This window comes from Cenococcum geophilum (assembly GCF_001692895.1).
Source record: "Cenococcum geophilum 1.58 unplaced genomic scaffold K441scaffold_58, whole genome shotgun sequence".
Classification (NCBI taxonomy): Eukaryota; Fungi; Ascomycota; class Dothideomycetes; order Gloniales; family Gloniaceae; genus Cenococcum; species Cenococcum geophilum.
Genome location: NW_027137616.1, coordinates 392,054 through 459,737, shown reverse-complemented (window position 1 = coordinate 459,737; position 67,684 = coordinate 392,054). Strand labels below are relative to the sequence as shown.

At 44.1% G+C, this 67,684-nt stretch overlaps 15 protein-coding genes across 15 annotated transcripts in view; 10 read left to right on the top strand and 5 right to left on the bottom strand.

The window, feature by feature from the left end:
• The window catches only part of K441DRAFT_284299 (Pkinase-domain-containing protein), a 4,545-nt gene extending 1,449 nt beyond the window's left edge, over window positions 1-3,096 (top strand). The window contains exons 2-5 of the mRNA XM_067640949.1: window positions 1-117; window positions 176-2,199; window positions 2,310-2,591; window positions 2,735-3,096. The exon at window positions 1-117 is cut by the window's left edge and continues 630 nt beyond it. Coding sequence (XP_067498783.1) covers window positions 1-117; window positions 176-2,199; window positions 2,310-2,591; window positions 2,735-2,952 — 2,641 coding nt within the window. The 3' untranslated portion in view covers window positions 2,953-3,096. The remainder of the gene's footprint in view (window positions 118-175; window positions 2,200-2,309; window positions 2,592-2,734) is intronic.
• A 24,053-nt stretch (window positions 3,097-27,149) lies between these two features.
• Window positions 27,150-28,000, top strand: K441DRAFT_699991 (uncharacterized protein; the record flags this gene model as incomplete). Its single annotated transcript, XM_067653212.1, has 2 exons — window positions 27,150-27,182; window positions 27,329-28,000. The coding sequence occupies 2 exons, from the start codon at window positions 27,150-27,152 to the stop codon at window positions 27,824-27,826; spliced, it is 531 nt and encodes a 176-aa protein (XP_067498782.1). The 3' UTR covers window positions 27,827-28,000.
• A 1,350-nt stretch (window positions 28,001-29,350) lies between these two features.
• Window positions 29,351-29,770, top strand: K441DRAFT_425093 (uncharacterized protein; the record flags this gene model as incomplete). Its single annotated transcript, XM_067641578.1, has 1 exon — window positions 29,351-29,770. A coding segment is annotated over one exon (420 nt), but the record flags the coding sequence as incomplete, so codon positions are not given.
• A 12-nt stretch (window positions 29,771-29,782) lies between these two features.
• On the top strand, window positions 29,783-30,648 carry K441DRAFT_645303 (uncharacterized protein). The gene has a single exon (XM_067646789.1). It carries the CDS (start codon window positions 29,855-29,857, stop codon window positions 30,641-30,643), a length of 789 nt encoding a protein of 262 aa, XP_067498780.1. The 5' UTR covers window positions 29,783-29,854; the 3' UTR covers window positions 30,644-30,648.
• Window positions 30,649-31,480: 832 nt separating this feature from the next.
• K441DRAFT_284274 (uncharacterized protein) lies at window positions 31,481-34,193 on the bottom strand. Its single transcript, XM_067640948.1, has 4 exons — window positions 32,660-34,193; window positions 32,463-32,596; window positions 32,061-32,389; window positions 31,481-31,995 (listed from the first exon to the last, which is right to left on the bottom strand). The coding sequence occupies exons 1-4, from the start codon at window positions 33,814-33,816 to the stop codon at window positions 31,870-31,872; spliced, it is 1,746 nt and encodes a 581-aa protein (XP_067498779.1). The 5' UTR covers window positions 33,817-34,193; the 3' UTR covers window positions 31,481-31,869.
• Window positions 34,194-41,877: 7,684 nt separating this feature from the next.
• Window positions 41,878-43,279, bottom strand: K441DRAFT_667909 (uncharacterized protein). Its single transcript, XM_067649917.1, has 3 exons — window positions 42,943-43,279; window positions 42,784-42,893; window positions 41,878-42,568 (listed from the first exon to the last, which is right to left on the bottom strand). The coding sequence occupies exons 1-3, from the start codon at window positions 43,098-43,100 to the stop codon at window positions 42,117-42,119; spliced, it is 720 nt and encodes a 239-aa protein (XP_067498778.1). The 5' UTR covers window positions 43,101-43,279; the 3' UTR covers window positions 41,878-42,116.
• Window positions 43,280-43,666: 387 nt separating this feature from the next.
• On the top strand, window positions 43,667-45,183 carry K441DRAFT_667908 (purine and uridine phosphorylase). The gene is made up of 2 exons (XM_067649916.1): window positions 43,667-44,777; window positions 44,858-45,183. Exons 1-2 carry the CDS (start codon window positions 43,796-43,798, stop codon window positions 44,911-44,913), a joined length of 1,038 nt encoding a protein of 345 aa, XP_067498777.1. The 5' UTR covers window positions 43,667-43,795; the 3' UTR covers window positions 44,914-45,183.
• Window positions 45,184-45,206: 23 nt separating this feature from the next.
• Window positions 45,207-46,439, top strand: K441DRAFT_509647 (uncharacterized protein; the record flags this gene model as incomplete). The annotated part of the gene is made up of 1 exon (XM_067642085.1): window positions 45,207-46,439. A coding segment is annotated over one exon (1,233 nt), but the record flags the coding sequence as incomplete, so codon positions are not given.
• A 591-nt stretch (window positions 46,440-47,030) lies between these two features.
• Window positions 47,031-47,348, top strand: K441DRAFT_460702 (ankyrin; the record flags this gene model as incomplete). The annotated part of the gene is made up of 1 exon (XM_067641772.1): window positions 47,031-47,348. A coding segment is annotated over one exon (318 nt), but the record flags the coding sequence as incomplete, so codon positions are not given.
• Window positions 47,349-47,624: 276 nt separating this feature from the next.
• Window positions 47,625-47,990, top strand: K441DRAFT_466636 (ankyrin; the record flags this gene model as incomplete). Its single annotated transcript, XM_067641819.1, has 1 exon — window positions 47,625-47,990. A coding segment is annotated over one exon (366 nt), but the record flags the coding sequence as incomplete, so codon positions are not given.
• K441DRAFT_667905 (uncharacterized protein) lies at window positions 47,842-49,308 on the bottom strand. The gene is made up of 2 exons (XM_067649915.1): window positions 49,225-49,308; window positions 47,842-49,157 (listed from the first exon to the last, which is right to left on the bottom strand). The coding sequence occupies exon 2, from the start codon at window positions 48,955-48,957 to the stop codon at window positions 48,310-48,312; it is 648 nt and encodes a 215-aa protein (XP_067498773.1). The 5' UTR covers window positions 48,958-49,157; window positions 49,225-49,308; the 3' UTR covers window positions 47,842-48,309.
• Window positions 49,309-50,381: 1,073 nt separating this feature from the next.
• On the top strand, window positions 50,382-51,494 carry K441DRAFT_284123 (uncharacterized protein). Its single transcript, XM_067640947.1, has 3 exons — window positions 50,382-50,612; window positions 50,677-50,745; window positions 50,805-51,494. Exons 1-3 carry the CDS (start codon window positions 50,520-50,522, stop codon window positions 51,156-51,158), a joined length of 516 nt encoding a protein of 171 aa, XP_067498772.1. The 5' UTR covers window positions 50,382-50,519; the 3' UTR covers window positions 51,159-51,494.
• Window positions 51,495-51,591: 97 nt separating this feature from the next.
• Window positions 51,592-52,424, bottom strand: K441DRAFT_584659 (uncharacterized protein; the record flags this gene model as incomplete). Its single annotated transcript, XM_067644555.1, has 3 exons — window positions 51,592-51,879; window positions 52,096-52,239; window positions 52,374-52,424. 3 exons carry the CDS (start codon window positions 52,422-52,424, stop codon window positions 51,592-51,594), a joined length of 483 nt encoding a protein of 160 aa, XP_067498771.1.
• A 5,243-nt stretch (window positions 52,425-57,667) lies between these two features.
• K441DRAFT_584702 (ubiquitin-conjugating enzyme) lies at window positions 57,668-58,308 on the bottom strand (the record flags this gene model as incomplete). Its single annotated transcript, XM_067644556.1, has 4 exons — window positions 57,668-57,843; window positions 57,897-58,028; window positions 58,093-58,181; window positions 58,256-58,308. 4 exons carry the CDS (start codon window positions 58,306-58,308, stop codon window positions 57,668-57,670), a joined length of 450 nt encoding a protein of 149 aa, XP_067498770.1.
• Window positions 58,309-58,677: 369 nt separating this feature from the next.
• K441DRAFT_699983 (uncharacterized protein) lies at window positions 58,678-64,144 on the top strand. Its single transcript, XM_067653211.1, has 4 exons — window positions 58,678-59,048; window positions 59,111-61,810; window positions 61,869-61,986; window positions 62,074-64,144. The coding sequence occupies exons 1-4, from the start codon at window positions 58,903-58,905 to the stop codon at window positions 64,000-64,002; spliced, it is 4,893 nt and encodes a 1,630-aa protein (XP_067498769.1). The 5' UTR covers window positions 58,678-58,902; the 3' UTR covers window positions 64,003-64,144.
• The last annotated feature ends 3,540 nt before the right edge of the window (window positions 64,145-67,684 follow it).

Here is a 67,684-nt window from a genome sequence, read left to right as displayed (position 1 = left end):
CGATGACTGGGAGCCTTTGATGAGACAAACTGTGGATAGAGAAGTATTGAGGAATATGCGTACTTTATGGCATAGTGAGAAAGAGGAGGTTTTAATACAGAGGCTCTTGAATAATGAGTAAGTAGCCTTGCTCATAGACCCATTGCATTCGAATTTGCTAAATCTCGTTTATCAGAGGAAATCAAGAGAAGTACTTCTATACAGCGCTTTTGAAGCACCGAGATGAACACTTGGAGAATTATGCACCTAATCCGGGAGGAGTTGGATATTCCGCAAGCGATCACCATCACAGCAAACCGGTACCTAACCCCGGCGATATGCTGCGGTTACCGCCGAACAGCCACAAACGATCACAGTCTCAGTACTCCATCCTTAATGATGAGCACTTATACTCTAAGCATAGTTTCTACGAGCCTCTATCTTCTGACGTGAGCTATGATCCTTTTAGGGCATCCAGGGAGCCAATAGTTGCCGAAAACGGCCACTACATGAACGTAACGGTTCATCGAGGAACACCCAGTGGAAGTCGCAAGCTGAGGGCTGCTACATCACAGGTGCACCGTCAAGGCAGCTCGTTAAGAATCCAGACTCTCAAGAACTCAAAGCGACGCAGCTCCGGTCTTTCGAGTACGGTATCAAAGAAGGGATCTCCAGCTCCGGGATCTTCTGCGGCCAAGCGAAGGTCAATATCTCGCGGGTCTATGTCAAGCTCTCTATGGCCAAGCAGCCCGCCAATCATCATGCGCCCGAGCAGCATGCACAAGCGTAGTGTGAGCTTTTCACATCTACGGAGGAGCTCCACTGCAAGTGGATTTACGGCAGAAACTAGTCCTCAGTATACACCTGAGCAACGAAGATTTCTCAACCGCCCACAGGAATCAACAGGAAATATCTCCGTGCCATCCTCGAGGATAATTGCACCACCAGCTCGCGCGATACGCTCACTTAAAGAGCCTGCGGTTTCAAATATCCCGTGTGTAAGGATCCGTAAACCAGCGAGTCCCAGCAAGTATATCGAGAAAGAGGCTCGGAAAGTGAGCACAGAGCTTGAGAAGGTGATGGAAGAAGCATTCAACCGCTCCTCCGTCAGTTCGAGTGTCCGGACGTCAATCGCGGATAGGAATCGGGATCCATTCGAGAATGACACTCCGCCAACGTCGTTCTCCAACAGAGGATCTGGAGGCATGCCCACCACACCCACGGACAGGTTAGCTATCCAGAATCGGCCCTTACCTCCTCTCCCCAACGAGACGCCAAACACTTTCCTTCATCGTGAGCTTGCCGAAACGCGGGAAAGACTTGCCGCTCGATTGGCATCGGAGGATGGTGACACAACCGCCAACTTCAATGAAGTGCTTGAGCACCTTGATCGCCTTATGCAACCTCCCACATCCCCTCAACCCACAGCCAAACGCACATCCTCCGCCCCTTCGGCAAAGTCTCCAGAGTATCCGGGCTATCTGCATATGATTCCTGAGGAAGGCCGAGCCTCAGAGGCTGATGAACTTCGTGGTAAGACCAGTAAACGTTACAGAAACGTTACAGAGCCCATCAGTAGGAGGCCAGCCAATCAAGCGTGTGGAGCTACTGACCAGACCAACACCATTCGCGTTGTGGACCCGACATCTCCGACTCCAATTGCCCCGCTCAATATCCGCAAGCGTAGTGGTGCGAGCATGAATTCTCAATCTACCACTGCCGGGAGCAATGTGCAATGGCCTGGTCCAAACCCGCCTCCGAGATCCTACAAGGGCGTTCGACAGGAGCTACTTGCTGCACACTCTAATAACGGTACGCCTGATCCTCCAGCCCCATCGCTTAGTAATGCCGAAGAGGGGAAAGAAAAAGATGCTGCTATTAGCAAGAAGAGGTCCTGGTTCCGTCGCCACGTGAATGAGAAAGATACTGCCGAGCGCGAACAGAGGCATGATACGCGACTTAAGATTTCCGAGGCATGGCAGGGGCTTAACGATCGTATCAAAAACGTCCCTGTACCGGCTCCGACGACCACGAGGCCGGCCTCGCAGGCCGCCCGGGCCAAGCATATGAAGAAGCAGTCAGATACGAGCAGCGAGTTTCCAATTCGCAGAGAGAAAAATGGCGGGAAGTTGGGGGGGAGCATTGAGCGGAAGGGGTTCTTAGGGTTGTTTGGAAAGAAGGCGAAGGACGAGAAAGGAAACGGAAAGTTGGAGCTAGGTTGTAAGTTTACCTTTTAGCACCCTCCTTTTCGGCCTCGTCAACCCATGACACCTTATTTTTCTCTTCGATCTCCATAGTAGCTGGCAATCTGCTAACCATTTCCCCCAAAGCTCCCGCAGATCTCAGCAGCACGTCGCTCCTCTCCGCCTTCGATCTGCCGCCATCCTCAGATGACGGTACGCCCGCGCGCCCCGCCGAGCTGCAAACAAATTGGCTCTCCCGCTTCCTGCACATCAAGCCCGCGAGCAAGACCGTCTGCTTCCAGGTCGGCCGCGGCCGCGCACGGCAGGAGGTGGTGCGGCTCCTGCGCGACTGGCACCGCTTCGGCATGCGCGACGTCGTGTATGACCGCAAGTCGAACGTCGTGAACGCAAGGGTGGACAAAGCGAACCGTAAGTCCTCTTAATTTCTTCCGTGCACCGTCAACACCACCTTTCTCTACCCCATCCTATCCCATCCCCTCCTTTACCACCCGACATCCTCCACCGCGCGAGGTTTGCGGCAGTCATGGCTAACAGGGTGGTGTTTTTTGTAGACCTGAAAATCAAGCCCGTCGCCCTCGTCACAGAGCTCTTCGTGGTGCTCGAGCACGGCCGCCGCGCGCAGCTGTGCCTAGCGCGCTTCACGCAGACGCGCGGCGTGGCGTCGAGTTTCCGGAAAGTGGTCGAGATCATCGAAGACGTGTTCGAAGCCAAGGGCATGCTGGTCGAAGACGAGGAGAAGAGGAGGGCCATGTGCGAGGTGCTTGCTTGATCCTGGTGAGCGGCGAAGGGGGAAGGAAGGGGGTTGTCGGTCAAGATATGTTGTGCGGGTTGCGGGGTCTTGAACATGTCTCAGTGGAGCGCGGGTGGTTGGTCGGAGCCTTGGACGATCTGCGTCTTGGGCGCTGAGTTTGGTCGTTGGGGGATTGGAAGTTGGCAGACGGAGGCGCGTCGTCACTTGGCGGCGCTCTTCGAGAAAACGCTACTACGGCTTGTTACGCATATGTGCGGAGCGGAATACACGGTGTGCATCATTGCGAGAAGGTATAGGTTGCTTTTTTACTTTGGGATTTGGAGTCGTTGGTTGTCCTTGTTACTGTTGTTGTTGTTCACGCTGTGCCATTGGGCTGAGCTTTGCATACACCGGTTGCTTGCTTGATGGGCTGATTGGCCAGGGGATTGGATGGATGGATGGGTGGATCGCTTTAACGACGGGACTACTCTGGATAGAAGCGTTGAGATGGATTGGTTGGGGGCATCTTGCATCTGTACGCCCCGCCCGCGGAGTGGGATAATTCTGCAGTTTAGCTAGCAATTGGGTTTCGAACAGACTCGAGTACTTGAGTAATCTAGATCCCGCTACGAAGCCCAACGCTCTCCGTTCGTATTACCTTACCCCTGGGGCTCTAAAATCTCAACTACCTCCGTTCTTCCCTTTCCACTCTTCCTGCCATGCCGCAACCGCCTCACCGATATACCGCTCGCTCAACACCGCCTCTACATCTCTTAAACTCGGACTTACCTTCTCTGCAGTGGACGTCACGAATTCAACGCCCTTCCCTTCCACGTCTTCCCCTTTGCCTTTCCAGAACCCGAGCAACTTAATGGCGGGGTTTGCGGCGGGGTCCCGGGCCTGTTTTCAAGGCCCTACAACCACTGAGACTAGGGGACAATGTTAAAGCTCAAGTCGACAGTGCGGAGGAGCGGAAGAAGGGCGCCCAGGGGAAGGGCCGGGGGTGGACGAGGTTGTAAGTCAACTGAGGTGAAGCTGGGGTTTTTGAGTGGCTGGCCAGGTCACCGTTCGTCATGCCGTCTGTAGTGCCGTTTGTCGTGCCGTTTGTCTAGCCATCAGCCGAGCCCGCATGTCCGTCCGTAGCCTGTTCCCGCTAGTCCGGCTATTTCGCACACAGCCGCCGCGAGCACATCCAGCGGAATCCGGCTGCAACTCTGCGTATCCGGCGGATCGAGCGGCAGAGAGCCTATAATAGCTCCCGCGCGTATCATCGGTGGGATCGCCTCGGCCGGATTCCACAGCCTCGTGCTAACCGTCTTTGATGGCGTGATTTGGCTGATGCGTAGGATGGTCGCGTTGGCTTTGGAGCTGGCGACGGCGGTTTCGATGATGTGCTCGCAGACGAGCCTGGCGCGGGCATAACTGGTTGGTGAGGCGTGCGCAGAGGAAGAGATGGGTGCTTTGGGGACCGGACCGTGAGGGGAGGCAATTCCTGTGCCGGCAGAGGAGCAGAAGATGAGGCGGGTGGGGGTGGGGATTTGGAGGAAGAGGGAGAGGAGATTTTGGAGGGCGGCGAATTGTGGAGTGAAGGAAGATAGGGGAAGTGTGAAGTTTACGGGCCAGGCGCAGTGGATTATGTGGGTGAGATTGGTGTAGAGGAGAGGATGGATTCAGAGAGGCCGGGAGATGCCTGGGTAAGGTCGCCTGGAAGAGCGGCGGCTTTCTCGAGGGAGTGGGGAGGCAGAGTGAGCTTGCGGGTTTGGAGGGAACGTGTGAGACGATTGAAGGCGTCTTGGGGGAGCCTGCGCGGATAAGGCAGTAGATCTTACTGATGTTGGGATAGGAGAGGACAGACTTGCTAACAATCAATCTGAGGCTTAAAATTTGGAATTAATCAATCTGCTAAGGCCCTAATTGATTAATTGATTAATTGATTGCATATTAATTGCATATTTATACAGGTGGTGGATATGAGGTTCGTGATAAACTTGTAGTATTACAGTGTTGACTTAATTCGTAGGGCTAAGTGCAAATATCCTTTAGCATGGTAGGGTCCTTGGAGTTAGTGGTCCGTGCGGCAACACCAGAATCAAGGCTAACGAAGTGATGGGGTTATGAAGGTGTCCCTAGTTATAACCGATACGAACTACCGCCTTCCTATCCAGGCTAGCTTATTTCCTAAATAAATATACTGCCGCTTTAAACATCAACACATTAACATTTCCCCTTGCTTCCCTACATACAACTCCCCATAATACACTCAAACTTAAAGCCATGCCTCGCTAGCCGCGTGCTCTAGATACAGAAGATCGTCTACAAGCAGCTCTAAAAGCCTAGCAAATAACAGGACTCTATAAAAGCGCCGAAGCTTATGCAAAAGCCTATCCCTTGCACCGATAATAACGTCCTATAAAATATGGCCCGTGCGCACCAATCATATATGGGCGGTAAGTCGTTCTGCCGCATCACCAGGACGCCCGCACCCACCCCAAATTTGTATGCGCACGCATGAATGCACCCATTACCACTATATCTCGCCTATATACTCTTAAAATAACGACTAAATTAATTACTATAAGCCGCATAAGTGCATTTATGCGTGCGCATACAAATTTAGGTAGGGAGAGGTGGGTGCAGGCATCTCGCCAACTTTTTTGTCTACAGCGTGCGCAAGAAAGTTTTGATGTTCTTGACTGCGTGCACGGGCCACATTTTATAGGACGCCATCGGTGCAAGGGATAAGGTTAATCCAGCTACTTTCCACCGGCGGCTTTAAGGAAGATTATAATTTCACTAAATTACCCACATCAACCAATATCGTATTACCCCAGCTAGCGAGGCAGCAATTACTTAACATTATATTTATCTTGCTAATACCAGGTTTCCCTACCAATACTATACAATTCAGACAATTGCGACACATATTCTTCGGCGCAAAAACTCCAACTTTCCTTACTACACTAAAATTGCGCCACTTGGTATAAAATAAATATACAGCTTCTTAAAACGGTAGGAAGAGCTTCGTACTTACTATATACAATTAATTAGCTTAGAACGCGCTATTGCTAGTAATAGTCCTACTCTAGTTAAGAGGTTTTTTACTAACTACTCTAATACAAAGACTTAGTATAATATTAATAACGCTAATATATAGAATATAGATAAGACTGGCTACGCTATAGGCTTCACATATAGTGCTAAGGTAGTAGTGTTAAGAGGCAATATTATTAATTTTAAGACAATTAACGGCTCTTAGGAGTAGGTTTTGTAGATTAATTTAATTAGTATATAAGGTCGGACGATTTCACCATTTATTATTTTTAAAGGACGCTAATATATAGAATCGTTATAGTAGGAAGCAGAGAAAGCTATAGGCGAGTGTATAATTATAATAAGTAAAAATGGATAGTGTTCGTACTAACTTAATAGCACGAGTGAGTCGTATCCACGGGCACGAAATACATGTAGTATCGTATGCTTGTTTGGATGGTGACTAATAATTCTATTAAGGTAGACTACGTGGTCTATATACTGACGCGCCTCCCCCCTAATTAGTTAGCACGTAGGTGGTTGGTGCATGAACGCGTAAATACGCGTTTGTATACCAGGTGCTATAATTATATACTGGCGGTACTTGGAAAATGAAACCACTTATGTACAGCCTCCGTAATTGCCTTAATAGAACCATAAAACATATAAGAAAATACATAGGAAATCCCTCCTAAGGTGCCTTCTGGGTTGCCTTCTAAATGGTGCTCCAAGCTGGCCGTAAGTCCTACTTACGGTCCGTAAAATGAACTGTACGGCCTTTTAACGGGCCGTGAATGCACCATACGGCCTTCCGACGGGCCGTAGCTAAACTATAAATGCTCCGTTAGTCTCGCTCTACCCATTCTATAACCTTTAGGTTGAGCTTGTTTATATTAATTAGGGTTTTAAGAGCTTAATACGGCTTTGCCTTAGTTATGGCGTCTACTAGGTTATCTCCGCTACTAATCCATTTAACCTCCGTAATCTTACGTCGTTTATAGGCCTAATATAAGCACATTAGGTTGACCATAAGCCTCTTCTCTTATGTCATACCTAGTTTAACTAGGCAGTTGTAAAGGGACTTTAAATCGGTGTATAAAACCAGGGGTAACTACTCTAGTTATAGAATCTTCTAAACCGTTAATTTAATTACGGCTGCTATATTAAAGCTATAAGCTAATGCATATAGTTTAGAGGCTAGTATACTGCGGGTTACTCGTTTGCACTTAATTAAAGACTAATATAGTATATTTGCGTCCTAATTGTGGTCCGTAAATACAATTATAAAGCTGATTTGTAATAATAGGTCTTTATTATTAGCAAAGGAGGCGTCTATAAATACTAGTAAGCTAAGGGAACTTAGGTCTAGTGGTATAAAAGTAAGTCCCCTTGCTGCATTATTAATTTGCCACTAAATGCGCTTATTAAGCTGCTTAATATTTTCTTCTTATAGATCTACTACCTAGGCTATAAAGGACAAGTCGTAGGTAGATTTGGGTTAGCAGACTGTGGCAATATAGGCGCCTCTTGCACGCTATATAGTGTATTAGTCCTTTATATTTACGGTCTTACGGGTCTCTTTATAGGAACTAGTAAGGTCTATAGGCTTTACTATAATAAGCTTTAGGTTTTAAGCTTGGCGTTCCTAGGTTAGCTAGATTAAGTTGCCCTTTTATATAATTAAGCCTCCGTTAAACTTAATTGGAGTCTACTTAGTTAACTACTCTTGCGGCTTTGCTAGGAACTTAGCTTCTTATAGTTTAGTCTCTTTAGCGTCCGCAAATATCCGGTCTACTAAGAAGAGGGTATTATTTGTTTAGAGTCTAATAATACTAAGGCCGTTTAATAGGCTGTATAGGAGGTAGGGGTCGTAGGTTAACTATTCCATTTTAAGTTTACTAACGTAGTGCTAGTAGTATATCTTAAACCAATGGTTTCCGGCTTCTGGTACTCCGTAAAGAGGTTTTACAACCCGTAAAATTATTCCTAGTTATAGGTTAAGCTTATAGGGTAGTTATATAAAGATATCCCTACTTAGGTAGGTATTAGACTGCACGTAGGCTTATAAGATATCCCGTAAGTAAAGGGCTATGGATTTAGTTTGCTGTAGTCTAGGCGTAAGTATAAGTATAATTCATTAACTAACCCGTTAAATTATAGGCGATTATATAAGGACTAGGTCCTTTCCCTAGTTATTATAAGCTTATATAATAAGCCTTAATTTCTTAAAGGCTTTATTAGTACTAGGGTGCTTAATCTCGTTAATAAAGCGTAAGTTAAATATACAGACGCCTTATAGAACGTCTCTCTCCGTTATAATCGCAAAAACACCCTTTTTAAGTAGTCCGTTGATCTCTTTACGCCATAAATCCGTAAAAGGGGTTTCCTATACTAGAACTAATATATCCACAGGCAGAGATTGCTTTACGGATGTGCCTATGGAGGTTAGGTAGTTCTCTATTACGGGATTCTTACGGGGGCGTCCTCGGCCACGCTTTACGGCAGGNTTAGTAGGTTTAGTGGGTTTCTAGGGGACCTCTAAGGTAGGTAAGGGTGCCTCTAGTTTGTCTAATTCGGCAGTCGTTTCTAGTTTATCTAGTTTGGCGGTTGCTTCTAGTTTATCTAGCTTAACGTCATAGGTGTTTTCGGGCCGAAAGTAGGGTTTTACGGACGTGCTTCTAAAGCTAGTTAGCCTACTAGGAAGCTATACGCAGCACGTCTCGTTTTCTACGGCTAGTAGACGGTAAGGTCTATTCTAACTGCCGCTTTTACGCTATATAAGGACTTCAGAGTTAAGTAGAAGGTTGTGTACTAAGGTTGTATTAGGTCCGTTGCGGTAGTATAGGGCGTTATTAACAGTTTATTTAGCCCGTAATTTAACTATTTCGGCTATTACCTTCTATATTATAGCTGCTTATTCCGTAATAGATGGGGCAGAAGGGCCTAGGCTGCTTATCCTTAGGTAGGCTCCGTAAACCAAGAGAGTAGGTACTAGTCCGTTAGGGCCAGCGATGTCGTTAACGGCTTTTACGGCCATCTATAAAGCTAGTTCCTTTTAGATATCCTTATACTCGTCTATAATAATCTAATAAGCTCTCTATAGAGCTGGGTAAGCTCGCTTAATAAGCCTAACGGACTAATATACCTTGACTAGAATAGCTTTTGTTAATATAGCCATGGCCGTAGCATACTACTAGAATTCCTTACTAATAAAGTTCCTACCGGCGTTGTAGGTAATATACTTAGGAGGTCCAACGTACGTGTTAATCCAGTAGGTCCATAAAATATCCCAAGTATGCTTTATGGATATATTTTGCAACTAACGGGCGGCTTAATAGCGGGTTGCCTTGTTAATTATATATAATACTAGGCTGCCGTTAATGTATATAATGTCTATATACACTAAGTGGTTAAAGTTAAGGTCCTTATAAAGGGTGAACTTGAATCGGCCTAGGGAACGTCCGTATTTCTGGCAAAAGGAGCAGTATTTAGTTAGGTAATTAACTACCTTCCTATTAACGTTGTTGTGTCTAAAGCGTTTAAGGACTCTATATAGCTTTTCGGCTAATAGGTAGCCAAAACGGCGGTGCAGACGGTAGATCTCCGTACTGGTAAGGTAGCATAGGTTATAGTTAAAAGATTTCTAAATATAGGTCCGTAAAGTCTCTCCCTATATAAGGAACGGGTGTCTAAATCGTCGTGTAATTGGTAGGGTAATATACTTGCTTTCTAGGGCAGTTACGGGGCCGATTAAGGTATCCGTAATATTGTTATAGTAAACCTATAACCTGTCTATGTCCGCAAGGTAAAGTAAGAAAGGGGTGTCTGCTTTTACTATGTGGAAGTTAACTAGGCTAATTAGGGTCTTAACTATAACTAATCTAATTAATGCAGTTAAGCTAATGCCGAATTAGACGTTTACGGCCCTAGTTTACGTAATATTAATGTCCGTATTATTATTTACAGTAGTCCTATATGCGAGGTATTATCCGTAGCCTATAGTAGACTTCTTAGAGGCGCCTATGTCGATTATAACACCGTAGAATTCCTTAGGGGTATAGCGTTCTGTAGTAATATATGTAAATAGGTCCTGCTCGTAATCTATAACGTCCGTAACGGGGGTGCTTATAAAATAGTTTTTAGGCGCAACTAAGTGTATAAAGGAACGGTCGGCTAATACGGTTATAATATTAAAGGCTTAGCTATCCGTAAAAGGTCTAAAAGTAGTTAGGAACGTCTCTGGGGTCTCCTATTCCTAGTTATCTAGGTTAAAGTCAATTATAAGGGCTTCTATTAACTTATTAGGGGGCTCCTCTTCTTCCTTTCCTTTGTATTCTAAGATAAACTGGCTAATCCGTTTATTAAATCTCTTCTTAGACCTATTATATTCTTCCTAGGTATACCTTATAGACCAACATCCTTCCTTACCACACACGAAGCATTTCTGGCTTATTCGTCTATAGGGGTATACTTTTATACAGGAGTTGCTGCGGGGGTTACGGGTAGGACTTAGTCGGTACGGGTGCTACTAGCGGTAGCGGTGGTCCGTAAAGTAGACGTCTAAGTCTGTTTGCGGATATTAAATATCCGTAATAAAGGCTTAAGTGCTACCTAGTAGGTTTAAGACTTTATAGGTTACAATAGAGGAGCGTAAATCATTAATAAGGCTAGTTAAGGTATCTATAGGCTTATAGTAGGCGTACTTATAGGGCTCTACTTCCTAGTAGGCTGTAATAAGTTTATTATACAGAAAGTCATCTATTTAAAGCTTAGCGTTAAGGCCATGCTATAGGTGCCAGAGGTCTTTAATAAGAATTTGCAGGCACTCTATAGTCGATTTTTCAGTATTCTTGTCAATTACGGTCTATAGCTTGGTCGCATTCTATTAGGTAAAGATATCACGCCTATATTCCGGTCCTTTAAAGTAGTTACGGGTAGCTTTGCATAGCTTATTAAAGGGGACACCAAGGGGGTTACTCTTAAGGTTAGTGTAGTAGTAGTTAAGTGCTAGGCCGCGCAGCATAGTAAAGTAGGCTTGGCTAAACTCTTATTTAGGAATATTGGCCTTCTAGCAGAGGTCCGTAAAGATAGTCAGTTTAAAGTTAAAATTATTATTTTTACCGCTGTACTTAGATTCGTCGGTATAGAGCTTAGCTAGGTTAGCTAGCTCCTTACTATAGGTCTTTACTTAGGTAGGTTGTGGATCTATAACTTACGGATCTATAGCTTGCGGATATATGGCTTATGGGTCTATAACTTAAATAGCGGGGGTAGTTTAGTCCGTATTTTGGTTTACAGGGGTGTTATAATCCGTAACTTAAGAGTAGGGTATATTTTAGCCAATAAGGTCAAGTCTAAAGCCGCTTAGGTTTATAGGACGAATTTAGTTAAGTGGGTTAGGTATAAGGCTAGCGATTATATTAAGTTTAGAAGAAGTAAAGAGTTCCTTAGTTTCTTAGAACTAGTCTAGGATTTCCTCTTTAGTCTATTCTATTTGGTCCTTTTTATATATTGTGTTGTACAAGGACTATACAACAGTAACTCGTTTATTCCTTTTAACCCATACACCTTAATCACGTAAAAGGGTTTATAGTTTACGGATAGTAACAGGGTTATAGACCTTAAGAATAGCTTCCGTAAAGTCCGCAAAGTCTTCCTAGTATTACTCCTATAGGTCGTCATTTATAAGCTTAAAGTATTTATATTTAAGGATTTTAAAACTAATATAGTTGTTAACGTCGTTTATAGACGTAACGTTAACTCCTTATCTCCACTTCTTTTAACCTTTACTAACTTACTTGCTAATGTCTACCATACTATAGTGTAGTATAGTGCGTAGCGGGTGGTAGCAGCTTATAACGGGTGGGGGAGGTCTTATAACAGTCTATAAAATCAATTAATGGGTCCATAATAGTTCGTAGGAGGGTAGGGGTTTTCCACAAAAGGTCCGAAGAGGTTTAAGGTTTAAGGGGTTTAAGGATAGGGGTTCCGTATAGGTCTATATTCGCGTCTATAACTTTTAGTAAACCGTACTAAGACTTAAATAAGTATACAAAGTTAGTAATAGTCCATAATCCCCAACTTCCGACCTTCTAGTAGGTTGTACTAGGAGTCTAAACGGGTGGTTGTTGTCGAGTATCGCTCGGGGGAGGTGTTAAGTGATTGCTGATCTGTGCGCGCTTACTAATCAGTGTTCGTACTAACTTAATAGCATAAGTAAGTCGTATCCACGGGCACGAAATACATATAGTATTATATACTTGTTTAGATAGTAACTAATGATTCTATTAAGGTAGACTACGTGGTCTATATACTGACGCGCCTCCCCCCTAATTAGTTAGCACGTAGGTAGTTAGTGCACGAACGCGTAAATACGCGTTCGTATACTAGGTGCTGTAATTATATAATAATAATAATTCTTTGATTAACGTCTGATACGGATGCTATCTAGCCCCACGCAGACTACTCCGTACACAAGGGAAAAGTAATATTGACGGGAAAAAACCCTTGCTGCTGGGGGGGAGGAAAAACCCTATGAGCCACCTCAGTAGGATGAAAAACCCTGATTTGCTATGTCCGTCCGTAGTGGCGGCCCTGCGGGTCTACGGCTACGTCCTGTCCTCCTTGGATGTTTGAACTCCTTGGGAACCACTGCTTCCTTCTCTAGCTTACCCTAGCTAGGGTTTACTACGTCCTAGCTAGGCCTTGCCAATTGATTGCCGTACTGCTGTTTCCCATGTCTTAGCCATCCCCTGTATGCTATTTCTTGTCTGACTATTGCCATATACGCTATGCCTTCCCCCCCCTAGGGCCTATTGAAGGCGTAAGGGGGATTTATCTGTTCTAACTACCGTAATACTGATAAGCGAGCGGGATATTGTGTTGTATTTGGGTATCTTTTATGCCTAGGCCCTAGCTAGGCCCTTTCTAAGGGTCACTACTCCGTTGAAAGAAGATAGGGAAAACCGTGGGTCGCAATCCAGGCTGCTAGGTAGTATTTGGTAGAAAAAACGGCGAGTAACCGCATGCTCCGCGGGCGATCGCCCTGGGGGTTAGGAGGGGCCGTATATTTGCTTATTCGTCTACTTGCTCGTTCGCGATCGCTCGTTCGTCGATATAAGAGGTTGTTGATGCTTTCTATTGGGGGTCGGGGGATGCTATTGAATGCCGTATATCCACGTTGGATTGTATAGGTGCCTTAATAGGAGAATAGCGTAGCTGAATTGTAGAGGGCCATAGTAGTGGTTTTCGAGATCTTACCATCTGAAAAATTTTCACTACCGCCTATAACGCTCACAACCACGACCACTAGGTCCTATCGCACGCTATACAATGTCTCTGCGTTGGCTCTAAGTCTGAACTTCAAAGACCTAGGTTCGTAGCCGTCACCACGTACAGGTGCAGAGTCCGTTTTTAACGGCCTGCTGTAATTATATAGATAGTTAAATTAAGAGCTTAGTATATAGTAGCTAAAGCACTTTAAGCACTATACCTAACAGACTAAGGTATAGGAGAGGGCAGTAAAAGATAGAACTAACAGTAAATATAACGGCTATTAACTCTTAATTATAGACGGCCACAGTAGCCATATTAATATTAAGTTTATTAAGTTCTACTAATCAAAAAAAATTATACCAATTTACCTACCGCTATATTCGATATACCTCTTATAGCCACTAGATTTAGTTATATTTTCAGTTCTTAAGCAACTATATTTATTTAAAGTTAATAAATATACAGCTTATAGTATTACTAGTATTAATAGAGACTATTTTCTATAAATACTTAGTAAGATTCGGCCGCAAATTTATACTAGGGAGTTAATTAGGAGCGCCTTTAAAGCAGTAGGCCTTCTCTCCCTTAACCCAAATTAAGCTCTTAATTATTGCTCTATATAACCTTCCTCTATACGGCCATCTACACCTCCACCTACCCTTAAGTACACAACGGTCTTATCCTCCCCTATATATCCTCTACTATTTAATAGCGAGTACACTTAAGCCTAGTATACGCGCACGATCCTTTATCTAGAAACGTCGCTAAAGGTAATAAAGGTAGTTATTTTAATATTAATGCAATACCTACAATCCTTAGAGGAAGGCTTAGAGCTTATATAAGTAGAAAATAATAATCTTTGGCAACATACTAAGGAGCGAAAGGCTAAAAAAAATATAAATAGAACGTGCTCTCTACCAAATCAGTTCTTACTTTAGAAGCAGTAAGGGAGCTTACTACTACTAAGTGTTACGGCACTGGCAGAACTTGGCAGAACTTAGTTGGTAGAACTTCGTAGAACTTCGCAGTCACGTGACTAGAAGACCGCATAAAAAGAACCCTACTTCGACCAGCGCTACTCTTCTTCTCCTTTTCTTTCTCTAGCTTTAGATCCTCGTTTATAGACTACTAATCGTATAGGCTTACGCGTCCCTCTTACCGTGCTTATACCTTAATTAACTAAGTCGCTAACATTATCTAAAGCTTAACTACCCTTTCTTTTTAAGAAGGAACTTAAATATATCTACGGACTATAAATTAGAATAGAACACAGAATTAGACCTAAAGAATATTACTAAAACTAGAAGAATAGAAAAGAATAATAAGACCTATAGAATACGTATAGACTAGAACCCCTATAGAATCCTACTAAAGGTTACCCTAATAACTGTACCACGATGCTAAGAAATATAGTAGCCGGCAAAGCAGCCGTAGGACCCTTAAATACCTCCAATAGTAAAACAGCAACTAACTTAAACTCCTAAGTAGAGCTTATAGCAGCTAATGCCGAAATTAAACGACTTTAAGAGCTGCTTAAAGCTAGAGAACCCCCTACGCTTAGTAAGGAATTATTAGACACCTAGAGACTTGCTATAGTCTTTAAGGCTCTAGCCTAACGTATAGTATTAGCATTATTATAGTCCATAAAGGTCGCGGACCCCCTATTGCTTACAGACGGAACTAACCCTATATTTAATAATTAGAAGCTTTAATTACAGGATAAGCTTAAAGTCAATACAGACTACTTCCCTACTACTTAGGCTAAAATGGCCTACGTCTTTGGCTGTACTAGTGGGGATATATAGACGTACCTACGTCCGCGGTACGTATAGGACTTGGTAAAGCCCTTCCTCTCTAAAGAAGAGATAATTGTCTACCTGTCTTCTATTTATAAGGACCCCTTTAAAGTATAGAACACCTAACTTAATTATAAAAGCCTAAATATAAAAACGACAGAGACCTTCTCGGCCTTTTAGACCCGCTTTCTGCACCTAGCTAGCTAGGCTTAAATTCCCTAGGAAGATCTAATGCTAGACCTATTTAATAAGCTTACCCTAGACCTGCAGCGAGCCGTACTGCTAGTTTTTACTACTATATAGACGCTAAAGGAACTTATAGACTAGTACTTGGCTATTAACTAAGGCCTCTGCTAAATTAAGGTATGTGCCGAACGGTATAAAGCCAGAAACCCTTTAAATTAGACTATAAGTAATACAAGAACGGCCCGCAATGCCCTAGCACAATTAGCAACCCCCGTAGTACTACCTATATAGCCTACCGCCAATTTAGCAGCTAGCCGTACGGCTAGCCCTACTATAGGTCCGGCGAATACTCGGCCTATATACAGTAACCCCCGTATATAGGCCTTTAGTAATTAAGGAGCTTACTTCTCTTGCGGACAGAAAGGTTACTATATAAAGGATTGCCTAATAAACGCGAAAGTAGACGAGGTTCTATTAATCTAGGAGGATAGTGCGGAGTTAGAAAAAGAGGAACCCTAGAGGAAGACTCCTCTTTAGGGTTAAAAGGGATTAACATATTAGATATTAATCTGGGTCGGCTAGTTAGTAAAAGAAGCTATACTATCCCTTATACTTTATTCCGCAATAGATACTAAGTTTTAACCTCTACTTTAGCTGACTTTAGAGTAAATGCCTTCGCCTTAATAGACACCTAGTATGCTATAAAGCTAGCTAACTTTCTAAATATACCTATCGAAAAACTGCCCAAACTAATTCCTATCTATGGGTATAATAGGCGGATAGGACTACCTATTACAACTATCTTACGGATTTACCTCCGTGTCGACAGACAAAGGCAGTATAACAACCCCTTTCTTTATAAAAGAAATCAGCATTACAATGGAAAACTTTATACGGCCCTAGATTAATACTATTTACTAGGCCAATGCTATGCGTAGGGACTAGGCCTTTAAGAAAGATATACAGCTTAATTCGCAATGGATTTATATACTACGTCGCCCCCAGACTACCTATATTACGCCACCCGTATTAAAGACCTAGGAAGTTAGTAGTGACCTAAAAAAGCCCCCTATAGAGAGCTTAGGCCCTATACAGCTATAAAGAACAGTAAGGGACGTCGGACGTTATACTAAACTAATAGATTAGAGGGATAACCTATAGAAGATAGAATAGGAGCTAAGAAAGATTATAAACCCTAGACCGTAAAATACGGTCCAGAAAACGGCTATAAGGAAACTAGCGGACCTCCCACTAGTTAATGTCTGCTATATTAGTGCTATAGGATTTTACCAGAACTTGGTTTAGCCTAATACTATTACCTTTATAATAAGCTTATACGAAATTAATTAAATAATTAAGGAAAAGGGAAATAAGCTTAGCGGATAAGAAAGCGAGCTTATAGATAAGGAACTAGTAGAATAAAAGCTGCCCTATTAATACTAGAAATTTAAGGATATATTCTCTAAAGTAACGTCTAATATACTTCCACCTTACTAACCGTATAACTATAAGATTAAGATTAAGCAGGGCAAAGAAAATACCCTTAGCTTTAGCCCCCTTTATAAGCAGTTTATTACTAAATTGCAGGCCATAAAGTAGTATTTTATTAATAACCTAAATAAGGGCTTTATTAAGCCTAGCTAAGCCCCTTTTACCTCGCCTATTTTCTTTATTAAAAAGCTAAATAGAGGACTTCACTTCTATATTAACTACTATAAGCTAAACAATATAACCCGTAAGGATCGCTATCCACTACCCCTACTTAATAAGACTTTAGCCTAAATAAGTAGAGCTAAGGTCTTTATAAAGCTTAATATCCACTAGGCCTTTTACTAAATTAGGATAAACCCTAGGTCTAAAGATCTTATTATGTTTTAGACCTATTACGGAACGTATAAATATAAAGTGCTCCCTTTTAGACTAATTAATGGACTAGCTACGTACTAGCGGTATATAAACGATATACTTTTTAACTACCTTAACGATTTCTATACGGCCTATTTAGATAATATTATAATTTACTTTAAGAATGAGCTAGAATATAAGGAGCATATCTATAAAGTCCTATAACGGCTCCGCAAGGCTAGCCTCTAGGTTAATATTAAGAAGTTAGAGTTTAGTATTAAGCGTATAAAGTACCTAGGTTTTATTATTAGTATAAATGGAATTAAAACCGACCTAGAGAAAACGGCCGTAATTAACTAGTAGGCACCCCTACGGACCGTAAAGGGGGTATAATCCTTTTTAGGGTTTTATAACTTCTACTAACGCTTTATTAAGAACTACAGCAGGATCGCCTGGCCTCTTAACCGTCTTACTAGAAAAGACTAGCCCTTTTACTTTAACGCTATATATAGGCAGTGTCACGGCTCAAACAAATGCCTCTAAACCGAAGCTTGAACGAATGCTATATTACTAAGATACTAAGCTAAAGAGAAGGAAAAGGGGTCGCTAGGACCGATATAAACAAATATATAGGGTGAGCCGCTAAGGCGCTAGCTTTAGGCGGGCCAATCGCAGGTCGGTAGAATATAGCAGAATTTGGCAGGTAATGTGCGATAGCGCCGTTACATCACCCCCCTCTTTGAAAGAAAGCCTGCCCTTAGGCTTAGTTAGAAAAAATAGGGTAGCACTAGGCTTATAAACGTAGGATTATAAAAATATAAGATGAGGAGATAAAAGGGGATACGAGTCCGTCCTGACTAAGTATAAAGGGCGATTGTGGGCTAAGTGGAAGCACTAGGCTAGAAAGAGTAGCCGCTAAAAGTCTTGGCACGGATCTAACCAATTAGACAACTTTAACCGGCGGTCGAAGTTCCTGGATATCTGAAATTTTATAGTACTGGCAGAAAACGGCAGAATATGGCAGAATTTGGCAGATAGCTATATTAGGGCTTTGGGGCGTTTTTGTCCCTATATTCTTCTGGTAACTTATCGTTTTTATTATGCTAGTATTCTATTTATTTGTCTAGGTACTTTAGGGGTCCAGGCGCATTAGGGTATTAGTTATAGAATTCTTTAAGCTTTTAGGGGCAGCCTATAAAGTTCNANATAGGGTACCAGGTTAGGTNAGNATNGTAGCCCTTNTATTAGANACGGTATTTTAGCGCTCCCCGTACTATCTTACAGGCCAGTATTTTGTTAACCTCCTATTCGTTATCACCGTTTACTTAAACTAGTAGGGGAGGCTCGTTCTTTTGTCTAGGCAATAGGTTATTTATAGCTTTCCGTAACTTATCTAGTGAGAAAATAGGGTGAACCCTAATTAAGTCTAGGAGCTTTATCTTATATAAGTTACCTATCTTCTTAAGAACCTTATACGGTCCTGCTATCTGGTAGTCCAGCTTACGGCTAGGTTGTTCGGTCCTCCAATTCCTTATTATAACCCAAACCATATCGCCAGGGGCAAAATCGGGCTCTCAACGGTGTTTGTTCGCCTGCTGTTCCATTAACCTCTAAGCTTTTTCCAGGTTCTTGCGGGCTACCGTCTAGGCCTCCTCTAATCGTTTGGTGTACTGTTGGGCCTTAGTATAGAATAGCTTCTCTTGTATAGTCTAGGGTTCTTCTAGCCTTTTCCAGTTAAAGCTTATATGGGGTAAGTATCTTATTTCTAGCTAAATCGGGGCAAACCCTGTAGAGTTATGGGGTAGGGTTACTTGCGCGTAGTCCATTAAGAGTAGTAGTTTAGACTAGTTATTCTGGAAATAGTTAACGAAGGGCCTAAGCCTCTAGTCTAGGTACTAATTTACAATCTCTATTTAACCGTTTGTCTAGGGGTAATAAGCTATAGAAAGCTTTAGCTTAATGCCTAGGATTTAGGTAAACTTATTCCAAAAGGCCGATATAAACTGTAGCCCGTAATCGGATATAATAGTATCTAGTGGTCCGTAGATTTAGTAGACGTAATAGATATATAGCCGGGCTGCCTTTTTGGTATTAATATTCTTATAATATAGAATTGAGAACGGGCGTTTACTAAAGCGGTTAACTATAACTATAACTATATCGTATCCGTTACGGTCCCTAGGTAGTTTATAGAAGTCTATAAAGATATGCTGCTAAAGGCGCTCTAGTATTAGGAGTGGCTTAAGTAGTCCTGGGGTCTTATCCTGTGGGATTATAGCTCTTTAGTAGTCTTTATAGTTCCGTATATATCGATTAATATCCGCAACCATTCTCGGCTAGTAGTAGCGGTAGTTAATAATTTTACGGGTCTTGTTCTTGCTAGGGTATGCCGTAAAGACTTAGTAATAAGCTTCGCGGATTAGTTCGGTCTATAAATTGTTAATATTAGGGACTACAAGCCGCTCCTAGTATAGGAGTAATCCTTCTTCCGTCTTAAAATCGGGGTCTCTTTTTACGGTTTGTTTGCGGAGGGCCTTTAAAGCATTAGCCGTGCGGTTTATAGTTAGGAGGTAGTTAATTAGCCCTATTAGCTTATCTAAGGACTCCTCTATTAGTGCTAGCTCGTTTTACTAGGAGTTTAGCTCCTTAAGGATCCGCGGGTCGAGCTGTTCTGGATAGAGGAGGGCACGCGTCCAATATTGGGTCTTTAGCTTATCCTAGGGTCCTATATCTTGTTTTCTTTAAGTTAGGGCATCAGCCTTAGAGTTTTACTTGCTAGAATAATATATAATCGTAAAGAAGAATTGGGAGAGTATTTTAGCCTACTGGGCTTATCGCCCTATAAGCTGCTTTATAGTTATAAAGTACTCTAGGGCTTTATAATCTATATATATCTTAATCCGGGAGTTTATACCTTTAAGCTCTGCGCGCCATTAGGAGAGTAATTAAATAATAGCTAGCATTTCTTTGTTATATACTTTATAGTTATATTTAGCTAGGTCTATTATCTTTAAAAAGAAAGCTATAGGGTACTATTCGCCGTCTAGATATAACTGTGATAGGATTCCCACTACGATCCTATTAGAGGCGTCTGTTTCTAGCATTAATTTAAGGTCCGGGTTATAGTAATAAAGGATTAGGGAAGAGATAAGCCGATTCTTTACCTCTTTAAAGGCCTCTATGCAGCTATTATTAAAGATAAAAGGCGTATCCTTCTTAGTTAGTTATATAAGAGGTTTTGCTATAATTCTATAGTTACGGATAAACCGGTAGTAGAAATTATAAAAACTAAGGAAGGACTAGATTCCTTTTACTATATAAGGGGGCTTCTAGTTACGGATTGCCTCTACCTTTTTAGGGTTGACCTTAATTCCTTCTATAGTTATAATAAACCCGAGGTATTTTGTACGTTTTACCCTAAACTCATATTTCTTAATATCGACTTATAAGCCCGCGTTCCATAGTCTCTCTAGGACCTTCTTAATATAAACTTAATGCTTAAGTTTGTCGTCTGAGTATATAAGAATATTGTCTAGGTATACTATATAGAATTCGTTAAGGTAATTAAAAAGAATGTCATTTATATATCTTTGGTACGTAGCCGGTCCGTTTATTAGTTTAAAAGGAAGAACTTTGTATTTATAGGAACTATAGCGGGTATAGAACGTTGTTAAATCTTTAGATGTAGGGTCTATCCTAATTCGGTGGAAAGCTTAGCGGATATTAAGTTTAGTAAAGATCTTTACCTAGCTTAGATGTGTAAGGGTCTTATTAATTAAAGGAATAGGATACTGGTCCTTTTAAGTAATAGCGTTTAGCTTTTAATAGTTAATATAAAAATAAAGGCCTCTATTAGGCTTTTTTATGAATAGGATAGGGGAAGTAAAAGGGGCTTAACTTGGCTTGATAAACCCTTTATCTAGGTTGTTAATTAAGTACTACTTTATTGCTTTTAGCTTATCCGTTAATTAATAGTAGAGGGGGCTATAGCCTAGCGAGTTATGGGCCTTTAATTGAATCTTATAATTGTATGTTTGGTAGGGGGGTAACTTGTCTAAGGCCGCCTTTAAAAATGCATCCTTGTAGCCTATATAAATGGTAAAAAGGAGGCGTTTAACTAGTTCCTTATTAGTTTCCTTATTTGGCCTTTCCTCTCTATTATTAATAATTTAGTTAATCTTATATAGGCTTGTTGTAAAGACCTTATTGTCCTTCTAGTATATATTAAAGTGGAACGCTATAGCGCTAATTGTGGCAATGTCTATAGTAGGGGGGTTAACTAATAATAGGGGCGTATATGACTTTAGGGACTTCCGGGGTACTGGCGTTATTGTTACTCCTTTTAGCTCCTGTTGCATCTTTTAGAGGTTATCCCTTATATCCTGTTAATACGTTCTTTTCTATAATAGTTAGATCTATGCGATTTGGACGTTATCTATGTTATTATCTATCCCGCTTCTGTATATAGAGTCCTCTTTAAATATAGCGCTTTAGGAGAGTATCTTTGTTGGTACGGAGTTCTTTCTAGCTTTACGGCGGGCGTCCTTTTNGGTAAAGGCTAGGTTACGGGCCTGGATATCCTGCTAGTAGGTAGGGTTAGCCCTTACGGCTAGTGTCTTGCGGTCGGTTTAGATCTCCCTAATAAAGGAGGGCAACCTTAGTCTATCCTCCGGCTAAATAAACCGTCTTTTTTATATATTTAACCAAATATTAAAATAGGATATCTATTTTTGTCTAAGGATTATATTATAGGACCCTAGGTCTAGGATGTAAAAGGAGATACCGTATTAGCGTTATCCGTTAAGAGCGATATACAACTTTAAGACGTGGGTAACGGGCTGACTGGCTTGGCTATTATAGCCCTTTACCTAGATAGGCTTCTCTAGTTAGATGGCTTCTGTATTTAGAAACTTAGTAACATTATTTATATAGGTAGTATTTATAAAGGCGAAGCTATTTGCTCTAATGTTAATAAGGGCGGTTATATTAACTCTATATCTATTTTAAAATACTATATATAGAACTATAAAATGCTTTCCACCTATTAACTAACTAAGATTAATCTCTTTGAGATTAATAGGGTACCCTAGGGGGGAGTCTTTCCCTAGGGTTCTTCTTTTCCTAACTTATCGGACGTTTTTCCTTCCTCTATTTCCTTAATATTGCCTATATCCTTTAGCTCCGGGTAGGACGAGGTAAAGTAACCTTACTTATCGCAGTTAAAGTACGTAGCTAAGGTAGGGTTGATTGGAGTATTACGGCGAATACTAGTTAATGGCGTAGTACGTAGCTGGTCGGGTAAGGCTTGCTAGTGCGTAGTTATAACCGCCTTTAGTATAAGAGCAGTTATAACTTATCTTTCTGCTCCAGCTCCTATAGGTATAGCTAGCGAGTTCTAATTGTTATGGAGTCGCTTTTGCTGATTAGGGCGGGCGTCAATCCGCTTTAGTTCTAAGTCTAATAATAGGTAACAAGCTGCAAGTCTTTTATAGGTTAGTAGGTTATTTAAGGTTATAGCAATCTTTTCTTATAGCTGGATTGTTAGCTTATTATATAGGTCTAATTGGTAGTTCTTAAGGGGAACCTGGCCTTCTCCTATAAGGTATAGGAATTAAGTCTAAAATTTGGTAAAGGGTTAGTTTGGTTTTATTATTAGGTAATTATAGTTATAATAGGTATCCCGTACTTTATTTGGGTTAATATAGATAGCCGCTAGGTGCTGTATTATCTTATTAATAGATATAAATCGGACAGGGGAGTCGTCCTTAAACTTGGCTTAAAGGTGCCGTTAGGCGTCCCCAGTGGTTTAACTAAAGAGGTAGAGCATTTTAGCTTCTTTAGAAAGGAAATAGTTATAATTAACGCGGAGCTTTCCTTATACTTAAATCCTCTAATTCTTAAAGGTAGGGTCTATCCCGTTAGATAGTAGTAGGGGGTTAGGGAGCTTAACGGACTTTAATTACTTCGTTATTATATCCGTACTCCCTAGTATATCGCATTTAGTAGAGTGAATAGGTTGGCTAGGGCTTTAAGAAGAGGAAGTTGGGCTATTTTATAGGGCCGCAAAGCTTTCTAGGATCTCTTATAGGGTCTCTTGTATATTTCTCGCTTTAAGATAATCGGCTTCCTGGCTGGCTGCAAGGGCGCGAATCTGCTCGCGTATGTCTACGATATTATTATTATCTTTAATTTCTAATCCTAATTGGATCTTAGGTTCCTCTTAAGTAGAGGTAACTCTCTTAGATAAGCTTGCTTTAGGTGCCATCGTTAGCTTCCTAAGGTTCGTTGGTATTATATGCTTTAGTTTTGATTCTGGGGGTACAGGTCCAGTCCTGTCTGGCTTATAAGGTGGGATATTATCCAGGCCTTCCCAGGCAATGTAGAGTTGTTTTAGTGTCTGAGTATAGCGCATTAATACGTTGTTGCAGACGAAGTTTCTTTGGGGTGGGATATTATTAAGGCCTTCCCAGGTAATATAGGGAGAGCTTAGTATAATGTCACGGCTTAAACAAATGCCTCTAAACCGAAGCTTAAACGAATGCTATATTACCAAGATACTAAGCTAAAGAGAAGGAAAAGGGGTTGCTAGGACCGATGTAAATAAATATATAGGGTAAGCCGCTAAGGCGCTAGCTTTAGGCGGGCTAATCGCAGGTTGGCAGAATATGGCAGAATTTGGCAGGTAACGTGCGATAGCGCCGTTACAGGCAGGCCTTTAATAAGCTTAAGAAACGGCTAGTATTAGCTCCCCTACTTGCCCATTTTAACCCGGAACGGCCCTTAATACTAAAAACTAATACCTTAAACGGCGCGATAGCTAGTATTTTTTCCCAGAAGCAACCGGATAAAGAGTAGCACCCTATTATATACTATTTAAAGACTATAATAAATACCGAGCTAAATTACCATATCTATAATAAAGAAATGCTAGCTATTATCTCTAGCTTTTAGCACTGGCGTATATAGCTAGAGGGGACCCCTAAGCCGATTAAGGTAGTTTTAAATTATAAGGCCCTAAAATACTTTATAATAACCAAGGCCCTTACAGCCCAGTAGGCACGCTAGGCGGATACCCTATTTTAGTTTAACTTCTTAATTATATATAGACTAGGCGCTATAAACTATGCGGACGCTTTTATAAGGCGTAAGTAAGACCTAAATAACTAGATAGCTATAAAGATCTTACTATAGACCTAAACGCTACTATAACTAAAACACCTTAACCCCTAAATACGGGCAGAACTAAGCACAGACTCCTTAGGCGCCGAGATATATTCTATTAACTCCTCTAAACTTAACCTTATTAATAAACTACTACAGGCTAACTAAATAACCCCCTCTTTATAGAAATACCGTAAAAAGGCAAAGAACGTTGCCAGCCTATAGTCCCTTAAAAACGGACTACTTAAGTACTAGGAACAGCTAGTAGTAGCTAAGGAATAAAACTTATAGACTTGGCTTATTGCCGAAGCTTATACCTAGGTCTCTACAGCCTACCCTAAAAAAAATAAGACCCGTAAGATTATTGGTAACCGCTACTACCAGCCTAGAATAATTATAAATATTGACCGTTATATACGGAACTGCAACAGCTACTATAGATCTATAATTCTACAAGATAAGACCCTAGGACTATTAAAACCTCTCCTAATACCCAACCGCCCCTAGCAGTATATCTCTATAGACTTCTATAAGCTACTAATAAACTGCGACAGATATAATATGGTTATAATTCTAGTTAACCACTTTAGCAAGCGCTCGTTCTTAATTCCCTGTTATAAGAATATTAATACTAAGGAGGCGGCCTAACTATATATCTACTACGTCTACCGCATTTACGGACTACTAGATACTATTATATCCAATTACGGCCCGTAATTTATATTAGCCTTCTAAAACGAGTTTACCCGGATCCTAGGTATTAGGCTAAAGCTCTCTATAGTATACTACCCCTAAATAAACGGCTAGACAGAGATTATAAATTAATATTTAGATTAGAGACTCTAGCCTTTTATTAACTACTTCTAGGATAACTAGGGTAAACTATTACCCCTAATAGACTACGCCCAGGCAACCCTACCCTATAACTCTATAGGATTTATACCTATCTAACTAGAAATAGGGTATTTACTCTAAATAAGCTTTAACTGGGATAGACTAGAAGGACTACGGACCGTATATAAGAAACTATTTTATAAAGAAGCCTAGCAGTACGCCAAGCGCTTAGAGGAAGCCTAGACGGTAGCCCGTATAAATCTAGAAAAGGCTTAGAAATTAATAGAATAGTAGGCAAATAAGTATAGGCGTAAACCCGACTTTACTGTAGGCGATATAGTTTGGGTTATAATAAAGAACTAGAAGACGGAACGGCCTAGCTATAAGCTAGACTATTAAATAGCGGGACCGTATAAGGTCCTTAAGAAGATAGGTAACTTATACAAAGTAAAGCTCCCGGATTTAATTAAGGTTTACCCTATTTTCTCGCCAGATAAGCTACGGAAAGCTATAAATAACCCATTGCCTAGATAAAAGAACGAACCTCCCCTACTAATTTAAGTTAATAGCGACAATAAATAGGAAATTAAAGAAGTACTAGCCTATAAACTAGTAAGGAAAACGCTAAAGTACCGCGTTAGTTGGAAAGGCTATAACCTAGATCCTACCTGGTACCCTATATAGAACTTTATTAGCAGTCCCTATAAGCTTTAAGAATTCTATAACCGCTACCCTAATAAACCAGGACCCCTAAAGTACCTAAACAAGTAAATAGAGTGCTGGTATAGCGAAGACAATAAGCTACCGGAAGAACATAAAGATAAGAACGCCCTATAAGCATAATACGGACTACAAAGCCTAAGGGCAGGCTTTTACGGAGGGGGGGGTAATATTACGGCACTGGCAGAACTTGGCAGAACTTGGTTAGCAGAACTTCGCAGAACTTCGCGGTCACGTGACTAGAAGACCGCATAAAAAGAACCCTACTTCGACCAGCGCTGCTCTTCTTCTCCTTTCCTTTCTCTAGCTTTAGATCCTCGTTTATAGACTACCAATCGTATAGGCTTGCGCGTCCCTCTTGCCGTGCTTGTGCCTCGATTGACTAAGTCGCTAACACTAAGCAGGCCGCCGGTAAGGCTAAAGAGCATACTAAGCTTACCAAAAAACAGCTTAAAAAAGATCGTTAAGCAGCTGTAACGCTTACTAGGAAACAAGTTAAGGCCAAAAAAGAGGCTAGGAAGAAAGCTACGGATGTAAAAAAGCTAGCTAAAGAACACCAACGGGAGGCAGGAGAAGTAGGAAAAGTGGCCAAAAAGGCGTAATAAAGCTCTCTTACTGCCGCTAATATAGCTTGCAGAAAGAAGACCAAAGAAGCTTAATTAGCGGCTTAGATAGCAGCCAATTATATAATATTAAAACAGTTAACTATAGAAGAGCTCTAGAAGTGGGCGGAGGAGTCCTCTACTGCCGCCGCTACTATTACTGCTTTTATTTAGCAACTTTAGGAAGCCGCCAAGAAGGTAGTAGAAGAAGCTACTTTAGTAGACACTTAGTAAGAGCAAGAGGATAATAATGGGAGCAATTTAAGCGACGAAGAGTCCTCAGATGAGGATATTAAGTCAATTAGTGACCCTTAGCGACCAATTAAGTGGGATATTAAGCGGGATATTAAGCTCTAAAATACCAAAAATTGACTTAATATAGACTTCATTATATATATTTATGGCTTTAAGGCTCCTTAATAATAATGCGATGATTTTAAATGGGTTTTACTGGTTATTTGCCACCAAATCGGTATTCTCGGGTATTTTGGTGTTCAAAACCTTCATAACTAGGGACACCTTCATAACCCCATCACTTACGTTACACAGGTTCAAGTGTTAATGATCAAACCTCGCATCTGCATGGCTTTTAAACTGTCCACTCCGGATGCGTCAAAACCGCTTTCGCGGTTTTGGATCGGTATACCAGGGCGATCACTAAATGTTGAAATGATCCATTGCTCCAGCTCCGGTATTTTAAGCTCTAAGTTACCTTCGTTATTATTCTCCATCCCGGAATATATCTCTTCGATGACGGATGACAAATCTTTGTATCTGTGCTCACATGATGGAAGATTTAGCAGTCATTGGGACATATACAGTTGGTGGCAAGATAGCAATCATTTCCCTGTTGATTTGAGCGAAGCCTTCGGCGAGGCTGTTTGCATCTTCGATTGCAGGCCAAATTTTATTAATATATGCTTCATCAGACAGGTTAGACGCTGTGTTGGCTCGAAATATCAGTAGACCTGGTACGAGTTTGTCGATGCCAAATACAACGGCGTCCTTGACTTCGGCTTCCCGTCGTATTCGCCGTTCCATGTCAAGCGAAAGTATTTTCTCGCCATTGGTGAAAGTCACACGATCGTCTATGCGGCCGACATATTTCCAGGAGTTGGACTTGGTAGGATGGGCTTCGAAGAGATCCCTCCCAAATCTCCTATTGCCTATCCTCCGGCTTCTCCGAGCCTGGCTCGTGCAGTTCTCACTCACGCTCACCAGCGTTCGGCTTCTCGATCTTCTCAAACCGGCTCTGCACCCGCTGATAGACCTCGTTCTGGTTCTGGGGTGAGTGGAGTCCTTTCTACTGGTACTGGCGGTAGCCCTCCTACTTTTGGCCTTCGGTCCCGTTCCTCCTCCGAGTCAGAAGCTGCTCGCCCTGCTTCTCGTCCATCTTCTCGGGCTTCGGGTAGCGGTCGTCACGGTCCTCCTGTGGTTCGTAACTCTGAAGATGAGCAATCCTAAGGTTTCTACTGGTTTCTCTCGGTTTGCTTTTGAAGTAGATCCCCCTGCATCTCTGATTTCTTTTCTTCTTTTCGATAACGGATGGCGTGTATGGATGGCTCTCCTTTATTTCCTTGATTTCTTCCCGTCAGGGCCTGGATAATTCCCTTTCTTCTTCTGTAGTGGCTTCGGCGGCCTAGATGCTGCCTCAATCTAACTCAGGCCTTCTTTTCCTTTTTCATATGTAGTTGAAATGAGATCTATTCTCTACTCAAAGACCTCCATCTCCTATTGTAACGTAGAAACTTCGGTTTGAAAGCAGTTTGGTTCCAGCTCTTGTTCCAGTCATCACGGCGTGGATTGAAGATTGTAATCGGGAGGTTTGATAAAGCCTACTTGCAAGTTGTTTCAGCCGCTTCAAATACACTTTTCAAACAAGCAAGCATACGAGTCTCCCTATTCACTACCCTAAATCCTAATGGCATTTTTTAGCGGCTTGGCTGGCCTTAGCATTCAGAATCTCAGCTAAGGCTGAACCTTGGGAAGTGTGTTTTACATAGGGATAGCTCGGCGTGGCGTCTTCCAAGAACTTTCAAATCCCTCATCATTTCCATCATTGGGCAATATTAGAATCTCAGCTAAGGCTGAACCTTGGGAAAAGTGTTTTACATAGGGATAGCTCAGCGTGGCATCTTCCAAGAGCTTTCGAATCTCTCACCATTTCCATCATTGGGCAATATTATCACGCATAGAGGGATTTCGGCTAATGTTGTAATTCTTTGCGTGCTGGCCGCTGTGTACACGGTACGTCTTCATCGCTCCCCTCTTTTCATCAGTTCAGCCCTCTGTCGTCCGACATATAAGACCATCAGCACCCATCTGCATTCTATACTTATTCAATTTCCGTCTCCATTTCAAAAGTTGAGTTTGTAGGTCCCAAAAGCTTGAAATCTCAGCGTTTTAGTCGCAGACTTGGCCCCAGTTGTAGTACTCGGCTGCAATATGTCTAACCCCCAGGCACCTCTAGCAGGAGGAGAATCGGCGGATAACACTCGTCAATGTGGAACTCCCGCTCTCAATCGCTACCTTGTGGCGACTGATCCGGGTTACAAATCCCGACGATTATCCATTCAACAATTCAATCGTGCTCTTCGCCAAGGCGAGGCTTTACAGCCGGGATTCACGGAAGGCCTACGAGGAGAGTCCTATAATATCCCAGTGGTGATTCATGTCGTGTACCACACACCGAAACAGAACATCAGTGACGCCCAAATCGACAGCCAGATCGTCGTGCTCAACGCTGACTTCAACGACGCAAATGCNGATCGCGTGAATCTGCCGTCTACCTTTCAACCCCTGGTGGGTAATGCGCATATCTCGTTCTACCGAGCTAGGCGTGACCCGCAAGGGCGCCCAACAGACGGAGTGACTCGTACCCAGACATCAGTCACAGCATTCACCCGGGATGGTCCTAGGGGTGAACCGGATGCCAGAATGAAGTCTGCGAGCACAGGCGGTGCGGACGCATGGCCAAGTGATCGATACCTCAATCTTTGGGTCTGTGATCTGGGGACCGACCTGTTAGGTTACGCACAATTCCCTGGAGGACCACCTGCCACTGACGGTGTAGTCATCAATTTCATCTGCTTTGGGACCACTGGGACGGCGACGGCTCCGTTCAACGTGGGACGCAACGCAACGCACGAAATTGGCCACTGGCTGGATTGCTTCCATATTTGGGGTGATGACGATACTCTCTGTTCCGGTACAGACCATTGCGATGATACGCCCAACCAGGCGGGTCCCAACCGCGGCACGCCAACTTTCCCTCGCATTTCATGCAACAACGGGCCTAACGGCGACCTATTCTACAATCACATGGACTACACGGGCCACGCTAACAGGATCATGTTCACTAAGGGTCAAGTCGCCAGGATGCACGCAACGCTCACTGGTGCCAGGGCCTCGTTCGCCGGGTCCGACTTCTTCGAGTTCGTCTTGCAAACGGGCACTGCGTTGCACGAGACCGATGACACTTTCAAGTTCCTGATGGGCGACATGAACAAAGATGGCCAGCCAGACTTGGTCGCAATCAAGAAGAGTGGCACTGGCAGCAAAAGCACCGAAGTCCACGTCCTCTCTGGAGCCTCGGGATTCAAGACATTCACCACCCAAACAGGAAGCGGCCTGCACGAGACACCGACTGCACAGTTTGACTTCGCCCTCACAGACTGGAACGGTGACGGCACATTGGATCTCGTCGCAATCAAGAAAAACGGCACTGGCACTAAAAGCACTGAAGTCCACATCCTCTCCGGAGCCTCCAAGTTCCAAGACTTCATTCTGCAAACCGGGACCGCGCTGCAAGAAACCGACGACACGTTCGCCTTCGCTATGGGAAAATGGGACGCCGACAGCAAGCCGGACCTGTTCGCGATCAAGAAATCCAAGACCGGTACCAAGAGCACCGAAGTACACGTCCTGTCCGGCGCGTCGGGGTTCAAGAAGTTTATCCTGCAGACAGGCACCGGCCTGCATGAAACTGATGCCACGTTCGACTTCGCCGTTACGGACTGGAACGCCGACGGGCGGCGCCCGGATCTGGTCGCGGTGAAGAAGAGTAATGCTAGCAAGAACAGCACTGAGGTGCATGTGCTCTCGGGGGCGTCAAACTACAAGAACTTCATCCTGCACTCAGAGACGGCGCTGCATAGAACCGACGGCACGTTTGAATTCGCGGTCGCGGACTGGACGCGTGATGGGAGGCTGGATTTGGTGGCGATCAAGAAGAGTAATACCGGGAGTAACAGCACCGAGGTGCATATCATGGCCGGATGAGGGTGATTGGGCCTGGAGGATTTGGCTCGGTTTGGGTTTTAGATGGACATCAAGTTTCGGGCTTTTGGGTTGGGTCGATATGGGAATTTTCTAGGGCTAGGATAGGATGCTAGTTCAAAGGACGAAAGTATGGAAGTAAGAGTACACTCCTTAGCAGATATCGAATCATAATTAACGCAAGGTCGCGCTGTATCGCCCTTGACGTCAAAAGCCAAGTCATGCTGGATTCAGAGGTCTAGTAAGGCGCCTCAACTTGGTAAAAACGTTGGGATGGTCAATTCTAAGATTGCCCTCCACTTCGCTTTTAAGCATAGGGTCAACATCCTTCCTTAGGCCGGACGTATCTGCGAAGCTGCCCGTATAGAACGTCCGGGGTGTCTGCTAGGAGGAGGTAAGGGACGGGCCGGACGGGGGACGGGTTGTGGGTTTAGCGACGACCGTGAAAGCTATAGACGCGGTGACAGCAGCATAGGCTTTGTCCCAGATGACTTCGCCTAACTCTTTGCTGAGGACTGCTTTTAGGAGAAGGATGATCCGTTCGATACCGAAGTTATCGGAGTTGACTGCTAATAAGTCCTAATAGATCGTTAAGGAGGCTCTTGCCGCTACGGCTGGAATGTAGTTCATGAGAGGCCAGAAGGATTTGTAGCGCTGATATAAGAGTAAGCGCGAGGGTTTGGAGATCTATGGGCACGTTAGATTTGGTCCCTAATATAGACCTTATGTATTACCTTCATTGCTAATTTAACCTAACGCTTATAGCGAACCAGGAACGCCTAGAGACTTATAGAACGAACAAAAAGAGTCGCGAAAGGTATTAAGCCTATTACTAATGGGTTTTGTTTTGTTTATTTCTAATCTCGACCTATCTGCTATAGCAAGGAAGCGCAACGACAGATACGCCTCATGTAAGCAAATCCAATTCAGGTCAACAGTTGGCGATAATGTAATTATAACTTTAAATTAAAGATAACGCAGTAGATGGCCTAGGCTCGTAACTGTTAAACAGGAAGATCAAAAATAAGAACCCTATCGATTGAAGCTGGCTTTAAAAGCTCTATATGTATACAAGGTAGGTGTAGGCAACAGAAACAGATGGTAAGCAATACGGTAGTAAGAAATAGGGTAGTAAGTCATAGGTAGTAGGAAACAGGGTGGTGAGTCAGAAGGTAATAGGCAACTGAAACAAAGCAAGAAAAGCCGATCTTAGTGGACAAAAACTCTCTTTAGAAGGCCTCTGCTTCCCACCTACGAACACTAGAGACCTGGCTGGGGCTGACGTCCCAATCTAAAATCCTGTCCTCCGCAAATAATAGGTACTTCTCCAACGATTTGCAGTCCAAAGCAATTGCCTAGAAAATTGTTAGTTATTTAACCGTAGACCAAGCTGCGGTTTTTCTGAAACCGTGCAACGTACCTCGATGCCAGTTCCGCATTCTTCCAATGTCAGCAGCTTATCCTCAAGATCCTTATATTTCCTATCGAGATCCCAGTGGTATTTACCGTCCCTAAATACCACAACAAAGCTCTTATCCCTTCCTAAAGCAAGTATTTTTACGTCTCCCCGGGAACGAGATTTCAATATGCGTTTTAAGAGCCGCGAAGGCAGATTATCCCTAGTCTCGCCCCCATGAAATCGCATGAAATAACGACGCTTCGGTCCAAAACTTATGAAATCCAACTTGTTCCAACCGCCGTCATGTAGAATCTTGTAAAGATCAGGGTATTGTTTGTCGAAGGAGGCGCCTTTCGAAAAAACAGTTAGAAGGAAGAATTCTAATCCGAAAGGTTGAGTAATGATCATATCATAAACACTTACCACATGTCCATCTTTTACGCTGGTCTATGTTTCTGTAAGAGGCGACATAGGATTCATTACCTCCAAAGGCCACGGTTTCCGATTTGTACCAGGATTCACGTTCTGCCTTTGCTTCTAGCCCACTATTGACCCCCCTATCGAGTTAGTTAGTAGTGAATGAACAGTGCCTGGTAGAATTTTATCTATTTAAAGCATACCAATGAGTTCTGGAGTCCGAGCAAAGGAATATCCTGTCTGCCCGCAAAGCAAGTGATACGGGACGCCCATGTTTGCTAGGTTTAGGTCGCTGCTTTTCGGAACCGACTCTCAGTCTTTCCAAAGCAGCCAAGACGAGCTTTTCCCTTCTCTCCGCAGCTTCAAGATCTTCCTGGTGTTCTTTTTTTTCGGTTCTCAGTCTCTGTAACTCGATATCATACGACTCTTGCTGGGCTCTCAACGCTTCTTCCTGCGTTTTAAGTTTTGCCTCCAACTCAGCGTACTTCTCGTGGTGCAGTTTTTCCATATTTATTTTAAGATCATGTCGATCTTTTTCAAGGAGATCCATTCGAGACTTGTAATCACGCTGGACTTCTTGGATCGCTGCAATGGCATCCTGGTTTCTTGATTCAAGAGCTTCTTTCATCTCCTCTTGAGCTTCCCGCAATCTTCTCTCCCACCGTTTCCTTTCTTTTAACAATTCCACTTCAAGTGTAATCCCAGCGTCAGTCTGTTCAAGAGATAAGTGTTTATTAACCATCTGATTTTGGAGTTCCAGTGTGATGGTGGTTGGTTTGGCGAGGAATATATCAATCAAACGTCTTGCTGAGAGATGATCGTTACTATGCCGAAAAATTCGACTCCCCTGCTTCATCATCCAGCCCCAGAACTCCTGAGTTTCAACCAACTGCTTCTCACGACCCAAGCCCTCGTCGAAGTTTACTCGATCCCACATCGTTGTTGCCAAAACAACATTCTTCAGTGCTTCCGAGCCGCATAGCTTCTGAAATAGGAAAAGATTTTTCTTCGCTGATCCTTGCATCCGTAGATCACTGATGCGATGAAAATATATAATCCCACTTAACCTGATCTTGTTCGAATATGAGGCAGTCAGCCATGATGCAACCTCGCGAAGTACCTCCGTGTCGCTTCGATTTGTGTCGTCAAAACCGGGGGTATCGATGAGATATACGGTTTGCGTGGGGCTAAAATTACAAGCGTAGACACTCACGGTATTAGTACCTAGGCTTTCGGTTAGCGTGTAATAACTAGGTTCGGCTTGTGAAAACTTACAACCGTTGAGATTACGGCCAATCTCAATTGTATCGTCAGAGCAGTGAGATATGAACGTACTCTTTCCAGCACCTGTGACGCCCATCACGGCAATGTATACATCATCCTGTCTATTTCTTGGTTAGCATAACATTTATGAAGGCACCTACTTGGTGGATTTGGATTACTTTGGTCTCCTTCCTTTTCGGAGGTATCCATCGTTCGTGGCTTGGATTTCCATTATATGGCACTACATCGGATGCCAGCCTCACCCTCAGAGGTCTACCTAGAGTACGCCGAGAGCTTCTAATGGCGGTTAATTGTAAGAAGTAGTTGCGGGGATTTGGATTGTCAGAATTGTATCGAGCAGAAGAGAGCCGGAGCTGGCGTGAGAGGTTGAATAAGGATTAATTGGAGTTCCTCGAGGCGGGGTAGCTAGGCGGCCTATCTTTTGTCTCAATTCGTGAGCGAATAACAACACGCTGCTTTCAGCCTTGCATAATCATCGACGCTAGGGCCTTTGTGTTCAGATCTAGTGTCTTAATTCATCCCACCCCAAAACAGAGAAGTCATAATCTTCGTCCACGATTGGTATGCTTGAGCAATTGCCAAAAAAAACTCCATACCGTAGTTATAGCATATACAGGCTAGATTTTTTTTTTTTCCGGCAGGGCAGGTATATTATAATCTTACGATACAACGCAGAGAAATCCCGCTGCAATAGCCGTCGTAGAAACTATAGAATATTAGCTAAAGAGTTCTGAGACCTTCTCAGATATCAAATGGTCGCTTATTGTATCTATAAGCCACAAATGTCGGGTTTGTGAGCATAGCTTACCTGCGGCTATTGTTCCGGATGCAGCCCCATTAACCAACCCAGAAGCAAGCGCACTTCGAACTCGCCCGCTTGCTTTCTGCGTCTTCCGAACTCCGCAATCTAGCCTACGTACCCGATTCTTCAATTTTTGCACAGCTGCCTTGCATTCTTCCGCCAACTCACGATCGATCTGGGCACGCTTAAGATTTTGTTTTGTTGCAGTTCTGTAAATTTGATATTCCCTCCTCTCATTCTCGCCTGATTCTAGAAAATGCTTCAGCGACTCCTCTAAGTCTTGTAGCTCTAAATTTTTAGCAGTTAATTCATCCTTTCGCTTTTTTTCTACTTCTTCTAACCGGGCGAGGAGTCGTCTTTTCTCCTCCCTGTGCACGTCAATGAGAGACGCTACTAGAGCACTGGCATCGTTCTCTGCTCGGCTGAGTTTTTGTTGGAAATCCCGCTCTACTCCTCTCAAACTACTGACATGTTCACTCTCCTGTTCTCTTATTGCTTCCTCCATGTGGCTCCTCACCTGTTCTAACTGCTGCCGGAAGGTCTCACTGGCCACTTGTATGCCCGCGAGGAGAACCTTGCCTGCGGTTGACTCGCTGAGGAGCTTCCCCTGGTCCACTAACTCTCTTTGTATCTGAAGCGCACACCTGTAACTGCTGGATGCATCGACGATGTAAGATAAAATGCCGAGTGCTGATTCTCTTTCTTCACCGGCGCCGCGCCCGTTCGTAGCCAGTGTGTCCAAGAGTCAGCGTCGCTGGCAGCGTCGCTGCCAAGAGGCTGATAACGTAAGCAGTCAGCGAGCTTATAGAGTTGTGACAGTCAGTCAGCTATAAAACTGCAGCTAGCTGACAGCTCGCTGCCTTGGTGGTAAGATTTGGTAGTAAGTTAAAGCTTTTGGTAGAAGTTGAGGATATTTAAATCTTCGACTGAGATTATACGCCAATAGGAATCTGTCGCTTAGCCATAGTAAATAAAGCATTTTCCCCGATATCTCCATTACGCGCCGTATACCCGTTCTCCTATGCAAAATGCAACGTATATTATATTTCACGCGTTAGCCAGGCAGTAGAGCTTCTTCCTATGCTTTTTCCTCCGCTTCTTCCTCTACTTCTTCATTAAATCCACAATCTATGCGTTACTTAACTCTAGTGGTCTTAAGAATATTTTTATTCATTCATTTTTATGAATATATACTAGCGTCTATATATTGCTTGGCAGCATCTACCTCAGCAACGCACAATGCTGAGACCTCCCGCAATATTCGCGAATATCGAACGCAGTCACTACGTGGCTAATTCACTTTTAATATCGCTAAACTTATTAATATTCATCATACATTTATCATCCATTCGTTTGAGAATTATTTTATAACGCTATTACCGCTTATAACTAACTAGGAGACTTGTACGCGTACACAATCCCAACAAGCAAACCTACCTAAACGACCTACCTTAACTATACTATCGTCTATAACCGCTACACCCTCCTCTACTAGTTCTATAATACCGTCTAAGGCTAATATATACGCCGCTACCGTAAAAGAGCGCAAAATTGCTAAAAAGTAAAGGGAACAAGCCTAAGATAAAAGGGAGATTTAGAAGTATAAGGAAGAGCGCAAAGCCCGCCTAGCAAAGGAGGCTTACTAGCATAAATACTACCTAGCTTAAATGGCTTAATTATAGTCAGGCTTAGCCGCTTCAGCCTTATAGGCTACTATAACAGCTGCTATAGCTAATGTCCTTAATAAGCCTCTCCCTTTTAGCGTAAAGTTGCTTAAACTCCACCTTCCTGGCATTATAAAAAGGGATTACCTAGACATTTTTAAGGGTACCTTCGATCTAGTAAACCTCGCCTATCTTTAAGTCTATACCGCTTAAATTAAGATCGCTGATAAGATATAGATTGAGAATAGTACTCTAGTTATAAGGAAGGTAAAGGCAAATAGGAAGCTATTTATAGATAAAGGTATCTAGTTTAAAGGTTTTACTAACTACATGGTTATCACTGGCACCCTCTATATATGCCCACTAGACCTTATTGCTAGCATACTTCTCTAGATAAACATAATTCGTACCTTATTAACCTAGTATATCTAGGTAAGTTATATACTCAACTTAGTACTTAACTATTATACCTTTATAATAACTAATAGCTAACTAAAGCCCGCTAATTGGCAAATGCTAGCCTAGTATACAGCGCCATACCTTACAATATCTAGTGCTATTAGCTTTACCGCCTTAAAGAGACCTAGGTTGGATACTTTCTATACCTCTAATACCTGCCGCAGGTTTAATAGTAGAGGCTATAATAATATAGCTTATAAATACCCGCATAAGTGCTTAAAGTATGGTAAAGATTATACTATATTATCTAAAGCTTACGCCTAAGAACAGTAAGGCGAACCTTATAAAGTAGGGTCTAGCCTAATAATAATACCAACTTTAATTATACGCCTAGGACCTAGGCCTAATACGTTACTATTATTCTCTACCTTTATAGAGGCGAAGGCTCTTTACTACTCTCTATTACCCCTAAGGATCTTAGCGTGGCACTCCCTTTTATCTAACTACCCGGGTAATCTATTAGCCACCTTAGTAGGTATTCTAACCTATGGCTATAAAATAGGAGCCGAGTCTATCCCTACCTTAAGATCTTATAGGAACCATAACTCCTCTTAGGATAACGCCGACCTTATCTCTAAAAAGATAATATTAGACCTTAAAAAAGGATATATTAGAATCGCAATAGGGCCTATTATAGTCTTACCTCTTAGCCTAGTGCCAAAATCGGATAGAGGATACCGCTGAATTCACAATCTCTCCTTTCTACTAGTATCTTTAGTTAATGACATAATCCTAGAAGAATATAGAGCACTAGTATACACTACAGTTACTACTATTTAAGCCCACGTTATTTCTGTAGGTTATAAATATTTACTGCTTAAAAGAGATATTAAAGACGCGTTCCGTATAGTCCCCCTATCTTATAGGGTAAGAATATTAATAGGCTTCTCCTAGGAAGGTGTCACCTACCAGAAATACTGCCTATCCTTTAGTCTTTAAACTGCGCCGCTTATATTTAACCTCTTCGCGGAAGGCCTATACTAGATACTCTATTTATAACTACCTTATAAGGTGGAACACTATTTAGATAACTTTATCTTTATCCTTACTAACCTAAATAACTTAGCGGCTATTATTTAGACTTACATCTCTATTATTAACTCCCTAGGTATCCCTTAAAATGGCTCTAAAGATATAGTAGGAACTATTATTAAAGTTCTAGAATATATTATTAACACCATATAAATACAAACGCGATTATTACTATAGAAACAATTATATACTATTAAGAAAGTCACTACCGCACTCTAATACGGCTTATTATCGTTCCTTTAAGCCTAGCAGCTTGCGGGCTACCTTGCATAGTGCGCCTATATAATCAAACTCGGTCGATCTTACTCTAAATCCCTTTAGATCTTTATTACTACTTAGCCAAAGACTCTAGTAAATAAGCATAAACCTAGGCGATTTAGCACTAAGTTATAAAGTGACTTATATATCTAGCTTAACCTACTTACTATAAGTAATAGGGTATTATTCTTTAACGACGTTAAGCGTACCCACATTCATCTCTTTACTAACGCCTCTACCCGGTTTAGGTTTGGTGGCTTTTACTTTTTTTAAGAAACTTAAATATAAGGATAACTGGCAGTAGTATATAGCTAATCTCCCTTAATCTTAGGCGTTTAGTATATTACCTAAGCCTAGTTAATAAGTAGACCATATTAATCTAAAAGAGATACATGCTATTATTTATATATTTAATCTATAGTCTACCAACTAGCAGTATAGCGCGCTATCTATTTATATTAATAGTATAGTGGTTTACTAGGGCATTAAGAAGACTATTATCTATAGCATAGCAAACAAATTGCTCTGTAAGATTATGCTAGCTACTATAGCTTACGATATCATAATATCCGCAAAGTAGATCCTAGGTAATTTAAATAGCTTAGCTAATACACTATCTTAATTCTAGGCCGCGGCTATCTATTAGTTCTACCCACATTAGGCCCTTAATTTATTACTACCAAAGCTAATAAGTTTTTAATAGGTGCCGTAAACCTAACGGACTACTTACAACCACCTATAAACTTTAAAGATAATATTAACGCGCTATCTAACCTCTACACGCTCCTTCTCTAGAATGGCCTTATACTAGTAACCCATAGGAACTATTCCTTAGTAGTTAACAGCTAGAAGTCATACTGCGCACTTAAAGGAGTCTCCCCCTACCCGGCTAAGCCGCGTGAACTAGGCGAATAGATTACCTACCGCGCGTTTAGTACCTCCCAGCCACAAATAGGCAGGCTTAAGGCCGAAACCTTATAAGCCTACATCTCCGCAATTTACTCGCGCCATGTGGATTATAGCATCTTAATTGCAGCATTTAAGGATCCTATAGTACACCAATTACTCGCCAAAGCAGCCGCTATCTCTCCCTTAGCAAAAAAGGATAAGTAACCCATTACTAGGGACATTCTAGCCCAGGTAGTAATACACGGCCCATCACTACCAGATATCAACACTGATGCCGCATTTACCCTCGCATTTACTGGATTTCTATGGATAGGCGAGATTACGTATACTACGGCGGAGCTTAAAAACCGAACGACCTTCCTAGCAAAAAAGGCTACTCGATATGATATCACCTTTACGCCTAGTAGGATAATATTCCGCCTTAAATAGAGCAAAGCCGATAAGTAACACTAGGGCGTTAATATCGCCATTGCGGCGGTAGGTGGCCTATTATGCCTAGTTGCTATTATAATAAAGCTGTTTAATAGGGACCCCTAACCCCTTAACTCTCCCTTATTTAGTCTTAATAGTAAACCCTTTACCTCTCTAGGGGTTCACAAAATCCTTTCCTTTTATTTAGTAGCTACTGGGATTAACCTAAGTAGTTACTTAAACCACTCCTTCCACTAGGGCGCTGCCCAGTTCGCTAAAGATTTAGGGTGTTTATATTAGTAAATTCAATAGCTAGGTTAGTAGTTATTAGAAGCCTTTTACCTATATATTAGGACTAAAACCACTAACCTCCATCGCCTTAACTCTTACTTTCAGCGTAGTATACCGCTTTTAGCGTAAGAATTACTATATAGTAGGTTAAGATATTAAGAGGGCCGCTAAGGCGCTAGTAGTAAGCGAGCTAATAGCGATTTTCCATACCGGGCATAGAAAATCCTAATTAGTTAGCTTATAACTTAGGGTTAGTAGAATATAGCAGAATATAATAATATAGTAGAACTTGGCAGAATGCAACAATATGGCAGAATTTGGCAGAATGCGATAATGTGGCAGAATTTGGCAGAATATAACAAGGTGGTAGAATTTAGCAGAATATAGCAGAATGCGGTAATATCTTATTAGGCGTAGGAGCTTCGCTTAGGGATATCTGGCCGCTTTAGGGCAAATCCTTAGCAGATTTAAGTGCTAGGAACTAGTAAAACTATTAAGAACTAGCCCTAGAGCAACCTTATAGCCCTACGCCTCCTAATTATATAAAAATTAAAATATCCCCTTACGTAACTGCAATAGATAGATACTAGCGTCTATATATTGCTTGGTAGCATCTACCTTAGTAATATATAATACTAAGACCTCCCGCAATATTTGCGAATATTAAACGCAGTCACTATATGGCTAATTTACTTTCCCTACCCGCTATCCCTTATACTCAGTATACATTATATATAGATAGCGCTTTAAGGCAATTCTTTAGTAGGTGCTAGGAACTAGCAAAACCACTAAGAGCTAGCCTTAATGCGACTATTATAGTTAGATAGTTTTGCAGCTATAGGCTTGCGGTCGGGGACATCTGGCCGCTTTAGGGTAAATCCTTAGTAGATTTGAGTGCTAGGAACTAGCAAAACTGCTAAGAACTAGCCCTAGAGCGACCTTATAGCCCTGCGCCTCCCAATTATACAAAAATTAAAATATCCCCTCACGTGACTGCGATAGATAGATTTATTTATAACGAATGATATGCATTAAATTTTTTTTTTTCCTTAAGAATTGAATTATTCATAAGCTTATGAATATATATATAGCCTGTATAGGCTCTAGTGTCCCCCCCCCTGTATACGCGCAGCACACACACCTAATTTCGCTACGTCTGTAGGGTGTAGTATGTGGCTAGGGCTTAAGCCACGGCCTACCTTAAATTCGGAGCTCGGATTTGAAGCTGTTCTAAACTCCTCTCTCTCACCAAAAGTCGTGATGTTGCCTCCAGATCTTGGTGTTTTGCCTTATTATCTTCCTTAATGTGGCTCCGCATATGGGCAACTAGTAGCACGCCTTTATTAAATCCTTCTTATAGCTGGCGCTAGTAAGCGTGTATGCGCCCGTTATGCTAATTGCTCTCCTAAGTTAATTTAACGTATTTGGAGCTTATATTAATGAGAGAAAAAGCTTTATAACACTATAATCCGGAATAAATACCACGACTTTTGGTGAGAGGAGTTTAGAATAGCTTTAAAATTAAGCTCGGAGCTCCGAATTTGAGGTGGGCCGTGGCTTAAGCCCTGGCCATATACTACACCCTACAGACGTAGCGAAATTAGGTGTGTGTGCTGCGCGTATATAGGGGGGGGGGGACACTAGAGCCTGTATAGGCTGTATATGGATTTTTTAAAGCTTTTGTCACTGGTTTTAGTAATAAATGCATGCATATTTTAGCCAAATATTCATTTAATTCATAAGCGCGCCAAAAATATTTATAATTTAAATGTATTTAATGAATAGAGCTTACCTAGGCTATATTCATTACATGCATTCAAATTATGAATATTTTTGGCGCGTTTATGAATTAAATGAATATTTGGCTAAAATATGCATGTATTTATTACTAAGACCACTGCTTAACTCCTTAAGCACCGCGTAGGGTTCGTGGATTAACTGCTTCCTCCCCTCTTCCAATTAACGACGATACCGAATTGGGCGATTAAGATAATTCTATATCGCAAGAGCCTCCTCCAACTAATTAGAACTACGGCTATATCTTTTCTATTAATTAAGATAATCTCTACCCAATAATATATAGCAAGCTTACTGGCAAATACGGATACTAACTGTATTAACTTAAATAGAGCTTTAACCACACCCTGGTTGACGAGCTTAAATGGTAATCTTACTAGCTATAAGCTAACAACAGAGGCAGAAAAGCTAGCTTGGTAAGGTAGACTTAATATAGCTTTATATTTAATTAAATCTGACACAGAAATAGAGCCTCTGGAGTCCTTACCACCAACCATTCTACCTACCTTTTAAGCCTCTGCGGATGCGGGACGAATTTGGCTATATTTGGATACTGCATTGGGTAAATTAGGGCTAAATTTTAATCGGGCAATGTTGATATTTATATATAGAGAGGTGCTGCCAAAAATCTGAAATGAAACACCATAGAGTCTACACAAATTTCCTAATTGGGACAGCTAGCTGACAGCTTGACAGTCAGCGTACGTTATCCAACAGTCAGCGGACAGCGAGCGATCCAATTGACGCAGTCAGTCAGCTATTTTTCTCAAGCTCGCAGCTAAGCTGACTGTTGGACACACTGTTCGTAGCATGCCGGAATAGATGTGCGCCACGAGAAAGCATGTCGCCGAAGAAGCTGTCTTCGGAGCGAAGCTGATTTTCCTTCCTGAGTCCTTCCTCCGCTTCGCCGCCCTTCCACATTGTTGTAACAATGTTGACGTTTCGGAACGCGTGGCTACCGCAAAGGCCTTTGAGCATCTCTATGTTACGTTTTGTCGACCCGGATACGCGGTTGTCAGAGATTCTGTGTAGGTATATAATACCACTGATAAAAACATTGTTTGAATAGGATACACTCAGATAGTGTGAGATGAGTTTAAGAGTGTCAATATCGGAGCGATGGGTATCGTCAAACCCCGGAGTATCGATAAGATTAACGTTCGTTCCTTGAAATTGGAAGGAAAAGATGCCGAGCGACTCTGTGCCTGACGGAGAATATCGTGAGCATTTTATAGCTGGCTTTAGGGAGAGTTGAAGGTGATGTGGCATTCGGAGAAAGACTTTAATTTCTTTCAGAATGCTGAGATGCGTCTCGGTAGAATAGGGATATAATACAACTCTAAGACAAGGATTTCTCAGACTTGACCGACTTCAATATTCCTGAAACCTGGCAAAGATAAAAAACAGAGATTTCACCTACAAGAGAATAGATCATGACCAATCTTGGCACTTTTGCCTGTGCATCTTAATATGAACGTGCTCTTTCCAGACCCAGTCATGCCCATGACAAGAACAAAGACCGTCTTCGGGCTGTTTTCCCTATTAATGAGTATTAACCCAATAGGTTAAAGAAGTATACCTGAGTGGCTCCGCACCCGTCCAAGCTAAGAAATTGTCCACTTCCTCCTCTAATAAACTACCACCTTCATCATCGCAGTCGTCACCACCATCGGAGACCAGTGCGGGTTTACCATTATGGAAATCAGCATAATCAAGTGGAAATCCGGATGTTGGCATTGGAGCGAAAGACGATTGATTGGCGAGCAATGTGAGGATTAACAGGTTCGTACCGAGACTTTAGACTTTGAAAATAGACTTATACAAATACTAGGTATTTTAACTGTTGTAAAGTGAAAAGCTGGAGCAGGCTGAATAAAGTCTTGAGTAGGTTCTAGTTCACTGTTGTTGCAATCGGACCCTCGGTGGACCGTTGGTACGTGCGGGCATACTGCTCCTTATCCAACGAATTCTCCACCGAGGGTCTGAGAGCTATCGATAAGGACTAGCCAATTAAATCAACCGAATCGAATCGTCGAGGTTTTGGTGTTCCGCGCACGGACCAGATTCTAGATAGACGCTGACGTGTTGAGGGAATAACCTTGTAGCTTAGGCATAAACACCTTGGACTAAGGCATGCGCTGCACGAAATGAGTGCATCTGAGCAGATTTCAAATATATACCTACTCGATATCCACCAAGATAGCCTCGACAAGCCTGATCGCCTCCTCTGCAAGAATCATTGATGACTGCAATTCGTGATTTTGTGCCACGCCAAATTGACGTCCCGGGCAGCCTATCCACACCCCCTGCAATTGAGTAACCTCTCCCACTTCAACAGCCCAGGTCCCGCCCATTATCACTACTATACTAGCAGAGACGCAATGCAGCATCAGGACTACACCATAGGATGGATCTGCGCTTTACCGACAGAAATGGCTGCAGCGGTAGGCGTGCTGGACAGTCGCCATGATCCGTTACCACAGCCCTCTCACGACACTAACATCTATACCCTGGGCCGCATCGGGGCGCACAATGTTGCCATTGCTTGTCTGCCTGCTGGGGTGATTGGCACTAACTCTGCCGCCATCGTGGCAACTCGCATGCTCTCAACATTCACCTCTATAAGGTTCGGCCTCATGGTTGGCATTGGAGGTGGAGTGCCGAGCCAGGAGAATGATATTCGATTAGGCGACGTCGTGGTTAGCAAACCAGTTGGGACATCTGGGGGAGTCATCCAGTACGACTTTGGGAAAACTGTACAAGCGGGCCGGTTCGTGCGTACTGGTTCGTTGAACAGGCCGCCGGATGTGTTGCTCAGTGCAGTTGCCAGTCTGCAAGCAAAGCACATGATGGAAGATCCCGGGTTTTCCAAACACTTGTCAGAGATTATATCGAAATACCCGAAGCTGCGCGACACCGTCACATATCAGGGCCTAGAGCATGACTACTTGTTCGCAGCAGATTACGACCATCGGGAGGGCGACGTAGCATGCACACATTGCGATATCAACAGATCGACCTCTCGTGGTCCTCGCAAGGGAACAGATCCAGCGATTCATTACGGCTTGATTGCCTCTGGTAATCAAGTGATGAGGGATGGGTCATGTCGGGATAGATTACGAAAGGAGCTTAATGTGCTGTGTTTCGAAATGGAGGCGGCCGGGCTGGTGGACAACTTCCCCTGCCTGGTGATCCGTGGGATCTGCGACTACGCGGACTCGCACAAAAACAAGCGTTGGCAGGCTTATGCGGCTGCGACGGCAGCTGCATATGCAAAGGAGCTTCTGTATGTCATACCGCAGAGCCGCGTTATAGAGACACCCTCCGTGGTCGAAGAGATCAAGCAGACTGGCGGCCGTCAAAACAACAACACTGGCAATGGCAAGCAATTCATTGCCGAGAAAATGATTTTTGGTAAGGAGGATTAGCATCGGCCATGGATAGAATACTCGGTGCAATTGACGTGCAACCTTTCCCCTGCTAACGCACCATAGGCCATTCCTCCGATGTCCGGCCCTTTGAGTCGCCGTTAGAGGAAAAAGGAGGTTAGTGTAACCATTCCTAGACGCCGTCTTTTCTTTATGTTGCGATATGTACGCTCTGTCGCTTTTGTCTATTTGCTGGAAGAAGTCATATTGTCAAGTAGGTATGCTTATTCGAAACTACTTGGCTTGAAACGCAACTCTAAAAGAACTTAAAGGCGACTAAGAACCGGGACTCTTTCAAGAGGACTGTGCAGAAAATCATAGATAATACTTTAAATACGCTATTTTATTCAGTGAAATTTGATCCACGTTTAGTGTTCTTTCTCAGACTGTACCGTTCAAAGACTGACTAGGAATAGCCTGCCTACGTTCTCTTAGCTTTCCCAACATCGACGCTCGTCACCAGGACATAGCCTCTGCCCATCGAGATACGTGTAACTGGCTATTCCAAACCACGCAGTTCCAGCAGTGGCGGGATCGGAAAGAGCTTCCAAGCCACAATGGAGTACTTTGGATCAAGGGCAAACCAGGAGCTGGGAAGTCGACGTTGATGAAGCATACTTTGGACTACTGTCGGAAGATCTTCAAAGATCACGTTATTGCAGCATATTTCTTCAACGCCCGAGGCAGCACGCTAGAGAAGACTCCTCTGGGTATGCTACGCTCCCTGCTGTATCAGCTGCTCGAACAGGACCCTGCTCTATGCGAACGCTTCACTCCCATGTTTCGCGATAAATGGAAAAAGCATGAAACATGGGGTTGGCAAAAGGGAGAGCTAACTGAGTTTCTGCTCTCAGAGACAAAAACGCGTCAGCCTAGGCCTCTCCTCCTTCTTATCGACGCCTTGGATGAGTGCAATGAGCCAGAAGTACGAAAGGTTGTATCATTCCTCGAGTCCCTAAGCATAAACGCTATTAGTGCTCAGGCTTCTCTCAATATCTGCCTGTCCAGCCGTCATTATCCGAATATCAGTATGGATAAAAACCTTGAACTGATTGTGGAGGGGCAAAATGGGCACGATCAAGACATTGTCAAATATGTCCGAGATAAGTTGAGGATAAGGGACCGGAAGATCGAAGAAGAGCTTCTCAAAAAGGCAGCAGGCGTCTTTATGTGGGTCGTACTTGTTGTCGAAATGCTTAATCAAGCATTCGATGATGGTGAAGTTAGAGCTATGCAGAAGAAGCTTCATGAGGTCCCAAGTGATCTCGATGAGGTATTTCGGACTCTTCTAGACAAAGACAACCCGGACAAGAAAGGGACTATTCTCATGCTTCAATGGGTATTATTCGCAAGACGATTGCTCAAGCCAGAAGAGCTTTACTTCGCCGTGTTAGCGGGAATGGAGGGAGAGGAACTAGGGGCTTGGAATCGATCAACAGAGACTAGTGAGAGCATCAAGCGATTTATTACTAAGAAATCGAAGGGTCTTATTGAGATACGCAAGGGACAAGAAGAGACTGTGCAATTCATCCACGAGTCTGTCAACGACTTCCTCCTTCGAAATAAGAGGCTCCAAACACTGGATCCTGCGCTTGAGTTAAATGCCATTGACACCAGTCATAATCGTCTGAGGGCTTGCTGCTTGTCATACCTTATGATAAAAGAACTGCCACTAGCAAAGGATAGGTCACATGCAAAGGAACTTGGCTTCGGCTACCCGTTCTTAGAGTATGCTTCGACTTACATTCTTGACCATGCCGAAGAGACGCAAGAAATCGCACAGGAGGATTTTGTGCAGTGCCTACAACAGCCGCATGGGGAGTTTGAACGATTGAGACGCTTTCATAATGTCTTTGAAAACTCTCCTAGTTTGGGATGTGTTAAAGGTGTAAGGTTACTCTACATGTTATCGCATCATGGGCACCACAAACTTGTCAAGGTCGTCCTGCTTAAGAAGGAGGTCGATGTCAACGCACAGGGTGGAGCCCTTGGCAACGCGCTGCAAGTAGCTTCACGTGAAGGACACGAGGAGATTGTGGCGATGCTGCTGGAGAACGGGGCTGATGTTAACGCCCAGGGTGGACTCTTTGGCAACGCGCTGCAAGCGACTTCAGGTAGAGGAGGCAAGAGGATTGTGGCGATGCTGCTAGAGAAGGGGGCTGATGTGAACGCTCAGGGCGGACTCTTTGGCAACGCGCTGCAAGCGGCTTCAGGTGAAGGACACGAGGAGATTGTGGCGATGCTGCTAGAGAAGGGGGCTGATGTTAACGCCCAGGGCGGAGCCTTTGGCAACGCGCTGCAAGCGGCTTCAGCTAAACGACACGAGGAGATTGTAGCGATGCTGCTGGAGAACGGGGCTGATGTTAACACCCAGGGTGGAGCCTTTGGCAACGCGCTGCAAGCGGCTTCAGATAGAGGACACAAGGAAATTGTGGAAATGCTGCTAGAGAACGGAGTTGATGTTAATGCCCAGGGTGGACTCTTTAGCAACGCGCTGCAAGCGGCTTCAACTGAAGGAGACGAGGAGATTGTGGCGATGCTGCTAGAGAAGGGGGCTGATGTTAATGCCCAGGGTGGACTCTTTGGCAACGCGCTGCAAGCGGCTTCAGGTGAAGGATTCGAGGAGATTGTGGCAATGCTGCTAGAGAAGGGGGCTGATGTTAACGCTCAGGGCGGAGCCTTTGGCAACGCGCTGCAAGCGGCTTTAGGTAAAGAAAATAAGGAGATTGTGGCGACGCTGCTAGAGAAGGGGGCTAATGTAAACGCCCAAGATGGAGTCTCTAGCAACGCACTCGAGGCTGCTTCACGGAAAGGAGACAAGGAGATTGTGGCGATACTGCTAGAGAAGGAGGTCGATGTCAACGCCCAGGGCGGAACCTTTGGCAACGCGCTGCAAGAGGCTTCAGGTGAAGGACACAAGGAGATTGTGGCAATGCTGCTAGAGAACGGAGTTGATGTTAATGCCCAGGGTGGACTCTTTAGCAACGCGCTGCAAGCGGCTTCAGGTAGAGGACACGAGGAGATTGTGGCGATGCTGCTAGAGAAGGGGGCTGATGTGAACGCTCAGGGCGGACTCTTTGGCAACGCGCTGCAAGCGGCTTCAGCTGAAGGAAAGAAGGAGATTGTGGTGATGCTGCTGGAGAGGGGGGCTGATGTTAACGCCCAGGGCGGACTCTTTGGTAACGCGCTGCAGGCGGCTGTTATTGAAGGGGAGGTGGAGATTGTGCTGATGCTGCTGGAAGGGGCTGAAATTAACACTCAGGGCAGGATCCACGGCAACGTGCTACAGGCGACTTCAATTGAATCTAACTATCACAGCTATGATCCTCGAGGGCAGAGCACCTACCACCATTCAATCGAATTTATCGTCCGCAGTATCACATACCCCTTCCACATTCTTGCACCTCTTGCACAGCAACCGTTAAAGATCCTTATTACATTCTTTGTGGGATTGTGGAAGCAGCTATTCGAGAAGCTAAGTCCCAAGAATCACCAAATTTGACTCTGATTGCGCTCCGTCATTTCAATGGACAATCTTTTCCCATTTTAGCACTGGATCTGACGTTTATAATGCTACTCATTGTTGGATTGGGCGGGTGGCTGTGATCGAAGGCGGACTCATGTGATTCTTGCTGTAGTATCCCAGAAGCCTTACCTATACGCATTAACTCAAGTATCGGCATTAGTGGTGAGTTAATACCTCCTACTGAAACGAGCACATGCTGCACCCCGAAAGCACCTCCTTTACACCGTGAGCCCTTTACTGAAATCATCCTGTTCACGTTACGGTGACTCACGTGATTATTGACCCGAGGTACGAGTGGTCTATCACTTTCAGGTGTCCAGGTCCAGAAGCGTGCTAATTTGGCCATAAGCACCAGAGTCTGGTTCAAATCCTTGAGCAAAACCTCTTCGCGAATATACTTCTGACGGACGCCATTGAGAACCACCAACGACTCTTGTAGAATCCTGAAGGCAATCGCGCTGCCACAATCTGCGCCGTTCATCGCGTTCATCAATGCAGCCTCGAATTTCGCAGTAATGGGGGCCCAGTATATGGTAGAACCCGGTTGCGGCAGTCTTGAACTCGCCCTCCGCACCCATGTATTCTTCGGCAAATATGAGTGCGCGTGCCCCGTCGAGGATGTCCAGACAGGCAGATGCATCCAGCCCGTTCCATTCGCGAATTGCCGTCACATTGGAAACTGTTTGCCTGGCCTCTCGGTACCGCTTCCAACAACGACCATGGGGGTTAAGCCAGATGCGGAGGAACTCATTATTGAACTCGCGAAGCTTCTCGTCGACAAGTTCCGAGGAGAGAGAGGAGGTAATGCTTGCAGCAGCGCTTGCATAGAATGATGATGGGCTTGAGAAGTCCGAATTAGTTTCAGTACTAATCGAAGGCGTGCTGTACGCAATGTTCGAAGGCGTGCCTATTCACTTAGCTGAGTATGCTTTCCTTATTCTGAAGTCTGCACGTACTTTGAAATGAGGATTCCAAAGTGGGGCTGTTCGGCTGAAATCGCTTAGTCCAATTCTGCAGCTTTTCGACAGGAACGTCTTGAAATTGGCCGCCATCATTGCCCCGGCGCTTGAAGTTCGTCCGTTTGCCTTCTTTTTCGAGCCTTCGCTGGCTTCTCCGAGCCATGAAGCGCATCTCCGAATGAGGAATATTCTTTACAAATCCCCATTGATTTAATTTTCCTCTGAAACTGTTTTACGCTGGAGCAATATGAGCCAGTATACGTTATGGACATTCAAACGTTTTGCAGGGAAATAAGCTCAGTATTGAAAGGCTGAAGTTCAGCGGAGATGTGTGTTGTGGTGATTGAGGCCCATGAGTGACGGACTTGTCAACCCACCTTGCGGTAAACCCGTACTTTTGCTCCATAATCTGTACAACTTCCTCGAGCGTCTTCTGCTGTTCAATGTACAGCTCCAAAACATGCGACTTTTGTTTCTCCTATTGCTGGGGAGATATGCGTCTATAGGGTCGCTTATGCGGAGGATCCGCTGCACTTGCGCCATTGATTGGCAGGTCCATTTTGATGGAAGAAGACAGCTTCAGATTTTCAGATCGCCCGAAGTAAAAATTTGAATGGTGCTTCAGGCTTAGGGAGAGAGTGTGTTCAAAGGGAGCGGGAGCATTCGATGGGAGCAGTCCCCCTCATATACCGAGCTAACTGACTAGGCTGGGCGTAGACGTGCATCGGGCCAAGAGTACCTCTTGCACTTCGGCCAACCGGATTCGTCGACAAACGCGTACATTGTGTCTGGAGATTGGAAAACCAAAATAGACATCTTGGGGTTCGGCCTCGCCAAACGGGCCGTTTTTGTGCACGCTCTGAAGGCCTCGTCAACCTTCAAACATGCCAATTCCATGCGACTATCGAATGGAGAATCAAGCGGCGACGCAGACGAAATTGCTATTCTCTCTTCACTCGAAAACATTCCAATATCGACTTCGAGGTACTCACGAATTCAGGTCACGCCAATCAGGTCATGGCAGTTTACTGTACTCAAGATGTCTATTTTCGCAGTACAAAATGGACATAGATTAAAATTGACAAGGCGGCCGGTTGCAAGACTACACGCCCAAATGCAGGCCCTTCAATTAAATACGCCTTTATCCACGCAGAATATCATTTTCGCCTTCAGCGGAGTCCCTCCCAAGAACATAGCACTGCGTGCTCCTCCTATCCACAGTAGTTAAGCTCATCCGGGAGTAATGCCTCTTACTGTCGCTTTCGATCAGCCATCTAACTTGGTTCGTGTAAGTGCCATTGACACGAGCCAAGAAGAAGCAGCCCAATTCCCACAGGTAATATCGCGCGCAACGTTGCCTTTACCCACCTCTGGGACTAGCTAACACTTCGATCTCGCAGCAGATCAGACCATCTTGTGAGCATACCGCAATGCCGGCGGACATGAAACCTTGTCGTGGTCAATTAAAGGTGCGGCTCAGTCCCCTCCGCACCGCCTGTTCGCGTCCTTACCGGGTGAATACCAACAGAGACTTCGAGCATTTCTCAACGACGGCAAAATATACAGTCCAATGCAGCAGTGGCTAGAAGCGGTACCCAGGGACGAGCCGTGGAGTTGCATGAGGCAGTTTAGCATTAAACAGGCAGGGGAAGCGGCATCAGAAAGACGAGGGCAAAAGGAGAGAACAGAGCCACGGCGAAGGCAAATGGTAGAAGAGGGACGGTGGAAAGTTGGAGGAACTTGCGGAGGTCTGGTGGGAGGGGCATCAGCGTGCAGAGGGAGATCTCGGTTTCAAGAGAATGAAGTTTGGATTAATGATTATAATGTCTGTTGCTTGTCTGACTTGGAGTCGTCTTCCATCTCGGAATGTCGTAGACGCTAATTATGAAGTCGTTGTAGATATCATCGCGTAATGTTTATTCTAAAGGAATTAATAGTCTTATCCTAATCATAAACTAAGTGGTAGTAGTAAGGGTAAAATATGATTGAGAGTTCTTCCCTTTTAAATTACCTCAGAAGTGGACAGTAAATTATTGGATGTGAGGCTCGGCGAAATGGAGTGAGACTTGCCATTGAGATGATTATCTCTTTCCCAAGAGATACGTATATTCCGTCACTTGCATGATACATGCCCAGCGTTTCATGAGGACATGAATGGCATTGCCCTAAAGCCAGAACCTATGAAGACTTTCCTGGCAAGCAAACGCTTTGACAACAAAGTTCATTTCCAGTTCAGAAGCAAGATATCGAATGCGCCCAAACCCATGCCGCCCACACCATCCCTCCCCGATCTCCATGTCACTCATTCCTCAATCTTAACGGCTCTTCGCTTGCACCTTCGTCGGTGCACCCTTCGCACCTTGTTTACTCTGAATCCGCTGGGTCTGACCACGCGCCGCACCAGCTGCTGACTTTGCCTTCTCCAGCTTCTTCTTGCTCTCGGCAGTAGCCCTCTTCTCCTTGCCTTCGCGAATAGCGGCCTGACGTGCGGCAAGGCGAGCCTCAGGACGTTGCGCACGGCGCTCCTTGATAACGTCGAGGGATGCACCGACGATGGCACGCTGGTGCTTCACAGTACGGCGAGTGCGCTTCTTGGCAACTTCCTGTTGGAGAACGGAATGGTTAGCTCAAGTACAGGCATGTGTTATATCCCGAGTAGATGAATACAGAGAAATATTAGCACTGGCGCCATCTTCCACTGATTTTGAATGTGTCGTCATCTTGGCATCGAAATGCGAGCCACTCTCTTGTTGCATCTGCGAATGTCCACCTCCAATTGTGCAGCAAATATACGGGATAGATGCTCATGTGCGACTAACCTCAGAGATACCCTTCTTGTGCTGCCTCCGGAACAGCGTCGTCCAGGCGATCCGACGTGGGTTCTTTCGCTGGAGGAAAAGGCTTTCGGTCTTGCCATTCTGGAATCGGAAGATTTTGCTGTCACCACGGATGTAGAGCTTGCCCTGTATTTCAAAAAAGACTTCGTCAGCGCGTGTCTAATATCTTCCATCCTCATTCTATCCGCTAATCTCCTTAGTAGCTATTGAAGCATCGCCGAAGGGTTGTATGGAGGCGATAGATGGAAGTGGCAACGCACCTTGCCCGGGTATATCTTCTGGCCGCTGAAGGTATCGTCGTAGGTACGCATTTTGGCGGTGGTGATGCAGTACCTGTGTTCTTTCCGGTGTCGTCGTCGATGGCGATTTTGAGAAGGTCCGTTGTTGCTTTGTGTGTCGGTGAATAGTGCAGCCGAGCGAGGCCAAGCCTCATCGAGGCGCAAGGGCGCCCAGATGTTTCATCTGACAGATATTTCTCTGCATTTAATGCAGATTTAAGATTCTACTCTGTCGAACATTAAGGTCACTGTCAAGTACCACCTTATAACTCACACCCTGTTTCTTGCCATCGTATGTCTTACTATCTATTTTCTATTACTTATTCATTACCTATCACTAACTAAGTGGCAATATCGACCTAGTGGCGATTGAGTAACAGTTCCAGAATCGCCGTCAGCGTCGTCGTTAGTCCTTTACCCCTACCTTATGTATATAGAGAGCTTCTAGAGCCAGCTTTAATCGACAGAGTTCTTATAAGTAACTTATCCGTCCGACATACTCTTACATTTTAAATTAGAGAAATTACCGCTTTTAAACTCTAACGTTAATCACTTTATCGTTATTACAAAGCCGGCAACTTTAACTTAATGGCGGCTAATAATCCATAAGCTGTGCAATAATAATTCCATTATAATGTCCATACTAATCCGCAAGAGCACCTAAAGTACGTCTGCAGATTGATGGGATTACTGCATCTTTTAGTATCCATCTTCCTAATACTCTTTTAAGTTTGGTGCAATTTCGGCACTCCTACTGCTTCTTAACGTATAAAGGACGTTGGTGACCTAAGGTCCATAAGGGCGCTTCGTCGACAGTAGTATATAACTTGTTACTGGCTTTAGTATTTCCTTAACAGCGGATGCAGATAATTTCCATAGGGCGCTGTTATTGAGATATTAATAACGTTAAGGATTATAGCACTGTTCGGACTCTTTCCTAAGGGTAAAGTACTAGTGCCGAGATTTGTATAGATAAATTTTGTCCGGAAACCTACGGAATATCTAGGTTAATTAGTCTAAAGCCTTACCTACCACGGCAATACTTATAGGTTTGTCTCGTGTAGATAACAAAATGTCCTGGCCTATAGATGGAATAAAGCGGTTTTTATAATGGTCGCCCTTCTTTATCGCATTAAGGACATTTAACGCGAATATGCTAACCGTTAAATTAAGAATAATATAGCGCTATCTCTTGCCTATCTAAAAGTTTATCTCGCTTAAGAATTGTTTTCTGTATCTCTATAATTCGCCTTAGAATAAGCTGTAATAACAAACTATTATAAATTAACGCTTAACCTGGTATTTGCTTTTCGCACTTATAGAGAACGGAGAGAATATCCCCTATATTAGTGATAGTAATCTTAGAGAACAGAATCTGCTTTTGGCCTCTCTATTAATCTAAGACTAGAGTTAGAAATAAAGCTGGACTAACCCATTCCACACTGTTCCGGTTTAATGGCAGCCGGAAGAAGATTATAAAGCTTTATATTACTATATGCTTTCTCTTTAAAGGCCTACTCCTAAGTGGAATTACCGCTCTTAATGCCGCTAGGAATTGTTTTAAACTAGTTCTAACAGGTTAATACTAAGGCCTCTGTTTTTATATTTTATTATAACTGCTTGCAAATTCCGTTTTTGTATTAAAGGCCGTTTTCTCTAAAACAATTAATCTGTGTAGTAGTTCGGAACGTGGTGAACGCTAGCGATAGCTGCAGCTACAGCGAGGACTTTGTCTTGATGAATGAGGACTAGATCTTTTCCACGCGCCCAAAATAAATGCTGGGGATGATTAGCATGAATTATGACCTTTCGAAATTTAAATCCCTCTCACCCCTGCGGTCAGACCAGCGCCAACTGCCAATGAAAGCACCACTTGATCTCCATAAATTCATTTATGAAAATCATTCACTGCTACAACTGAATTAAAAGTACACGCACGGAGACATACGATCGAACACGAAGCAGCTTTTTAAATTTTAAACTTTTTAGTTTTACATTTCAAAACAATCCCGATTTTCCATCAAGGCTGCCAACCGAAGCTCGAGAGCTTGCACATTTGACAGTGGACAGCCGAAAAGGCCGAAGACTAAGAGAAAAAATCTTAGATAGTGCAAATTGGTGCTACGTCAGATGCTAAACTGCCAAAGGAGCCGAAGATAATAAGGAAAAATCCCTGAATGATGCTAATCCAGGCTATGTCTGAGGTTGAACGATTCGGTAGGTATTCGAGTACATAGTACGACCGGAACACTCCCCAGGAAACAGGGATGCCTCTAAATCATGGCGAAATTAGTGAAGACCTGGATAAAAGTCCTTATAGAAATTGACCAGATGTTGAAGAATTAGGAAACCACCTAACGCTTGCAGAGCTCCCCAGAAAGGGGAATATTTCCTAGTAATGTAAGTCCAACGGTCAAAATCTTAATTATAAATCTTAGAAGGGTGAGTTATACCTTTTTACCCATGACGGATTCCTTGTTCCAAGCTACTCTGTAAGAGAACTGATGTTTAGCACTAGAAGCGTTCGAGGGCCTGAAGCACCGATAACTCACGACAAATGGACGCTGACTGACAAAGCTAACAACAATACCGGTAGTGACTCGGTAGGCTAAGACGTTGAGGAAAGTAGGCAGAAGGGTGAAGTGGAGTGACTTGGTTTGCTCTTTGAAAGCTGTAATCGCAATGAGCAGCTAGCGGTAGCTAAACCCATCTATGCAGCCGGTGAAGGTGAGGTAGAAACAGTGAAGATGATGAAAGCCTTTGTGCATGTGTTTGTTGTAGTGAGGAAAGAGAGAAAGAGGGGAAAGAATTGGGGAAAAGGAAGGGTACATTAGTCATGTGACGGTGATCACCGGGCAGTGCGTAACGGACAAGGAACATTGCGGAAGCAATATGTCATTAGGTATGCCCTATCGGTGGCTGCTATTAAATAAGCACGCAGGGTAGGCAACCAAGATACTATGTATATCTATTAAAGGATAGAGAGTTAGCATTGCTAGAGGAGAAACAGATGCATGGAGAATTCACCCTTTTTGCGAGCCCAAGTACACAGAAAAAGCCCCCGCTTTCCTATGTTTCTACACCATACCCGCCATCACCCATTTCATCGCCCGCATGCATTGACAAGCCAACACAAGACGAAGAGTGATCGTGTCTAAGCGGACGCATTAGCAGATAAAAGTCATTATCTCGTTTCCCCATAAGCCGGCAAGGGATGGAACAGTCCAGGAGTCCGTCGTCTGTTGGTGTCGACCGGAATTTGAGGCTATATATTGTCCCAATTTGCGGTCAACAGTTGGTCTTAACTCATCCAGTCTGCTCGAGAACGCGTCCTCAAGATCCAATAAGGGATAGCGGAAGCAGAGGTTCCTCGGATAGGGCCTAATTCCCAGATGGGGGATGGCAGGGACAGAGCTGTTCACGGCGACAGTGTCCGATCGTTACCATTCCTCTCCTCCACATCCTTATTTAAAAAGTCTAGAATCTCACTAGAGATCAGCAGTTTGTTAACAAGCTGACGATGATAGTAGAGACTTACTAAAAACTCCATCGCTCTCACCAACAGCCGCTCCTTAGCCCAACCAGTGGCCTTCAAGCCAACTCATCTTCGCTACAGGACCCTCACACCCAGTGGTTGAGACACTGTCTGGAGCATCAATGCTAGTTCTGATGCATTGCACGGACCCTCGCTGATGGAACATCAATCGATGAAATAAAACCATTTCCTTGCCAATCTACCAGCTGTTGTCTCGATGTTACACCAGAGACAATGTTCATTCGATATCCTAATAAAGCTCTAGGCAAATCTCACACGCGCCCCGCTCCTCCATCCTCTTTCGAAGCCATACTCAATCATCGCAACTTAGTAATCATGTAATATTGCCACAGAATCAAAAGCTATCCATGGGGAGAAAGGGATAATGCACGCCGGACACACAGGTCATGACTAATGACTAAAATGGTCTAAGAGTCTATTGTGCTGTGTTGACATGTACAGCATTGAGCAAAGATCCGGTGGTTCTTATCCCACCGCCAGTTCGGTATTTGGAGTGACCCTACCATAAGCTTTTTTGGGACTTGAGGTCGTTTGGCTTGGAGACTTTTTTAAGTCCCTCGTAAGATTACTAGCATGAATGGGAACTACAATGAAACCAGACCCAAAGGGTTCTAAAATTCTGCTTCATAAGCCGACTACGCTCCTCCAGCGTCGAGACGAAAAACATGGCCGTCGCTCATGGTTAGGTTACCTCTCTGTCGAGCTGAAGTCTACTTTAAAAAGTTGCGGCTGACGCCATGACGGAACCTTGACTCCCCTAGAGAAGTTAGTGGTCATCTGGTTTAGACATTCATAAATAAGGGAACAAATATAGGGATCTTTAAAGAGATCTCATGGGCAGAAGTTGTGATTATGGTATGCATATATTATGAGAAGCACTGATGATAAGGAACTTGAAAGATCAGATGGAAAGACTATTCATTCAGACGTCATGGCATAGTACGAAGAGTGAGAAGTGAGTACAACTGGAAAGGAAATAAAGTATAGCAGCCTTGTCTCTTTGTTCCGTTAGCTAGTCATCTGCTTGCTTTTAGTCTTTGAGAGGATAGCGAGTGCGCTAGGTTGTCGAGATTATCTATACTCTTCTTTCTTTTCCTTTGCTGGCCCATTAGAGGCATTTTCATTGTGGATCTTTCTTTTCCCTGAGTTTCTGCTGCCTTAAGTCCAGCCTCTTGTTCCTTTCTCGGGGATTTTTGGCTATGATCCGATGTTACTTGCTGCTCACGGAATCTGAAAAGGTACCTATCTGCGTCAGTATCTTTTTCTTTCCAGAGAGATTACGTATATACCTAATATAAGACTGCGAAGCATCTTCATCTACTTATCCTAGTCCATGGCTACACCTAAGCTTGGTGAAGTAGTATAGAAGATACTTCTAGCGTCAATCCCATCCCGCTGAGTCACTGCACTATCATTGTGAGCCTCAAACTAGGGGAGTAACAGTTTGCTCTGATGTTCGACACAAAAACACTAGGGGAAGAGGATCACACGGCTTAGACCATATAGAAATGGTATCTTCCTATCAGTAAAGTAAAGGAGAAAGGTGCCATCAGGCACGACCAGCTAATCAGTGAGCCACAAACGCCTGACGCTTCAAATCCCTGCAGCTGGATGCATGTCTACAGAAGCTGGCTATTTCCGTAAGAGTATCGTAACGCCATTACCACAGACCGAGATCACCAAGAACCAACAATGTGTTCCGATCGAGGGTGTTGTCCGGCTATGCCTTGGCATAAGTCTTTGTCCATTCGCGAGCTGTATCGATCGCGGCTTTTTCGTCCTCCTTCCACCGCTGAGCGACATCGTTAGCGAGAGGATCGTCAGGATTCGGTGCACCTAGAAGGGCTTGAATCGAAAGTAGAATGGTGCGGATTTGGAGGGCTGGAGACCAGTTGCCTGCACATGGTTAGTAATGCCCTTAACTACAAGTATTAGGTTGTGTATAGTACTCTTCAGCACATCCAAGCAGATGCGGCCTAGTCTGTCGATGTTCGGATGGTAGATTTTCGTCAAGAAGCGGATCTTAGGTGGTGTCATGGGATAGTCGTCCGGAAGAAACAACTCGAGCTTAAAGATACCATCTAGAGTTGTGCAAAAAATTAGCATTTTTGACGACTCGTAATATGGGCGGCGTTTCTGACCAACCTTCGTATGGAGACTGTGAGGGTCCGTGGATCATAACATCGAAGTAGCGGAGGTTGTCTTCATGGGGAACAGCACTGATGCCGGGGACCCTAAAGGAACACATCGTCAGTAAAATGAGCGGGTCATTTGCATTGGGAGCCCGCAGGCTGCAAGGCAACTCTACGGTTCAGCCATCAAGCGTTCCGTTTCCTTGATGATACGCTTAGGGAGGGGCATATCGACTCGCAGCTCTGCAACTTTATTCTAGGCTTCCAAAAAATTTCAAAAGGGTCGGGTGTTGTCTTGCCGCGTGTCTTGGTCCAAGAATAATAAGAAGTAGGAATAAGGCGAATAAGTGTTGGACAAAGGGTGGTACAGAAGTTTCGAGTCTCACAACCAGTTTGGAAGGAGGTTCCGGTAACAATGTTGTCGCCCCAACGATATATCAAAAGTAATATGAGCACCCAGAAGAGCCAGAAGAGTGGAGTCACGCTCAAGGCTGCTTTGGACTTGATGAGAGGCTAGTTACTGGGTCCTCACTGCCCCTCCAGATCCAGATCCCACGCCCCCACCAACCAAGCATCCCGTTCCTTCGGCGAAACTTGAAGGCCGATGACCCAAAGCTCCAAGTTCTTCTCAACAACGAACAGCTCGTTCGACACAGCATCTACAAGATCTGCAAGCCGCTTTCAATTTTCAAGGGGGGCAAGCTCCTGCTGCCCCTCTGCGGTCCTAGTAGGAGCTTGACGTTCAGATTCCACGCTCACTAACTTTCCACAGCTTTGACAGCTCCACAACTTTCATAGCTTCAACTTCAACCTCAACACCAAGATGGGCTCACAATATGATGACTCCAGTGGAGAACCATCATCTGCATTTGAGAGCCGTACATTTGATAAAGATGTATCCATCTACGTCAACGAGGCTATTGGTGCCGCGTCAATTTCGCCGAGCGGACGCGATGTTGTATTAGCTTCGTAAGTCTAAACTCAATTAATTTCCACCTTCAAGCATCAGGATCAATATTGATTGGAATTAGACGCAATGGCCTAAATATAATCGACCTTGACTCCCCATATTCCCCACCTCGATATATTGCCAATCGTTCGCAGTGGGATGTCGCAGATGTCCAATGGTCACCTTTCGCCTCGCGAGCCCACTGGATCGTCAGCACTTCCAACCAGAAGGCTTTGGTTTACAACTTAGAACTGTCTAGTCATACATCTCGTGCTCCCATAGAATACACTCTTCATGCTCACACGCGAGCTATCACCGATATCAACTTCTCAGCTCATCATCCAGACGAATTAGCGACTTGCGCTGTCGACAGTTTTGTGCACTGCTGGGACCTTCGCCAGCCCTATAGTCCTGCATTGTCGCTCAATTCTGCTGTCAAATTCGCAAAGCCTTTCGCAATATTTGCTGATTGGGACGCTGGTGCAACGCAAGTCAAATGGAACCGACAAGACTCACACATAATTGCATCATCACACGATCGCTATTTGCGCGTATGGGATCGTAGAAATGGCGCGATACCTCTGAAAACTATTGCTGCCCACTCAACAAAGATTTATGGTATTGATTGGAACAGAACTAGATCTACTGGTATTCTCACTTGCTCCCTAGACAAGACAATCAAAATATGGGACTACTCTAAAGCTACAGACGATTCTTTAAATGCGATGCCAGACAGAGTGTTCAGAACCCCGTACCCAGTTTGGAGAGCTCGTCACACTCCTTTCGGTTGGGGTGTCCTTGCAATGCCGCAGCGGGGCAGTTTCGACTTGCACCTCTACGATCGCCGACTGAACGATGGCATGAAGCGAGATGCTGTTGTACCACCTGTGTATTCTTTTGAAGGTCACTCAGACTGCGTCAAAGAATTTCTATGGAGATCACGTGGCAACATTGATAATGGCATTGATAATCGCGACTTTCAACTTGTATCCTGGGGCACAGATAGGTATCTTCATCTTCATAAAATGCATTTGCATGTTCTTAAAGCGGTCGGGCATGAAAAGGGTAAGGAAGTCTTCAAAAAGCCAGGGCTCACTCGACAAGGCGCTGTCTATATGTCGTTCAGAGATGAACCTAAGCGCAGGCGACCACAGAAGCTGCCAAAGAAAGAGCCTGAAAAGGATACATCACAACCCAAAGGTCATCTTAGTACGCTGTTCCAGGCCGCGATGAGCAAGACTGATTTTCCTAGCCCCCATACTTTCATAGAGCGCGGTGCTATGAGCACTTCTACAGGCATGCAAGGAAGGAATAAGTGTCGAAGGCTTGTCAACACCATCAAGTGGATGGAAGGTGTCAAAATCGGGAATCGTGAGACTGACACGCATGAAAAGTGGGGTACAAGAGGAGGCATCCTTCCTCCAGCACATCAATATTCCTGGGATACCCCTGAGAGCCTAGGCGACGAGATAACTTACGTTGGGGGCAAGTTCAGAAAAGTCACGTTTGAAGAGGTTGACGTGTCTCGTCGAACAGTGACAGTTTCACTCTACGGCCCGTGGAGTGCTGAGCGTAAGGCTGCCTTCGTAAGAATCAGTATCAAATTCCCTTCGACTTACCCTCGTGAATCAACCCCTCTTTTCAACATCGAAAAGACCACTGCAGCAATCGCAGACGGGACGTTGATGAAGCTTAACTCCGAGATACAGTCACTTGCAGAGCTTTATCAAAGCAAGAAGCGCGGTTGCTTGGAAGCGATCATTAGTTACGCCCTTGGTGAACGGGGCTTGGAAGAAAGCATCACGTGGCTGTCGGTCGAAGAAGAGAACGCTAAAGTCGGTCTAGAAGGCCCCGTGAATGAGGAGAGTTCCAGTGATGAAGAAGACGGTGTCGGAGCCGATTTCAATGGTGTCCAAACCCAAGACCTAGAATTGAGTGGGAATGATATTCTTGCCTCCGGAAACGCAAATGTTAATGTGCCTGTACGAAAGCAGTGTGGCGCGATGTGGGCAGAAGATGGTCGGCTGGTTTGTTTTTTCCCCCCCAAGCCGGAACCAAAGCCGATGTTCAGTCTCGCTTCGCTACGCCCAGATCGAATATCCAAAAGCCGTAGCATTTTCGACACATTCGGACGCCTAACTACTGACTCGCCTGGCACGAAAAACAAACCAACTTTTGGGACTGGTGGCGCTGAAGACGAGGAAAGGGTGTCTGCGCATGAGCATGAGTCTTGGGCTTCGTCTTCCTCAACCAGCCCATCTTCTAGCTCTGAAGAGGATGACTTCCTTCCAGCTGGAAGGTTTCAACCCCCTGCGGCATGGAGGCGCGCAACGCTTAAGTTCCAGAAATCGTCTCAGCATTCTAGCGCGGGACACGGAAATCCCGTAAAACCGAAGTCTATAGTTTCAATTATAAAGGTTGAGGAGCAGATCCTACCATGTAAGAGAGTGCTCGCGGAGAAATACAAAACGTTCGGCGACGGGCCAACGGTCTGTACTCATAACGCTGCACTAGCTAGAATGCATGGTTTTCAGGATCTCGGTGATATATGGGAACTTTGCAAACTTATACTTTGTAATGATGTCCCTCTGGAGATTTTGGCCCAGCAGCATAGGCGGGAACAGGTCTTGGTGCTCGCCCGTCGATCCTTAGTGCGAATAAAGCGCAAGGACAGTGGCCTTGACTTAGCGTTTGATGAAGCAGATGCGGTGGCTAATCCTAAACTCACGGGAAGGATTAAATGGGGACGTCATCCCGTCGTGGCCTGGCTTATCCCTGCGCTGTAAGTCTCCAAAGTCCCCTACCGTTATCCATCTTAGGCACTAACCAATATCTTAAAGATTTGAGCACTTTGAGAAGCTTGCTGATACGCAAATGCTCGCCATGTTGTCCTGCATTTTTTCTGAGCCTGCAGCCAACGAAGGCGTTTCTAGCGTCATGCAACGCCTTCGGCAATCTGTAAGTCCATCAGAAAATGCAGCGACTCGACTTCTCTTCTTAAACCCTCTATAATTCTCACAAAAAGCGCACAACTAACATTCTCAGGATCTCCCCATGTCTATGGAAGCGCCGGCATTCTCCTTAGACTACTTTCCCTCTTCCGAAGCCGCATGGAGTCTTTATCAACCACTGATGTCCATTCCATCAACTCCTACAATATCACATGCGCAAATTTCCACTCCTGTTAACCCTTGGGAACGCCTAGAGAAGAGATTAGACACTTTCGGATCTGCGAGTTCCTCGAATGGACCCTGGGGTAGTGACAATGCTCCCTCTGATCCCGTGACTCCCTATTCCACAGGAAATACTCCCCCAACACTCTCGAGACCCAATACGCATCGTTCCACTGCGAGTGCCACAGCCAGCTATTCTACGTCTCCCGAACTGCATCACCAACATGTCAAAAAGTCAAATTCTAACCTAGCAAGTGCATTCGCATCACTTTCTCGACCTTTCTCAATCACAGCATCTTCGTCACCACCTACTCACCCGAAGCCCCGCAGCGATGCTGACCTGTCTACATCAGCGCCAACTAGCGGTATTACTTGGGGAACGAACACGTTCTACAGCAGTGGCAGCGCAACTAACATGAGCCAGCGCTCCAAGCACGGGAAGCGGGCCAGCTTCGGCCAATTTGATGGCCCCACCGGGTATGATTCAGATGAAGAGAGCTGGCCCGAGGAAGAAGCGTCAGATCCAGTCTTCCCGTCCACCGAAACTGAAAGCGAAACGACAATAAAGGTAACGCTGAAAAATCAGAACCAGTTTGACGACGAAGCCTGTGTCAGCCTGCCACTCCTTGAGCGACCATGGGAGTGGAAATACAAACATTATCGGGCAAGCTATGCTGAGCAGCTCGGAGTGTGGAAACTCACCAAGCAACGCGCGGAAGTACTCAAATTCAATGGGTTAATATCGTACTGGCCGGAACAGCCGAAGCGCGAAGGCCTACATACCAGCCAGCCATCTCAAAGACCCATCAGACACGATGTGGGTGTATCTCTCTTTGCTCCTTGCAGCAAGGTAGCGGGTTCCGCCCCTTTCCGCACCCACCGAGTCTACCTAGACTCATTCGATGCGTTATGCTTAGGGCTCCCCCTACACACCCCCCGCCCCCACACCGTCATTCTCCCCAAACCCGGTCTCCTTGACCTCGACCACATGACATTCCCCCGCCGCGAGCTCGACGGCTATTTCACGTTCCCCACACCCCGCATCTCCTCCCTCCATCTCGCTACGCCCTGTCCTGGAGTCCCAACTCCACCTTTGCCTCTTCTAAGTCTCCCTTTCCCGTTCCCAGCACCCACCCCGCTTTCTCGACCTAGACTATATAACTCCCCCCGACACATCTTCAGAGACAGAATTAACACGCAGCAGCAGCAGCAGACTCGCCGCGGCGCACTGGAGCCTCCACCCGCGCCCTCGTACCCGCGCCGTTCGCCGCCCCCTGCGCCCCCGGCCTCGCCGCAGCACTTCGCCTTCAACCCCGAGGCATCCGCGTTCGTCCCGTCGCGGCAGAACCCGTACCCGCCCACACACTCGAAATCGCAGTCGCGGCCGCAGTCGCTGCCAGAGGTGGTGCTCCCTGAGGCCCCGTCGGGCGAGGCGGCGTTTGTGCAGGAGTTGGATTTGGGGATTCAGTTGGATGGCGTGGCGAAGCTGAGTAGTGAGATTGAGGTTGCGACGAGGGAGCTTTTGGGGCAGGAGGGGGAGGAGAGGGGAACGGCGGTAGTGAGGGTTTGTTCCGTTTGTTGGATTAAGGTTGAGGGGTTGTTCTACTTCTGTGCGCAGTGTGGGCATATCGCGCATGCGGCGTGTGTGGGTGTGGAGAGAGGGAATGGAGGGCTGTGTGTAGCGCATTGTGGGTGTGATTGTGTTGTGGACGAGGGAGATACGAGGGAGGCAAGAGGGGAGAATTGGTGGGTTGGGGAGGATGAGGCTAAAGAGAAAGGTAGGGAAGAAGAGAAGTGGTGAGACACGATTGGATAGCAAGGGTTTTGGAATGGATGGCTTCTTTGAATACTGATACCCCATTTGTAGAATACCAATGACATGCGCCAGTCAGGTGCACTTTTAATTCTTAGTGTAAACTTACACCCTATGAATTACTTTTAGTCCTCAAAACTATAGCATTACTTTATTTAGTTGGCACGGAAGTACTCTAAAGGGTTATTTTCTAACACCTAGGGAATTGTTCTGTTAAATCTATAAAAAGATCGGTCTTTAAATATTTGAATGGCCTGAATTTTAGATCAAAGTAATCACATAGTCTCCATCCCGTTAAAGGGACCCTATCAACCTAAGATCCTGACTCCCTGATGACTCATGGAAATAATTGTACGCAAGCTCGAGTGAGTCAACCGAGACTGAAAAGTATCCAGAGCGAACAAAATCTCCTAGCCGCCCCGCGCGCCGGAGCAACAGCTCAGATAGCGGAAAGCCATTGCATTATAGTAAAGCTATATTTGAGTAATCTACATTATAACCCTTGGCATGGTGTTGTATATAGAGGTATTCGGTTATAAGATTTAGGTTAAGAACTTCCTACCAAAGACACTATATTAGAGGTCTCTTAGGCCTTATAGTGGGGGGTAACTCTTAATTAGGGGGTGTCTCTGGCGAATAAAATTACAACTGAAAGTCTTTCCAGCGCAGTGGTATGGTAAGTTCTACAATTGCTTTAATTTGGAGCTAGCCTAACAAGATTTGGGCTTGCGCGGTCACTGCAGGAAAGTCGTAATGCTTGGCGTGGTATTGAACTTAGGGTGCCTCTACCACTTGCAGTAGTAGAAAAACCCTAAATTTCTTATAATTAAGATTTTGGCGATCGTAATTAAAAATCTAGTTACCTAAAATCTTATTAGGGAACGTAATCCGACTACCCCCTACTAATATTATGCCAGAGGTAAATCGACGTGTAAAAGTAATTTGTTTGGGAGTTGTAAAGGTAATTTAAAAAAAGACTTATGAGAGGGGGAAGAGCAAGTTAGTGTTAAGTAAGTGGTAGATAGTAAATAAATATCCCGGACGCTTTAACACCGAAGTACTCCGAGACATGCTACCGCATGGTTATATTATCGTATTTAGTGGGTCCTATAATACTAATTTGTAACTTAGATGTACTAAAAAATGCCACATTGTCTGTGCTGTTGGGAGAGGGGCCGAGGGAGGGGGAGGTTATTTACCTAATAGACCCGAATCCCCTGCGGTAACCCGTTCCTGTCCTATTCTTCTAACTCTTAAGTATCGTAGTGCTTACTAGCTTCTGGCTTAAGTAAGTGTTTAGGAGGGATTAATTAGATAGCTGCCTGTATTACCGTAATCGCGTTCTTATTTCTTAGCTTCTTATGAGCCTACTATTTGACTAACTGAGGCGCGGCAGTAGGAGTAACTAAGGTAGGAGAATCTTGGTATAGAGCTTGGGTGGCGATTAAGCGGTGTTGATTGATATATTGATCTTAGTGGTGACAAAAATACGTGCACCGTGCTCCCGTCAAATGTCGAGTGATACATCGATTCAGCCACCGGGCAGAAAGGGGAAAACTTTCAGCGGATCTGGTTGACCACGATGTAACACCCGGACACAGGCCATTGGTATTTGGATCGATTACACGCGGCAGCTATGAACGACTAACTACAAAGCTTAACATCATATCCTGAATGTGAAGTCTGCTCACCGATACTAGTCTAACCCAAAAGGGGTTACTCAAACCAGATGAAGCCTTGATTATTAGTGTATTATGGTGCATATTTGGGTAGATCTTCGGTTTGGATTGGATTTCTATTGTGCCCATAACGCTGACTGCGGCACTCTGAGAGTCTAGGCCAACAGGAAATAGCTTGTGTAGAACCATAGTGCATAAACGGCAAACCCAATTTTGGTGACTGTTCCACGCTTGGAATGGTCACGGAATGCGGCTGTCCCTTCTTAGTGGTGAGATTCCGACTCAGCAAAACGCCGCCGCATTGATTGCAGACAGGTGGAAAGTAAGACTTGAGCGATTGTGCAATACAAGTATTAGCTATTAAAGGGTTGGTGTCGTACTGAATGAAACGTCCAATAGGGGTTTTCTGCCCCTCTTAGCATCAAGTCCGCCCCAGGCTGTTCGTAGATGTAGGACCCGATATTATCGTCAACAAGCACACCCCGAATGCATATCTCTTTTCGAGAATTATTCAGAGGGTTGACCAACTCGTCCACGGGGCTTTCTCTCCAACTTGTCGCTAGTGCGTGCAACTTTCCGGCAGTGTGTCCAACAGTCAGCTTAGCTGCGATCTTGAGAAAAATAGCTGACTGACTACGTCAATTGGATCGCTCGCTGTCCGCTGACTGTCGAATAACGTACGCTGACTATGAAGCTGCCAGCTAGCTGTCCCAATTAGGAAAGTAGTATAGACTTTATAGTATTTTATTGCGGATTTTAGCAGTACCTCTTTATATATAAATATTAATATTACTTAATTAAAATTTGACCCTAATTTACCTAATATAGTATTTAAATATAGCTAAATTTATCCTATATACCTATAAAAGCTTTAAAAAAAATACTATAGCTAGAAGCGTTGGATATATCGCGAGGACGGCCAACGCGCTAGTGGTAAGCGAACTAATAGTGCGATTGCAGAATATGGCAGAATATGGCAGGACACGGCCAATACGCTAGTGGTAAGCGAGCTAATGGCGAGGTGGCAGAATATGGCAGAACATGGTAGGACGCGCCTAATATATATGTGTAACGCGCGTTATAAGTAGAAAAAGAATAATCTACTAATAACACCGTATAGTATATATTATTGTAATATATATATTCTATACATTGTTAAAGCATACTAATACTAATTAGTAAGCGCGCATAGATTAGGAAATACGTATTAGTTTAGAAGACGTCTAACGCTCTACCTTATAACGGCCTTATTTTAGTTAAAGAGAGTACTAAGGATAATCTAAAAGCTTAATAGCTTGCCGTTACCTATAGACCCTTATTACTGCTAAGAATTAAATAATATACTCTAGATTTAGAAGGATATTGTGTTACGGCACTAGCAAAACCTGGCAGAACTTGGCAGAACTTAGTTAGCAAAACTTGGCAGAACTTCGCGGTTACGTAACTAGAAGACTATATAAAAAGAACCCTACTTTAACCAGCGCTGCTCTTCTTCTCCTTTCCTTTCTCTAGCTTTAGATCCTCGTTTATAGACTACCAATCGTATAGGCTTGCGCGTCTCTCTTACCGTGCTTATGCCTTAATTAACTAAGTCGCTAACATTATCTAAAGCTTAACTACCCTTTTTTCCTAAGAAGGAATTTAAATATATTTACGGACTACGAACCAGAATAAAATATAGAATTAGATCTAAAGAATATTACCAGAACTAGAAGAATAGAAAAGAATAATAAGACCTATAGAATCCTACTAAAGGTTACCCTAACAACTATACTATAATGCCAAGAAATACAGCAGCCGGCAAAGCAGCTATAGGACTCTTAAATACCTCTAATAGTAAAATAGCAACTAACTCAAACTCCTAAGTAGAGCTTATAGCAGCCAATACCGAAATTAAACGACTTTAAGAGCTGCTTAAAGCCAGAGAACCCCCTACGCCTAGTAAGGAATTATTAGACACCTAAAGACTTACTATAGTCCTTAAGGCTCTA

Coding starts and splice junctions, on each gene's coding strand:
- K441DRAFT_645303 (XM_067646789.1), top strand. CDS start 29,855: ATGGGCGACATGAACAAAGATGGCCAGCCAGACTTGGTCGCAATCAAG.
- K441DRAFT_284274 (XM_067640948.1), bottom strand. CDS start 33,816: ATGGGCGTCACAGGTGCTGGAAAGAGTACGTTCATATCTCACTGCTCT. Junction 32,390..32,462: donor GCGTAAAAGATGGACATGTG/GTAAGTGTTTAT, acceptor TTTTTTCGAAAG/GCGCCTCCTTCGACAAACAA. Junction 31,996..32,060: donor AATGCGGAACTGGCATCGAG/GTACGTTGCACG, acceptor ACAATTTTCTAG/GCAATTGCTTTGGACTGCAA.
- K441DRAFT_667909 (XM_067649917.1), bottom strand. CDS start 43,100: ATGCCAACATCCGGATTTCCACTTGATTATGCTGATTTCCATAATGGT. Junction 42,894..42,942: donor ACGGGTGCGGAGCCACTCAG/GTATACTTCTTT, acceptor TAGGGAAAACAG/CCCGAAGACGGTCTTTGTTC. Junction 42,569..42,783: donor TGGTCATGATCTATTCTCTT/GTAGGTGAAATC, acceptor ATTCTCCGTCAG/GCACAGAGTCGCTCGGCATC.
- K441DRAFT_667908 (XM_067649916.1), top strand. CDS start 43,796: ATGGCTGCAGCGGTAGGCGTGCTGGACAGTCGCCATGATCCGTTACCA. Junction 44,778..44,857: donor TGCCGAGAAAATGATTTTTG/GTAAGGAGGATT, acceptor AACGCACCATAG/GCCATTCCTCCGATGTCCGG.
- K441DRAFT_667905 (XM_067649915.1), bottom strand. CDS start 48,957: ATGCATCTGCCTGTCTGGACATCCTCGACGGGGCACGCGCACTCATAT.
- K441DRAFT_284123 (XM_067640947.1), top strand. CDS start 50,520: ATGCCTCTTACTGTCGCTTTCGATCAGCCATCTAACTTGGTTCGTGTA. Junction 50,613..50,676: donor AAGCAGCCCAATTCCCACAG/GTAATATCGCGC, acceptor TCGATCTCGCAG/CAGATCAGACCATCTTGTGA. Junction 50,746..50,804: donor CTTGTCGTGGTCAATTAAAG/GTGCGGCTCAGT, acceptor GAATACCAACAG/AGACTTCGAGCATTTCTCAA.
- K441DRAFT_699983 (XM_067653211.1), top strand. CDS start 58,903: ATGGGCTCACAATATGATGACTCCAGTGGAGAACCATCATCTGCATTT. Junction 59,049..59,110: donor CGCGATGTTGTATTAGCTTC/GTAAGTCTAAAC, acceptor GATTGGAATTAG/ACGCAATGGCCTAAATATAA. Junction 61,987..62,073: donor TGCAACGCCTTCGGCAATCT/GTAAGTCCATCA, acceptor TAACATTCTCAG/GATCTCCCCATGTCTATGGA.